Source organism: Lolium rigidum, chromosome 6 (genome assembly GCF_022539505.1).
Source record: "Lolium rigidum isolate FL_2022 chromosome 6, APGP_CSIRO_Lrig_0.1, whole genome shotgun sequence".
NCBI lineage: Eukaryota > Viridiplantae > Streptophyta > Magnoliopsida > Poales > Poaceae > Lolium > Lolium rigidum.
In genome coordinates, this window is record NC_061513.1 from 321,441,844 (window position 1) to 321,513,932 (window position 72,089).

Here is a 72,089-nt window from a genome sequence, read left to right on the forward strand (position 1 = left end):
TGTATCGAGAGGGAATACTTCTCATGCATCCAAAATCCTTGAGCCAACCACTATGCCATTTGTGTCCACCATACCTACCTACTACATGGTATTTTCCGCCATTCCAAAGTAAATTGCTTGAGTGCTACCTTTAAAATTCCATCATTCACCTTTGCAATATATAGCTCATGGGACAAATAGCTTAAAAACTATTGTGGTATTGAATATGTACTTATGCACTTTATCTCTTATTAAGTTGCTTGTTGTGCGATAACCATGTTCCCGGGGACGCCATCAACTATTCTTTGTTGAATATCATGTGAGTTGCTATGCATGTTCGTCTTGTCCGAAGTAAGAGAGATCTACCACCTTATGGTTAAGCATGCATATTGTTAGAGAAGAACATTGGGCCGCTAACTAAAGCCATGATCCATGGTGGAAGTTTCAGTTTTGGACATATATCCTCAATCTCAAATGAGAAAATTATTAATTGTTGTTACATGCTTATGCATAAAAGAGGAGTCCATTATCTGTTGTCTATGTTGTCCCGGTATGGATGTCTAAGTTGAGAATAATCAATAGCGAGAAATCCAATGCGAGCTTTCTCCTTAGACTTTTGTACAGGCGGCATAGAGGTACCCCTTTGTGACACTTGGTTAAAACATGTGCATTGTGATGATCCGGTAGTCCAAGCTAATTAGGACAAGGTGCGGGCACTATTAGTATACTATGCATGAGGCTTGCAACTTGTAAGATATAATTTACATGATACATATGCTTTATTACTACCATTGACAAAATTGTTTCATGTTTTCAAAATCAAAGCTCTAGCACAAATATAGAAATCGATGCTTTTCCTCTATGGAGGACCATTCTTTTACTTTCATTGTTGAGTCAGTTCACCTATTTCTCTCCATCTCAAGAAGCAAACACTTGTGTGAACTGTGCATTGATTCTTACATACTTGCTTATTGCACTTATTATATTACTCTATGTTGACAATATCCATGAGATATACATGTTACAAGTTGAAAGCAACCGCTGAAACTTAATCTTCCATTGTGTTGCTTCAATGCTTTACTATGAATTATTGCTTTATGAGTTAACTCTTATGCAAGACTTATTGATGCTTGTCTTGAAAGAACTATTCATGAAAAGTCTTTGCTTTATGATTCAGTTGTTTACTCATGTCATTACCATTGTCTTGGATTGCTCGCATTCACTACATATGCTTTACAAATAGTATGATCAAGGTTATGATGGCATGTCACTCCAGAAATTATCTTTGTTATCGTTTTACCTCGCTCGGGACGAGCGAAACTAAGCTTGGGGATGCCGATACGTCTCCGACGTATCGATAATTTCTTATGTTCCATGCCACATTATTGATGTTATCTACATGTTTTATGCACACTTTATGTCATATTCGTGCATTTTCCGGAACTAACCTATTAACAAGATGCCGAAGTGCCGGTTCTCGTTTTCTCGCTATTTTTGGTTTCGAAATCCTAGTAACGAAATATTCTCGGAATTGGACGAAATCAACGCCTGTGTTCCTATTTTGCCCGGAAGCATCCGAACACCCGAGAGCCACCGGAGAGGGGGCACGGGCCCACCAAACCCTAGGACGGCGCGGCCGGGGGCCCACGCCACCCTATGGTGTGGGCACCCCTTCGACCCTCTCGCGCCGCCTCTTCGCCTATTTAAAGCCTCCGTCGCGAAAACCCCGATAGGTTCGACGAAACCCACGTAAACCTTCCGGAGCCGCCGCCATCGCGAAGCCAAGATCCGGGGGACAGGAGTCTCTATTCCGGCACGCCGCCGGACGGGGAAGTGCCCCCGAAGGCTCCTCCATCGACACCACCGCCATCTTCATCACCGCTGCTGCTCCCATGAGGAGGGAGTAGTTCTCCATCGAGGCTCGGGGCTGTACCGGTAGCTATGTGGTTCATCTCTCTCCTATGTGCTTCAATACAATAATCTCATGAGCTGCCTTACATGATTGAGATTCATATGATGATGCTTGTAATCTAGATGTCGTTATGCTAGTCAAGTGAATTTTACTTATGTGATCTCCGGAGACTCCTTGTCCCACGTGTGTAAAGGTGACAGTGTGTGCACCGTGTGGGTCTCTTAGGCTATATTTCACGGAATACTTATTCACTGTTATGAATGGCATAGTGAAGTGCTTATTTATATCTCTTTATGATTGCAATGTGTTTTGTATCACAATTTATCTATGTGCTACTCTAGCAATGTTATTAAAGTAGTTTTATTCCTCCCGCACGGTGTAATGGTGACAGGTGTGTGCATCCGTGTTAGTACTTGGTTTATGCTATGATCATGATCTCTTGTAGAATATGAAGTTAACTATTGCTATGATTGTATTGATGTGTACTATTCCTCCTACATAAGCATGAAGGTGACGAGTGTGCATGCTATGTTAGTACTTGGTTTAGTCTTTTGATCTATCTTGCACTCTAAGGTTACTTAAATATGAACATTGAATTGTGGAGCTTGTTAACTCCGGCATTGAGGGTTCGTGTAATCCTACGCAATGTGTTCATCATCCAACAAGAGTGTAGAGTATGCATTTATCTATTCTCGTTATGTGATCAATGTTGAGAGTGTCCACTAGTGAAAGTGTAATCCCTAGGCCTTGTTCCTAAATATCGCTATCGCTGCTTGTTTACTCGTTTTATTGCGTTACTACTCGCTGCAATACTACCACCATCAACTACACGCCTGACAAGCTATTTTCCGGCACCGTTGCTACTACTCATACTTATTCATACCACCTGTATTTCACTATCTCTTCGCCGAACTAGTGCACCTATTAGGTGTGTTGGGGACACAAGAGACTTCTTGCTTTGTGGTTGCAGGGTTGCATGAGAGGGATATCTTTGACCTCTTCCTCCCTGAGTTCGATAAACCTTGGGTGATCCACTTAAGGGAAAACTTGCTGCTGTTCGACAAACCTCTGCTCTTGGAGGCCCAACACTGTCTACAGGAAAAGGAGGGGGAAGTAGACATCAGAAGGCCATCCAATAGAGCTCAGAAAGTAATCTCACGACAGGTGTTTATGGCAGAAAAAATGCCTCCACCAACTGTCGAGTATCTTAATTGGTCAGGGCAAGATATTGGCTTCACCATAGCAGATCATCCGCAGCAAGTTCCTCGACCAGGGCAGTCAGCACTTATTCTACCAGCAGTTATTGCGGGATTTGATGTCTCTCGAGTGTTCATAGACGGCGGCAGCAGCTTAAACCTTATGTATGCAAATACATTGAGGAAGATGAACATATCCCTAGCGAACTTGAAGCCAACAGACACAAGGTTCCACGGTATCACACCGGAGAAACCAAGTTATCCATTGGGGAAGATCAATCTCGATGTTCAGTTTGGAACCCGAGAGAATTATAGAATTGAGAGGCTGGAATTTGAAGTCGTGGATTTTCCGTCGCAGTACCACTCTTTGTTGGGACGACCAGCATATGCTAGATTTATGGCTGTACCACATTATACATACATGTTGTGGAGGCTGCCTGGACCAAAGGGACCAATCACAGTCAAAGGAAGCTTCGCCTTAGCCGATAAGTGCGATAAGGATTTTCATCGGATATCAGAAACTTTCGGGATGCAAGCTGAGTATTTGGCGTCAAAAAGTATGACTGACTACGACGTGTTGCCAGACGTTGGAAGGCCAAATAAAGAATCAACTTTCAATACCGAGAAAAATTCTAAGGAGGTGCAGATTCACCCGACGGACCCGAAAAGACGACGTCCATTGCAACAAATATGGATCTCGCATAGGAAAGCGCGCTCGTCAAGTTCCTCCGTGAGCACCGGAAAATCTTCGCATGGTGTCCAGCTCGACATGTCGAGTACCCGGGGAACTTGCCGAGCACCACCTCAACTTGGATCCTCTCGCGAGACCAATCAAACAAACCTTGCGGCGTTTTTCGAACCAAACCGCAAAGCTATGCTATCGAAATAGATCGACTCAAGGATGCTGGTTTTATCAAAGAGATATCTACGTAAGCCACATGGGTAGCTAACCCAAGTGATGGTGCCGAAGAAGCACACGACAGTCCTTCGCATGTGCGTCGACTTTACGTGTCTCAATAAACATTGTCCTAAGGATCACTTTCCCCTCCCAAGGATGGATCAAATCATCGACTCCACGGCAGGATGTGAACGTCTTTCCTTTTTGGATGCATACTCTGGTTATAACCAGATCAGACTAAAAGAAGATGATGAGGCCAAAACAGTGTTCATAACACCTTACGGCGTGTTTTGCTATAGAACAATGCCTTTTGGTCTAAAAAACGCGGGAGCAACATATCAGAGGATGATGCAGAAGTGTTTGGCGACACAGATCGGGAAAAACGTGCAAGTATACATCGACGACATCGTCATAACGTCAAAAAAGGGGGCAACGCTAATCGAGGATCTCAAGGAAACCTTTGACAACCTCGACAAATTCTGCCTCAAACTGAACCCGACGAAGTGTTCTTTTGGCGTCCCAGCAGGAGAACTTCTGGGGTTTCTAGTTTCAGCAAGAGGAATTGAAGCAAATCCCGACAAAATACAAGCTATCGTAACAATGAGGAAGCCAACAAAGTTGAAGGAAATACGAGCGAGTTAACCGGGCGAGTCGCAGCTTTAGCGTATTCGTCGCCGAGGTTGGGAGAAAAAGCGTTACCATTTTACGCTCTAATAAAGCAAGGAGAGAAATTCCAGTGGAACGAAGAGGCCGACAGAGCTTTCGAGGATTTGAAGCGCACAATCTCGACACCACCAATCTTGGTGGCGCCGAAAGAAAAGGAACCTCTCCTGCTGTATATTGCAGCCACGCCCCAAGTGGTTAGCATGGTATTAGTTGTTGAAAGAGAAGAAGAAGGAAAACTCCATGGAGTGCAGAGGCCAGTATATTTCATCAGTGAAGTTTTATCGCCTTCCAAACAGCGGTACCCGCAGTACCAGAAACTAGCATATGGAGTAATTGCAACGGCAAGGAAGTTGCGCCACTATTTTTCGGCACACCCGATAATAGTAGTCAACGAAGCACCTCTTTCAAATATACCGAACAATCCAGAAGCTACAGGGCGTGTCTCCCTTTGGGGAATAGAACTTTCCCCTCGGGACATCACGTATGAAAAAAGAAAGGCAATAAAGTCGCAAGTTCTGCCAGATTTCATTGCAGAGTGGATGGAGTTACAAAACACGGGACCACCAGATTTGTCGAGAACTTGGACCATGAACTTCGATGGGTCCAAGAGAGCAGAAGGAGCCGGTGCAGGAGTAGTACTTATATCACCTGAAGGCGACAAGTTGAAATACGTCCTTCGGATGACGTTCCCTAATGCATCCAATAATGAAGCAGAATATGAAGCCCTCATACACGGGATGAAGATGGCGAAAGCTTGCGGTGCAACTCGACTAAAAATCTTTGGCGACTCACAATTGGTGGCTCAGCAAGTTATGAACCAATGTGACGCAGTCAATGATAGCATGATGGCATACAAGGAGGTGTACAATGAGCTCGAAAAGCTGTTTGATGGATGCGAGGTAAATCACATCAGTAGATTGAGCAATGATGAAGCCGACGTTCTCGCAAACATCGGGTCGCAATGCCTCCCAATCCCGCCAGGAGTATTTTGGGAAGAAATAGCGGAGAGATCCACGAAGCCAAAAAAGGTGCAGAAAAAAGCAAAAGAAGAGAAAACCTTGACGCCCCTCAAAGAAACCACGGAGGATGAAGAGGACCAAGAGCTTGTGATGATGGTACAAATTCCTTGGATGCAAGCATATATATCATACATCCTCAGGAAAGAAATACCCGACGATCCAATTGAGGCCAGGCGAGTTATTCGACGATCCAAAGCTTTCACAGTGATCAAAGGGGAATTATACAAGCGAAGCATTTCAGGCGTCCTGCAAAGGTGTGTCACACCTGAAGAAGGAAGAATAATTCTGAAGGATGTACACGAAGGAATATGTGGCCACCACGCAAGTAGTCGAGCTATTGCAGCCAAGGTTTTTTGGGCAGGATTCTATTGGTTGACAAGCAATCGAGGATGCCAAGGAAATAGTAAGAACTTGCGACGCGTGTCAAAGGTTTGCCGCAAAACCTCACTCTCCAGCGGCGTAACTAACACCAATACCATTGTCGTGGCCCTTTGCCCAATGGGGACTCGATATGGTGGGCAAGTTGCACAAAGCTTCGCCTGGAGGGTATGAGTACTTGCTGGTCGCTGTCGACAAATTCACCAAATGGGTAGAAGCGAAGCCAATAAACTCACCAGATGCAGCATCGGCAATAAAATTCGTGAAAGGCCTCATTTTTCGGTTTGGGGTGCCTCATAGCATTGTTACAGATAATGGTTCAAACTTCACATCCAAGGAATTCAAGGAATACTGCGCAGAAGTAGGCATTAAATTGCACTTTGCGTCAGTTGGGCACCCGCAAACTAATGGACAAGTCGAGAAAGCCAATGGTATCATCTGCAACGGCCTCAAAAAGCGCCTGCTAGGACCGCTTGAAAAAGCTCGACATACTTGGCCAGAGGAATTGCCAAGTGTTTTGTGGAGCATCCGAACAACACCAAATACGGCGACACAAGAGACTCCGTTTTTTCTTGTCCACGGAGCCGAAGCAGTACTACCAATCGAAATAGAGCATGATTCTCCAAGGGTAACAGAGTATGACGAAGAAACATCACAAAAAGCTCGGGAGGATGATATAGACGCACTCGACGAAGCTCGCGATGAAGTACTTTCACGAGTCACCAAATACCAGCAAGACCTCAAAAACTACCACAGTCGACGGTTAAGACCAAGATCTTTTCAAGTTGGGGATTTGGTCTTGCGGTTAAATCAAAAAAGTACTGAGAAGCTCGAATCACCATGGTTGGGACCTTACGTTGTCACGGAAGTCATCGACGGAGGCGCATACGAGATCAAGGACAAGAAGACAGGGGCTCCCGAGAAAACCCCTGGAACGTAGCACAGCTCAGGCGGTTCTACGCCTAGAGTCAAAATATAGTCCTTCTCTGTAAAAATACAATGTACTGAAACGCCCGCGAGTTTTCAGACGCACTCTTTTCCTTTTCGGGGCACCGAGTTGGGCCGGAAAGGTTTTTAATGAGGCGGGCTCGCGGTGCTGCAATATAATAAAGATAGTGGAGATATATTTCTTATTTTTCGACACGCTCGGGGGCTCAACGCCTTCAAATCTCAAAATACGTACAATATAGACAAATCAGGCTTACCAAAATATTTCGCCTTGGTACACTAAATACCTCGCCAAATTATAAAAATAGTGTACACGTCAAAAAACTTATTGCTTTGGTCCAAGATACCTCGCAACAAAAATATAGAACTTCAACATAAAGATACTCGAAGGTTTACAACCTATTCGGTGAAAAAAGTAAAGATATCTCCTCACGGCAAGAGGAAAAGTCTTCGAGATGGAAAAAACAGTACAACTCCAGCCAGAAGGCTCGGGGGCTCCAACAATATAGAGCAGTTTACAATATACAACAAATTTCTTCGGAAATCAAAAAAGATACAATGTTGTCCAATATAGTACAAATCAGTCAAAACCTAAAATACTATCTATGGACAAACCTCTGGTTGTTTTATGCTCAGCATAGGACCCCTTGACGAAGAATTCTGAGTCCATCCGAAGAAGTTCATCTATCATCGACTCAGCCACAGGAGTTACCATCTCATTGATTGAGTCAATATCATTTTTTCGCCGCGATTTCTTGGCCAGGCAATCAGCAACAATCTTCGTCAGGTCTAATTTTGGATGGCAAATATTTATCATAATCATGGCGAACCTTGCTCCAGCGAATCAACCGAGCTCGCACAAAATTATGAATGCGGGGAGCATCTCTCGAAAACCTCCAGCAATTCGAGAAGAGTCTTGGGAATTTCATTCCGAGGAAACAAAGTTCCGTAAACAAGGGTTAATGTTGTCGTGCAAAAATTGAGAAATTCGCGCACTTGGCAAGCACGATCTTGAAACCCGACAATTTGTCGGGTTCGTCTCGGGGAAGCCCAGAATAAAGAGCCATGGTTAAGGGAAAGATTGACGAGAAGATTTGTTCTCTCATTTACTCTTCGATCTTCGGCGGCAGCATCAAGAACCGAGCCTATTAAGCGACAAGGCAAGAAATTTGAAGGAGGGCACAGCAAAACAAAGAGGAGGCATTGCGAGGTTGGACAAACATACCTAACATATCTGTGCTAGCCTCCAACATTAGCTCGAGCATGCTATTTTCTCGGGTAGTGGCTCCTTTTGCTTCCAATATAGCAGTATCCTTGGCAGCCATAGCCTCTTTGGCTTGTTGGAGAGCAAGTTTTTCTTGTTCGGATGCTCTCCGAGATTGTTCCATCATCGCAAGAGTTTGTTTCTTCATGGATTGAAGTTGCTGTCGAAGTTCTTGCAAATCTTCTGACGAATGTTTGCTTGAAGAACCTTCGAGGGGGTTATCATTGATTAGCATTTTCTTCGAGAAGGACGAAGCAGGAGAAGCATCGACAGAGCAAGGATTGGTCGAATAGTTGTCAAATATTAACTGGAAAAGAAAGCGCCAGGATCAATGATAGTGCCAGAGGGAATTTCATTAATTTCTAGAAATATTTACATAGGCATTACAAAAGAAGTTTCTCCTAAAGGACTACCGGGATAATTGTCGCCACGGCTAAATTGGCGACAAGGGCAAAAGAAACGAGAGACAGAAAAAACAAAGAGGCATGCAACTAGACCTCCGGCCTTGATGAGCTAGGAGTTGAAGCTGGTTTGATCCCGAGATAGGCCAGGATTTTCTTCGTGTTGGGCTTGGCTGCCTTAATCAACGACCTCTATCTTGATTGCTCTATCTGATCGGTGTCGCCAACCTTCATCCAATCAACAGTTTGCTGGCTGTCCGCAACCAAGGCAACAGTGCTCTCGACAGCAATCTTCATGTTCTCCTGGCGCATTTTCAGCCCAAGGTCCTCCGATGAATTGAAGCTCCGGGCAAGGGCAAGGAAAGTCGTAGGTTCCTCTTTCTTCGGGAAGAAGTAGGGGAACAGCTTCGACAGTCCCGCGTCAGCATTCGCCACGCCTTCACGAATTTCGGATCCATGAAATTCCAGATAAGAAAGCGCGTCAAGGAGAGGATCATTGTCGGGATTCTCCAGATCAAACTCTTGGTTTGTTTGGCCTGCCACAGGAAACAAATGTTGGTCAAAAACAAGAAAAAGCAGGTCATATAAAAAATAGAAGAGATTGAAAAGATTACCTTTGAAGCGCCGACTTTGCGAATTAACGCGCTTGAGGATTCCCTTTTCACGAGCAGCCTGTGCGGCTTTGTGCTCATTCAATGCAGTTTCAGCATCCTCAAGTCTTTTCTGCAGTTCATCGACACTAGCAATTTTTGCTTTGGCTTCATCAGCCTCTGCTTTGGCTTCGCTAGCAACAAGTTTGGCTTTCTTGCGGGCCGCTTCACTTTGCTCCAGTTTTTGAGCAAGTGCGTCGACACGTTTGTTGGCCTCTGCAAGTTTCTCTGTCGAAATAAAAAAGAAAGGTCAAAAATTGCGACAAACGACAGGAGCAAGAAGTCAGAAACAACGACAGCAAAAAAGTTATTACCTTCAGTTCTGCTGGCATACTCACGGTACCCAATGAATTGGGATCCGATGCGGATAAGCTCTTTGATCATGGGCTGTCAAAGAAGAACAAAGAAATAAAAACATCGGTATGGAAAAAGAGTGAAGGCGTAAAAAAGCAAAATAGAGGAAATATAGATATTGGCAAGAAAATTAACAAACTTACATCGTCCAAGAGCAGAGTAGAAGAGCCACCCAATTGAGGGGCAGGCTCAATGATCATTTCAATCCTTGTCCTTTTTGGCGAAGGAGCAAGGGGGCTTGATGGCGGAGTAGTGGTGATGACGTTTCGTTGAGGAGGCGAGGATTCTTCTTCTTCAACTAGCGTATCCGAGGCAAGTAAAGTATGTGACGTGCTCGTCCGAGGAGCCACGTCAACAGTTGGTACTTCTTCCTCGTCATCGCTGTGATTAAAAATCGATAGCATAAAAAGCAAGACAACACAAATATTTCGAGTACAGAAATAAGGAGAAATACAAATGACTTACGAGCCGACGAGGGATTCAAGATAAGGATCGTAAGCTGCCTTCTGATGTGAAGGATCAACTTCTTCGGCTTTGGAAGTGCCGGAATCTTCGACATCATCCCTTTTCCTTTTGCCTTTCGGGGAGCCAGCGGGAGGAGGAGATTGTGCCGACGCAGTACCTTCGGAAGAACCCGCAGATTTTCGAGAATCCACGGGTTCATTCACAAAAGATGGAGCTTCTTGATTGTCATCCGTGACAATGGCCCTTTCCTCGACTTCTCCACCCTCAGGAAGAGGAGGAAGCGAGACAAGGTCTGGATGATTCTGTGCAAAATAAAATAGGGAGAGACGTCAGAAAAGAAGTTACAAAAAAAGTTAGCAAAGCAAAAACAAGATAATAGACAAAGATTATCTGGGGGAGTGGATTGGCGGCGCTGAATGGTTTTACACGACAAGAAGCAGGGACAGGATCCTTTTTGCTGAGAGATGAGATTTTTCGGACAAGCTTTTCCAAGTCTTTGACCTCCAAATCCACCGACGGCCGATCTACATCCTCGTTGCCGGCATATCTCCATAAAGGATATTTGCGAGCCTGAAGTGGCTGCACTCTAGTCCTAAGAAAATATGCAGTAATTTGGATACCCGATAACTCTTTGCCGCGAGTATTTTGCAACTCGTGGATACGAGCCATCAAGTTTTCTGTCGATGCCCTTTCTTCTTCGGTGGCCTCCGCGTCCCAGGAGCGGCGGCGAAATTTTTTCTCGGCACCATCAAAAGGAGGGATGTTGTCCTCTGCACATCCATGGTTCTCCTCCTGAATGTACAACCACTTCTTGCGCCATCCTTGAACTGAGTCAGGAAGCTTGACGTCGAAGTAGTCGACAGTGGGTCGAACGGAATCACAACGCCGCCTATATTATAGGCGACATTGGGCGAGCCATTACGGCGGCGGAAGAAAATGCGCTTCCAAAGCGCCCGGTTAGAGCTGGACGCCAAGGAAGGCCTCGCACGGAGTGATGAAAATGGAAATATGGAGGATTGAATTTGGCGTAAGGTGGTGGAGTTGCGGATCGTAGATAAAAAGAAGTCCACGGAGAAAAGGATGAATGGGGGCGGAAAGACCGCGGATGAGGTGGTCGACAAAACTTACCCGGTACCCCATTGGAGGGGTTGGGTAGCTTTCCTCACTGGGGAAGCGCAATGCCTGGGGTTTCTTGCTGATCCCCAACTTCCTCAGCATGTTGACGTCCTGAGCAGAAATCTTTGATCTTTCCCACTCCGCCGTTCCAAGATCCACGGCGGCCATGGAGGACTCCGGCGTGCTATGCCTTGTCAAGCGACGAGGTGGCATCAACAATGGCGCAGGATTCGCAGCAGGGAGGCAAAGAGCTTGGGAAGCTGTGGATCGCAGGAGAAATTTGCAGCTAAGAGAAGAAGGACGGCGCGGGCGGAAGTGCCCAAGGAGGAAGAAGACGAACTTATATAGGGGTGCGGTGAAACGACGAACCGTTGGATAAGGAAAATGTGTGACAGATGATAGCCACGTAGCATCAAGGGTAAAAAAGTAATTCAACGTTGCGGAAGTTACGGTGCGTGCGCCAGAAAAAGCGGAGGACGTGTGTCCCCCACTTGCACGACGTGTCAAGATAGTGGATTAATTGGGCCCGCATGGCAGCGAGAAAAGGCTTGTCGCAAATTTTTGACAGGCAATCGTGGCTATCGTCAGCAACAACGTCATCTTGACAGAAGAAAAACTTCGACTCAACAGTTTCATAAAAGACGACACGGAAAAATAATGATTGAGCCTTTGATCAAATACAAGTTTCTGATCAAATGCTCGGGGGCTACTTTGGAAAAAAGAAAAAAAGATCTAGAAAGACAAAATAGAAATGGCGTGAGCCTATGACCAAATACAAATATTTGTTCATAGCCTCGGGGGCTACTCCCATCGGGAGCGCTGTTCGCGCACCCGAGAAATTATAAAACTTCGGGAGAAAAAAGGAAATATGTCGGCATAAGGCATGGAGCCTACACCCAAGTACAAGTCCTTGGTTGTAGCCTCGGGGGCTACTCCCATCGGGAACGCTGTTCGCGTGCCCGATGAAATTATAAAAGAAAGAAAGAAAGAGAAAAAAGAAAGATAGAAGAGCAAAAGAGTATATTTCGAGTTATAATTAACTCTATATATACTCCCATCGGGAGAGCAATATAAGTCATCTTTGACTCGATAAAATGTGCCATTCAAACAGCCGAAAAAGCACTCGACAATATATTCTCGAACGCCAAAGTTGCGATCAATTTCTGAATGCCGCAAGTTTGCGAAGGTAAGACCCCGGATCCGTTCTGTCGGGCGTGGCATCGCCGAAGACTCGCGCTCTGCTACTTTTATCCGTATCAACGGATACGAAGAAAAATCCTAACGGACGCGTTAGGTACCCGATAAACTTCATCGGGACTCGACGGAATGGTAAGACCTTAAGCGGCACTCGTCGAAGTTTACACCGGTATCCCGAGATCATGTCCATGGACGTGATTTTGAAGTAGGTTTTTGCGGATTGCCACTAGAGCAGTTAACTAGTACCTGATCCGTCAGATGAACTAGCCCCAACTACCATTATCCCTGTACAATATAGATGTCAATGAGGAAAAATATAGAAAAGTTAAAGCTGTCGAATAAAAATAAACAGTGGAGATTTTCCTTGACCCTACGATTCAAGCAAAATCTCGGGGGCTACTGACATAGGCATCCCAAATGGGCCTGCCGAAGATAGTACCCGGGGTTTACTGAAGGCCCACTACCCGAAGAATAAGAAGATTCGGAAGCCCAAGATGTTATTAAGGAAAGCTAGAGTTGTAATAGGAAGTGTTATTTGTAATCTTACGGGATGAATTAGAAACCATCCCGGACTCTGTAACTTGTACAACACGAATCCCTCGGCTCCGCCTCCTATATAAAGGGGGAGTCAAGGGACAAGGAGATCATCGAATCATTGTCTAAAAACCCTAGTTTTCATAATCGTCGAGTACTTTTCGGCTGAAACCTTCGAGATCTACTTACCCTCTACTTCTAACTAAACCCTAGCCTATAATCCATATGCATTGACAAGTTAATACTTTGTCAGAAATCAACACCGGGAGAGTTTCCCCTATCAAACAGTCAAGATCAAACCCAAATTGCTACAGCGGTGGAGACGGCGGTGATGACGATGAAGATGATGATGATGGTGATGGAGATGATGTCCAACTTGATGGCGGTGACAATGGCGTCGATTTCCCCCTCCGGGAGGGAATTTCCCCGGCGGATCTCAGCCCGCCGGAGAGCTCTTTTCTCTCTGGTGTTCTCCGCCTCGCGAGGTGGGCAGTAACTCTTCGCGAGGTACCCTCCGGAGCTTAGGTTTTCGGGACGAAGGCGTACGCGAAGAAAAGGAGGCGAGAGGGGGCCGTGGGCCCCCTCCTCACGAGGCGGCGCGGCCGGGCCTTGGGCCGCGCCGGCCTATGGGGTGGGCCCACCTCGGGTCCCCTCGGCTCCCCCTTCCGCTCCCTTCGTCATCCGGAAAAATAGGATTTTTGATATAATTTCCATCAACCGTTGATCTTCCGAAATATTGCATTCGACGGCGCTTTTTCCAGCAGAATCCCGGCTCCGGTGCTCGATCCTCCAATAATCATGAAACATGCAAAATAGATGAAATAACATAAGTATTATGTCCAAATATGAAATATATCAATGAATAACAACAAATTATGATATAAAATAGTGATGCAAATTGGACGTATCAGTTGTCAATCTCACCGGCTTGCTGTAACAAAGGATTAGATGTATAGTGTGGATGATGATTGTTTGCGTAAAAACGAGTAGAACATGTATTGCAGTAGATTGTATTCGATGTAAAAGAATGGACCGGGGTCCACAGTTCACTAGTGGTGTCTCTCCCATAAGATAAATAGAATGTTGGGTGAACAAATTACAGTTGGGCAATTGACAAATAGAGAGGGCATGACAATGCACATACATGATATGATGAGTATAGTGAGATTTAATTGGGCATTACAACAAAGTACATAGACCGCTATCCAGACATGCATCTATGCCTAAAAAGTCCACCTTCGAGTTATCATCCGAACCCCTTCCAGTATTAAGTTGCAAACAACGGACAATTGCATTAAGTATGGTGCGTAATGTAATCAATAACTACATCCTCGGACATAGCATCAATGTTTTATCCCTAGTGGCAACGAGCACATCCACAACCTTAGAACTTTACGTCCATCGTCCCAAATTTAATGGAGGCATGAACCCACTATCGAGCATAAATACCCCCTCTTGGAGTTAAGAGTAAAAACTTGGCCAGAGCCTCTACTAATAACGGAGAGCATGCAAGATCATAAACAACACATAGGTAATAGATTGATAATCAACATAACATAGTATTCTCTATCCATCGGATCCCAACAAACACAACATATAGCATTACAGATAGATGATCTTGATCATGTTAAGCAGCTCACAAGACCCGACAATGAAGCACATAAGGAGAAGACAACCATCTAGCTACTGCTATGGACCCATAGTCCAGGAGTGAACTACTCACTCATCACTCCGGAGGCGACCATGGCGGTGAAGAGTCCTCCGGGAGATGATTCCCCTCTCCGGCAGGGTGCCGGAGGCGATCTCCTGAATCCCCCGAGATGAGATTGGTGGCGGCGGCGTCTCTGGAAGGTTTTCCGTATCGTGGCTCTCGGTACTGGGGTATTCGCGACGAAGGCTATATGTAGGCGGAAGGGCAGGTCAAGAGGCGTCACGGGGGCCCCACACGCTAGGGCCGCGCGGGCCCCCCTGGGCCGCGCCGCCCTAGTGTGGCGGCGCCCCGTGGCCCCACTTCGTCTTCCCTTCGGTCTTCTGGAAGCTTGGCAAAATAGGCCCCTGGGCGTTGATTTCGTCCAATTCCGAGAATATTTCCTTACTAGGATTTCTGAAACCAAAAACAGCAGAAAAACAGTAACTGGCTCTTCGGCATCTCTTAATAGGTTAGTGCCGGAAAATGCATAAATATGACATAAAGTATGCATAAAACATGTAGATATCATCAATAATGTGGCATGGAACATAAGAAATTATTGATACGTCGGAGACGTATCATGTGCCTCATTTGGATACTAGCACTACTACTCAAAATGCTATATTTCCATGTGCTAGTCCTAGTAGTTCATCCACTCACAATATTGCTAAATCTTGTGATGAATTATCTTCCTTGCCATTTTGCTCTAATAATGAAGGTTCTACTTCCTCTAGTACTTGTGTTGTTACTAACCATGTAGATGAAATCAAAGAGCTCAAGGCCCAAGTCACTTCTTTGAAGAACGATTTGGTAAAGATTCATGAAGGTAAATGCAAACTTGACAAGATGTTGAGTGTGCAACAATCCCCCGTTATTACTTTGCTAAATTGGATATGTCCATCACATCATTCTCCTGATGATATGCCCTCGTTATTAATCAACATCTTATGTCTATGGCTAGAAAATCATAACCATCATTAATATATAAACTAACCAAAGTAGAGGCACATTCACATGTATTATATTTCCTGTTAATTCAGTTACAACATAGAATATAAACTATATCATGAACTAGAAATATGATAATAACAAACTTTACTATTTCTCTAGGTTATATTTCTAATACATATGCCGGTATATTATTTAAGTACTGAAAACAAAACACTGGGGATTTTCCACTGATTTCTAAAGATTTCGATTCATGATCGGTGTAATAAATGAGCAAGTTTTGCACTAATTTCCGAAGATTTTGATTTGTAAATTGAATTAAGAAATGAATCCTTGCAATCTGAATATATCATTTTTCGTCTATTTGTGGCAATGAATCTACAATTAGCATTGATACTATATTATTTTTCATAAGAGAAGTTGGAAGAGTTTGCCTTCTGCTGAGGCAATGAACGAACAAGGATCAAGATGGTCACCGTGGGCCTCTGGGGAGGGTGGCAGATTCCACGTAGGACAAGAGGCCCTAGAGGATCCCCAATACCACCGATTCATAGAATTGAACATAATCTACCGACGAGCGAGGGGTGTTGATTGGAGACATGGCCATGGTTTGGCAGAGCGGCAACCATTGGCGAGGAACAAAGCACATATAGGGTTGGACGAGAAGAGGTTGGTACATCCCAGTGGCATGTGTAAGTGTCATTGTAAGTGTCATGACTTGACATCGCCGACACTCTGCTGTCGCAGTCTAGGTTTGGTCTTCAACCGGAGGAGGCTAATTGCGTGTTGGGGATGTTAAACGTAATCTGCAACGTCTGTAACTAGCTGTCCTTGTATGATACGGCTCCTGTATACCCCTCGCATATACACGAGGTGGCCCCTTGTATGTCCGGTATATATATACACCACGTGTGCCCTGTGTTTGGGTTAACGCTGCCTATTCCGTTTTACATGGTATCAGAGCCATCGCTCTAACGAGATCGCATCTAGGTCATCGCCGCCGCCGGAAATCACCATGGCGTTTGCAGCGTCCTCGTCGTCTTCGACTCCAGGCACGGCGGCACTCAACATTAAACTCAGGTTCTACCTAAGATTCGTGGAGCCCAACTGTTTGGGTTTCTCGATGGGTCTATCGCTGAGCCGGCGAAGACTATCAAGACCAAAGACAAGGATGGGGAAGAGGTGACAATTCCTAACCCCGAATATGTGCACTGGGTTGCACAAGATCAGATCGTCCTAGGGTTTTTGGTTCGGAACATGTCAAGGGAGGTGCTAACTCAGGTGGTCGGCCTTAACACATCAGCGGCCGTGTGGGAGGTAGTGGTGGAGATGTTTGCTGCACAGTTAGAGTCACGGATCGTGCACCTCCGCACCAGGTTGAACCAATGCCGCAAAGAGGACAAGACCGGGCAAGCCTATCTAGATGAGATCAAGGGTCTCGCTGATGAGATGGCTGCTGCCGGCAAGCCCATGGACACCGTTGATGTTATCTCCTACATCATCGCTGGGCTGGATCATGAGTATGATGGCTTTGCTGCTGCCATCAATGCGCTGCTCAAGGCACAGAAGAATGTCAAGCTGAGTGAGGTATATTCTCAGTTTATGTCCTATGAGTCCCGTATGGAAGGACGGAATTCTGGTGATGGGTTGTCTGTGAATTCAGCCACCCGTGGAGGCCGCGGTGGTGGTCGTGGTCGCAGCGGTTATCAGGATCAGTATCGTGAGTCTGAACAGTACCGTGGAGATTAACGCAGCTACGAATAGCGTGGAAACAACAACTATCGCGGCGGATATAGGGGTGGCCGAGGCAATGGCGGTCGCAACCCTCAAGGAAATCGTCCCTATGGAGGGCGTAGTGATGAGATTTGCCAGGTTTGTGGCAAAACTGGGCACATTGCCTTAAACTGCTGGAAACGGTTCAACAAGAATTATCGTGGTCCTGACAAGTCAGCTGGTGCAGCATATGGTAATGGATCCTATGGTGTGGACACTAATTGGTACAGTGATTCTAGTGCAACTGACCATGTCACAAGCGAGCTGGAGAAGCTTCATGTCCGTGATCGTTACCATGGGAATGAGCAAATTCACACAACAAATGGTACAGGTATGGATATTCGTCATGTTGGTCATTCTTTACTTCATACCCCTAACCATGATTTGCATCTCAAAAACATCTTCCATGCCCCTACAGCCACCAAAAGTCTCCTTTCTACTAGTCGCCTAACCACTGATAATCATGCCTTTGTTGAATATTGGCCTGACTCTTTCTTTGTTAAGGATCAGGACACGAGGGAAATCCTGCTCCAAGGTAGATGTGTGGATGGCCTCTACCCCATGCCCAAGTCTTCATCATCACCTCTTGGACGGCAAGCACATGGAGCCGTCAAGTCTTCATCATCCTCGTTATGGCATAGGCGTCTAGGGCACCCATCTTCAGTGGTAGTTCATAAAGTTCTTAGAGACAATAATATTTCTTTCAGTGAGTCAAATAAAGAGTCCATTTGTGATGCTTGTCAAATGGCCAAGAGCCATCAACTTCCTTATCCTAAGTCGTCAAGTGTGTCTACTTCTCCTCTTGAGCTTATTTTTTCTGATGTTTGGGGGCCTGCTCCAGCATCTGTTGGCAGATATAAGTAATATGTCAATTTTATTGATGATTATAGCAAGTACACTTGGATCTACCTTTTGAAAAATAAATCTGATGTCTTTCAGAAGTTTCATGATTTCCAGCATCTTGTTGAACGTCTCTTTGATAAGAAAATTGTATCTATGCAAACTGATTGGGGTGGTGAGTACCAGAAACTCAATTCTTTTTTTCAGAAGGTTGGGATCTCTCACCTTGTCTCTTGTCCTCATGCTCATCAGCAGAATGGTCCAGCTGAACGTAAGCATAGACATATAGTTGAGGTTGGCTTGTCTCTTCTTGCTTATGCATCCATGCCTCTCAAATTTTGGGATGAGGCATTCCTCACTGCAGTCTATCTTATTAATCATCTGCCAAGTAAAGTCATTGACTCCACTACACCTATTGAGCGTCTCTCTGGTCACAAGGGGGACTATTCCTTTCTTAGGATTTTTGGTTGTGCGGTTTGGCCCAACCTTCGACCTTACAACAAACGCAAATTAGATTTTCGATCTAAACAGTGTGCGTTTATTGGGTATAGTCATCAACACAAAGGCTACAAGTGCCTTGATATCTCCACCGGTCGTGTCTATATTTCCCGCGACGTTGTGTTTGATGAGTCTGTTTTCCCGTTTAAATCCCTCCATGCAAATGCGGTTGCTCAACTGAAATCGGAAATTCTTCTTCTTCCTATGTCTCTCCGACCACTTCATATGCATCATCATGAGGGGCATGATTTACAGCTTGACGCTGACGCTAATCCTGCTAATAATGTACCCGCTGAGTCTTATGTGCAGGAATCTGCTCAAAATTCGGGTTCGGATGGTGCTCCTAGTGATTTTTCTAGTGTTGGCACGGATCCCGGCGAAGATTCTGCTTCTGCCAGTCGCCAATCATCGGCGGCGCGTGATCCTGGGCGATCTGCCTCGGGATCTGCCCCTGGATCCTCCTCGGAATCCTCCTGGTCGGAGACACGGGGCGCCTCCTCCAACGTGGCGCCCGCCGATTCCCCCGCTCCGTCCCGCGCTGGACCCCACGGGCCGATTCTCCCGCCCTCGCCGCGTTCAGACGTGAAACACGACACCACGTCGGCTGATTCCCCTGCTGGCCCGTCGATGTCCGCTGCTCCGCCTGGATTGGATGTGGAGCCTTCTCGTGTGGCTCCTGCTGTGTCTACTCGCCCTCATACACGATTACAGAGTGGTATATCTCAGCCTAAGGTGGTTACTGATGGCCGTGTGCGATATGATGGCATTCGGTTTGCTAATTATACCAATTCTGGTGAACCTTCGGATGTTCGTGAAGCTCTTGCGGATCCTGTTTGGAAAAGTGCAATGGATGAAGAGTATCAAGCACTGAAACATAATCATACTTGGCATCTTCTTCCTGCTGGTGCTGGTAAAAATGTCATTGACTGTAAGTGGGTCTATAAAGTGAAGAAATGTGCTGATGGGTCTACTGACAGGTATAAGGCTCGCTTGGTTGCTAAAGGATTTAAACATCGTTATGGCATCGACTATGAGGACACTTTTAGTCCTGTTGTGAAGGCAGCCACTATTCGCTTGGTTCTCTCTATTGATGTCTCTCGTGGTTGGCATCTCAGGCAGTTAGATGTGAAGAATGCCTTTTTGCATGGTGTTCTGGAAGAAGAGGTCTATATGCGGCAACCTCCTAGGTATGAGGAACGACCAGGTTATATTTGTAAGTTGGATAAAGCTCTTTATGGGTTGAAACAGGCGCCTCGTGCCTGGTATTCTCGCCTGAGTCTCAAACTTCAGTCTCTGGGTTTTCTGGCTTCCAAGGCTGATACTTCTCTGTTTTTCTACAACAAAGGGGGACTGTCTATCTTTATGCTCATCTATGTGGATGATATTGTTGTTTTTAGCTCCTCAGAGAAGGCTGTTGATGCTCTCCTTCATGATCTTGGTATGGATTTTGCCTTGAAGGATCTTGGAGCGCTACATTATTTTCTTGGTATTGAGGTTAAAAAGGTACATGATGGTATTATCTTGTCCCAAGAAAAATATGCCAATGACTTGCTTGACCGGGCTAACATGAAGATATGCAAGCCGGTTGTCACTCCGTTGTCGGTTTCAGAGAAGCTGTCCATAGCTGATGGTACAGTCTTGAGTAGTGAATATTCTACTCGTTATCGGAGTATTGTTGGGGCATTACAGTATATGACGCTTACCAGGCCAGACATTGCATTCTCTGTAAATAAAGTTTGCCAATTTCTTCATGCACCGACCACTGTTCATTGGTCAGCTGTCAAGAGAATACTGCGATATCTTCGAGGTACCACAGCTCTTGGACTTCGCTTGAGTAGATCCTCCTCTACTAATGTCAGTGCATTTTCTGATGCGGATTGGGCTGGATGTCCAGATGATAGGAGGTCTACAGGAGGGTTTGCTGTATTCTTGGGGTCAAATCTTATTTCATGGAGTGCGCGTAAACATGCAACTGTGTCTAGGTCCAGTATAGAGGCAGAGTACAAGTCATTAGCCAATGCTACAGCAGAGGTCATATGGGTGCAAAGTTTGCTTAAAGAATTGGGTGTGCCACAGAGTCGAGTGGCGTGTTTGTGGTGTGATAATATTGGAGTTACGTATCTTTCTGCTAATCCAGTGTTTCATGCTAGGACAAAGCATATTGAGGTGGATTATCACTTTGTTCGTGAAAGAGTAGCTCAGAGACTCTTGGACATACGGTTTGTTCCTTCAGGAGATCAAGTGGCAGATGGTTTTACAAAATCATTGTCTGAGATACAGCTAGTCATCTTTCGTCGCAATCTTAACTTAGATAAGTTATGATTGAGGGGGAGTGTTAAACGTAATCTGTAACATCTGTAACTAGCTGTCCTTGTATGATACGGCTCCTGTATACCCCTCGCATATACACGAGGTGGCCCCTTGTATGTCCGGTATATATATACACCACGCGTGCCCTGTGTTTGGGTTAACGCTGCCTATTCCGTTTTACAGGGGAATGACAAGGAGGAGCAACGCAACGACCAAACACAATGAAGTCTTGAGTGCATTTGTAATTGAGCTAGATAAATAGGGGGCAATGCCTAATTAGTCCATCGAGATGATGTGAGGTGGGAAATTGCCAAATAGGGGCAGAAAATCCCTCATTTGTTTATCTCTAGCTGAATATATTTTGTATATTTTTCAAAAACATACATACTTCCGTTTCGAAATACTAGTACACACTACATACTACCACATAAGTATATACCTAATTTTTGTTTTAAAGGATTTGGTATACATTTGAATACTAAGTAGTCGGAAGAAAATGGAGGGAAGGACCCAAGCGAACGCAGAGGAGGAGGATACTCGTGAGACAAGACAAGCAGCCAGCCAGATAAGCAGGCGTGGCACACTGGCACCATTCTGCAGACTGAATCTTTACCAAAACAGAATGGTGCCAGTACTGTGCATGGTGGCTTGGTGAAGTTTGGGGATCAAAACAGAATGGTACACCGTAGATACCTAGTCCGTTACCAAAACAGATGACAAGACAGAAAAAGTATCCCCACCCTGCACCCGTAAAACGAAGCCGGCATCCGGTACCTCCTCCCTCCCTCACCTACCCCGGCCGCCGCCGATGCCCCTCCTCGCCGAGGAGACGGATGGGTGGCGCCGGCAGGTTTCCTCGGACTGGCCAGGATCCCGGCAGCTGCTCTACTTCCATAGCTGGGCAGGCGCGAGCACGAGCACCAGCACCAGCACCAGCGCGAGATCTATGCACATGTTGTATGTGCCAAGATCTGCAAGCATGTATGTATCATGTATATGCGTGTACAACGTACCAAGTAAGGTCGTGCGTAAATAAATCCATGTATGTTCCTAGCTAGGGGCCGGCCGCTTCTTCATTTCATCTCTGCCTATCGATTCGTCGGCTGCTTGATTTTCTTTGATAGTAATATTCTAAGTCAGAGAGCTAGGTGTTAGTTTCGGCACAAACTTGCATCTGTATAGTTAGCCCGGCCGGGTGATCCCGTTTTCTTCCGTCCCACCCCCGATGATACTCGATGCACCGATCTAGGGCAACATCATGTGCCTTGATTTCTAGTAATTGTCTACTACAGTAAAATGGAACAGAAAAGTTGCAATGAATTTCTCATTTCCTTCGTTTTCATTTTTTGCAGTAAAGTTTTCATCAGGTGTCTAGATCCTCCTCACTGAAAGGGGCTTCCGTGGTACCAAGCCTTGGTAATGAGCAAGGTTGAACCAGCATTCCCAATGAACCAAGTACTTTCCCAATGCAAAAGCAGCCACTGAAACTGACGGTTTCCGCTTGGTTTCTGAACTAGTATTGTGCATGGTGGCTTGGTGAAGTTTGGGGATAAAAAAGGTTCCAAGTTATGCTCAAACTCTCGCGGAAAAACAAACGAAATGGTGACAAGGGCACAACTCTGAGGCTATCTGATCACGACCAATGGACTTTCAGTGATGGGATACTTCAGGATTTTTCTTTCTTTCTTTCTTGGTGCTGTTTACATAGCTTGCCATTACTTTGCTCTTGGTAACAGCACAACGTGCACACGCCGGCTCCACAATGGCAGAACGGAAAACTCAAGTCGTTAACAGTTGTGCATCACATGGCTGTTGGCAGTATGGTTAAGTGACCTGACAAGACCTGAAGGGAACAAAAAAGACAACACCAAATTGGTTCTCAATTGGAGCTAGCATACTCTAGTTCGTCCACAAAAGCATTAGATGTTGTGAGTTGCTGCAGAACACCAAACTTCAAAGCAGATTGTTTGAACAGCCGCAGATTAGACCAGAGCTATGCATGCGTGGAGCTAGCTGTGGATTTCGGGACGTGTCGCCCTTGGCTACATACATGTGACCTTCGGATTGGACCGATCGAACAGCAAAAGTTTTACTACGACGCAAGGTATGCCATTCCACTGACCGTTAAAAATGTACTATATGTATACCCGTGTAGTGTTGACTGCTGTGGCATTCCACTGACTCGTAAGAAGTAAATAATATTGGTAACATGTACTCCCTCCGTCCACAAATTCGTGAATATCTAGCTTTTGGCTTAAAAGTTATTCTTTTAAAAATTTGACCAACTTTATAGATACATGTAGCAATATATATATGGCATCAAGTCAAAATATTATGAAACTATATTTCAAAACGAATTTTGTGGTACTTACATCATGCCGGTTTACTAGGGTATTACGTGTTTCAAGAAAACTTTAGCCACTAATTTGGTTAATAAAATATAAGGGCATGTACAATGATGATATCTTAGTAGTACCACGGTAGAATAAACGCTGAGGTGGAGGAAAGAGAAGGATGAAAAAAGACTTTGCCTTCTCTTAGTTAAGAGATGATCTCTTAGTACAATTTCCCTCACCACATACTTAGGATGTCTCGTTACTAAAGATAAGATAAAAAAATATCACATTGTATATCATATTTTTTTATTGTTATATCTAGATTACGTGTCAGGGTTAAGATGGTCTTATCAACCATCACACACGCCCTAAGATATTATACCATTGAAAACTTCTGATAGTATAATTTTTGTTGCATATACTCATATTTGTTGCCCAAATTAATGGTCAAAATGTTCTTGTCGAAGTGCGTAATACATAAATAAACTTGTATGGATACGGAGGTAGTACTAATTTAGTGTTATATATGTGCTACATTTTGCCATCAAATTTTATTAACTTTTTAACATAGGACAAAGACCGTATAGTAGTACACTTATGCTCTCTCCGTGCAGAAATGTACTGCGTAATATATTTCTGTAAGATGTTTAACTATTTTAAAAGTTCACTTATTTTTTTTAGATATCTAGTCTACTTTTAATGTACATGTTCAATCATTTTAGCTTGTATCTCTGCTATTTTAGAAACATCTAGAACATCTTATATATCAACCAACGTGTATAGAGGAGTATTTGTGAAGAGGAGAGGTTAATTGAGAGCTCGGTAGTGGATTGGTGAGCTCGAGCGGAGGCCACCACCGGTCCACACGGCGGCCGCCTCCCACACCGAGGTCCGGTCTACCAATCCCACTGCCCTTGCCCCCTCTGTCAGTTGACACTCGCTGACCCCTCTCCTTTCAGAGTTGGCCGCGCCGTCGCGCTCCGGTTCCTCCAGCAACTCCTCTCGGTTTTGGCAGCCTACAGGCTCCAGGCTCCAGCGCCTCCAACACCAAGGTCCGGTCTTCTCCTTTCAGATCTGGCCGCGCAGTGGCGCTCCGGTGCCTCCAGTAACTCCTGTAGGTTTTGACAGGCTCCAGCACCTGACCGCCGTGAACGTCCAGCAAAGCCCCCTCCCCCGCCTCGTAGCCAACTTGTTAGTACTCGGTGTGTTGCTGATGAATTTGGTGTGCGTTTTGCTTGTTTGATTTCAGTTGCAACTAGGGCGGAAGCATGTCCAGTGAAGAGGTTGCCACTTCTGTCATTGCATTGTCCCCAGTTTTAGACGAATGCCATTTTCCCATGGTCAGATGCGAGTATGAACAGCCCTATGTAAAGTCCCTCTCGACCATGTTGCTTGGTCTGAGTGCCGCAACATTGAAGTGCAAGAGAGGTAGTTAAATGCATTTCCTTTTTCTTCTTTCCTAGTCCAATAATGTTGTGGGTTGCAGCAAAGGTGAGTGCTTCTTGATATAGAAGGCAGTCATGTAAATTCAGTATGCTAAAAATGGAGTTGATACTAAAAATGAAAAAAAAAAACTGATTGCACATTTATCACATACCTTGAGAATAAAAAGATCTTCCAATCTTTGCATACAATTCAGTATGTGATGCTTTTCTTCTCGTTATTTTTTTCCTCGGACTTATTTCCATAGATAAAAATTTCTCCGAAGCTTGGGCAAATGACTTACTTATGCCATATTTAAACATCTGAAAACAAAAACCTGATCTGTATGTTCTTTTTATCTTACAGGCATCAAACTGAGCCCGGGAGAAAGTTTTATTTATGATGAGGAGAATAAGGTTCCAAAGGAGAAGCTCCCCCTCAATCAGATGCCGCAAGAGAAGCTTCCACTCTATCTCTATGAGGTTTATATCCCAACTGTTTCCATTAAATGCCATACCTAGTTCATTAAAAAGTCAAATCATCTTACCGATTGGAACTATATTGTAGGCTGGAGTGAGTCCTAAGCACGCAAAGACACTTAACGATACCCACATATATGTCAAGCGTGCTAGTGAGGGAACTGTGCTGGTCGGTACCTTATCTGCAAGACAGCCATGTATCCCACTCGAGCTCACTTTGGGTGAACATTGTGTGCTTACACATGACTCCGTAAGGAGGGACGTGTTCTTCAATGGGTTTTGCATCACCAATCCGGAGCCTGTCACATTTGAAGCAAAAGAGTTATGGGGTATGTTACTTATTACTCATGTGTCACAGTCATTCTTATTTAAGTCTTCTTTGTTATTTTGCAAGCCATTGTAGTTTTTTTCCTCGAAACAGGCTTTCGCCCCGCTATATTAATATAGCAACCAACCGATACAACAGGCACGCTGGGACTGCAGCACAACCAAGTCCAAAGGAACAGAAAAGAAAGAAAAGAGAAAACAATGCCGACGTTGGCAGCTCGACAAAAACGAAGATGACTCGCAACCGCTGCGCCCTCCGAGTAGTTCCACCACACACCTAGCCTACCGAAGCCCCGCGTATCAAACAACACCTTCAACAAGGAAAGCGACGACGACGCCGCTGCTGCCCGGACTAGTCCTAGGGTTTCCCCCGATACGCGGAAGGGATTGGGGAGGAGGTACACCCGACGCCCTTCAAGAAGGCAGGGCGACACCCGCAGGCGTCTCCGCGTCGGTGTCGGGCATGCCGACAAGGATTTCTCCCGCCCACCAAACCCACAACCCCGAAAGCTTCGATGTGCTCCACCTAACTTCCGCCCACCAGCACACGCCACCGCGGTCTTGAAGCCATCATCGCCATCTCGCTGTGGTCACCGGAGCAGGGCCTGGACGTAGAGAATAGCAGTAGCCGGGCCGGGGGTCGCAGCACCTCAGCCGTGCGGGAGGGAACTACCTCCACCGCCTTGGCGGTAGCCGACCGGACATGGCAGCGAGGTCAAACCAGGCCCAGCTGGCCCGGCCGGGCCCAAAAAGGCCCGTAAAGTCCCCACTGCCGAGCTGCAGCAGGCCGGCCGGAGCGCCGCCGACACCCAGCCACCACCACCGCGACTTCTCCGCCTCCAGGGAGCTCCGCCGGCGAGCCAGACGCGGCAGCCCGCCCAGCCCCTCCGGGCCCCGCCTGGGCCCAGATCTGGGCCTAGCAGGCCCTGCATCCCGGCCGCCGGCCTCGCTCCGCCACCAAGGGCCGCGCCGCCGCTCCTCCTCCCACCCGACGAACGGAAATCACGCCGCCGCGCCGGACCATCGCCCGCCGAAGAACACCGCCGCCAGCTCGAGATCCCCGCACCCCTGCTGCGCCGCGGGTAGAGCCAACCCCGCCACCGCCGGCACCGCACAGGCAAGGCCCGGCGGCTCAGGCCGGCGGCAGCGGCAGGGGAGAACGCGAGAGAGAGCTAGAGGAAGCCGGAGGGAAGGCGCGGCCCGGCCGCCGCGGGGGGCGGCGCGGGTCGCGAGTCGCGAGAGCGTTTTCCTATCACGTTTTCTCCCCATTGTAGTTTTTTTATAGCCATGATCTCTTAGAATGGCCGAAACCGAATAATGAACTTCTGCTAGGGCACAACCACAGCTTCTGCTTTGTTCACATTAGCTGCTCTAGTCGTTGAGCCTGTTGCACGCTCACGCTCCTTGGTAGTTGCAACATAGGCCATGGTGGTTGAAGGGCCTGATAGGGCACACAGCCAGGGAGTGCATATGCAGTCTACTCGTGACCATGCTCATCTTTCGATGCTGTCACCGGTTGCTTTTCTCCTGTTTTTCTAGTCAGACTATTCCCGGTGCATTGTCTCCTAGGGCAGCAATGACTTGGACGTGTTATTGGAGTTTCCTTGTTCGCACGTGGCCCACAAACCATTCGTCCTCCAGTGCAATCCAGACTTGCTGGTATCTTGAGAAAGTATCCTGAAACCTCACAAGTTCACAGTCCACCATGCCATAGACTGGCTGATTTATGTGCGGTATTTAGCAATCTACAATTAGAGGAGCTAGACTTCTCGCTGTTCGTCCGACGCCCTCCTTGGGTGTCTCCTGGTGTTGCCTTATTTCTTCTTTATTTTGTACATTTTGGATGCACAATATGGCTGCCTTGGCATGCTCGTAGTTCCTTCTGGATAATGCTTCAACGGTTACGGCGAATTAGACGCTAAGATCTTCATGCAGAAAAACGCACGATGCAGATTCACACCCAAACTTGTTGGTGTACAGGTGACATTTGTTGGGGCCAACTGTGTTGGAGGATAGACGATATGCGTTCTATCAGTTGTGTGTACGCTGACATTACTTTTCTAATGGTTATACTTCTTTTGATCAAATGCCCCCATCCACTTAGAAAGGGTTGATGCCTCTCAATTTACTGGAGAAAATTCAGAGTATTTACATTTCATGTCCCTAGGCAGATTACATATATGTCAGTTGTCCTTTTTCACATGGCATATGGGTATTTCAGTAAACTCACAAGAATATTCTTGGGCATGACAGTACTTAGTTTATATAACAATGCTGCCCTTCAACACTTTCACTTGGCCCTATGCTTGCTACTCTGGCTATTTTACAACTATCTAGTCTTCATTTGCTCCTTGGTCCCAAGAATGTACCTTGGCTTGGAATGCGGTCAAGACGTGAGGGCTAGTAGATGATTTTGGGCTCAGTCTCAGGCCTGCCCTTGGGACTTAGTAGTAGGGTGATGCCCTTCTGCTTATGTGAGATTCACTTGGAGCGAGCTTCACCCTGGTTGAGCGGGGTCTTGACCTGGAGCATGAGGGTGTTTCACTTGGGCCAAGCAGGTTCATTACCTGAAGTGTGAGGGCGCTTCACCTAGGTCAAGCAGGGTCTTCACATGGAATGTGAGGGTGCTTCACCAAGGCTAAACACACTCTTAGTTTTGTGTGAGGACTTGGGACATACGCTAGACATGCAAAAGTAATTGTATAGGTCTTAACTTCGTAGGATGAGGTACGTACCAAGCTAATATTTACACGTGCCACATCTTGTGCGTACTTTTCACTGGACGCCCTTGACACGGTTCCATCGGTCGGTGTGGCACCATAGCATTGGGTAGATTAGGCAATAGAGTTTGGTCGAGGGGTACCTTTATTTCTTGACTTATTTGATTAAAGTTGGAAAGATATAAATAGGGCCTTAGTAAGGATTTCTTTCAGATGTTTCAGTAAAAGGAAACTAATCATTTTGGAGCGGCATATCTTACAATATTTTATGCTTGTAGTTGATGAGGTGCACCCATCTAAAGAGATTAACATCAATCCTCTTGACGAGGGAAAGGAGTATCACCTTTTGGAGGTGTGATATATATCTCATTTTGTTAACTTTTTCTTGAATCGATATTATTAATGCTTTTAATACTGTTGGTGTGGTCTGCAGGTTTACTCGAAGAAAAACACAAATGAGAGTATAGATTTTCATTTTCGCTGTAAGGAGAGAACGTTACTGGGTAAGCTTGCAGGTTGCAGTCGTACCCAATTAAACTCCGTGTTTGATGATGTGGTTAGCTTATCACACAATTCACATATGACGAGTGTTTTCTTCTCCGGCTACACGGTGCCCAGCCAACCGTTTGACTTTAAACTAAAAGGTATGAAAGTTTTTTCTCTCACTTCTCATGCATAGTATTTTTCCTTGTTGGTGATATATATTCTGTTCTTATTTTGCAGAGTTGAATGAGTATAAAGAGCCCGAGGAGCTTAATCTAAAGGCAACTCCAAAACTATCATGTATATTCTTTTGACTAGCTATTTAAGCTTAAAGTTAACATTATAACGATTTTATGTAATTCACATTTTTCTTGCTTTGTTACTGAAGTTTCCAGATTTAGACAGTTTGACATTTCTTCGTCATACTATATTTTGCTTTTGCAGCATGTGTTACCTTGGGTCAGTAGTAGTTTTTGACTCATTTAGGTGCCACATAAAGGCACAAATTCTTGCGTACATGTAAAACTAGTAGTGAAAAGTTTAAGTATTTTCGGACTTATATTTTGCCGTTAATGCAGTGGACCCTGAATACCAGTCCTACAAGGAAAGGCTTGCAAAAGTGCGCAGTGGCACTCCCAAGCAGAAGCCCGGTGCCAATTCCAAGCAGCCAGAGGTGAATCTGATCACTATTTCACCACTGACTGCTCCACTTATCTTCAATGATCGGGCTAGTTGCCAGTTTTTCTATGGCAAGTCCCGTGGGCTCTTCTGGGCCCCAAAGCAAAAGGTAACTGTATTTTCGTTCTATTTAGTCTTTGGCTGTTGCAATTTTCAGGTTTGTTCATATTTCTCTTCTATGTTTAATGTGCATTACACAGCTTGAGGATTGCAATAACATGGTGGCCAAAACTCCTTTGAAGACATCTGCTTCCAAAAAGAAGGCAAAGATCTTCTGGGGTGGGTATCCTGTTTCTGAATCCGTAATTTGATCGTGCATTTGACCTTGTCTGTACGGGGGGGAAGGGGAAATTTCGTAACCTACATTGTAATGTGTTATAAACTTTGATACAGTATATGTTTTGTTGCGTTTTGTATTTCGTTCGGACATAAGTATGCTGTAGTAATTGCCTGTTTGTAGCGCCAATGGATTGTTTGTGTGATGAAATGTCCCCGTTCTATTTGCCATAATAACATGTGTTGTATATATTTCTCTGGGCACTTTGGAAAGCAACAGATACTTGTGTTTCCCAATTTCCTGTATTTGTCAACCTGCACTCCTGTGGTTTCTGTTTGCGCCTAGGAACCATAATTAGTATTCCATTATTTAGTTGGCTTGCAGTTGCATACTGTGGCTTGATCCAGAGAGAGTAATCTGGGTACGCTGTCCTGATATGAAGAGAATAATATGGGTACCGTATTTTGATCTGACTCTGCCTGATAGATATGGAGAGAGTAATGCGGGTACCGTGTCTTGATCTGGAGCGAGTATCGTGGTTTCTGCTTCTGTTGTGCTTTTCCTGTCTGGTTTGTGTGAACAACAATCTCATGAATAGCGGATTGGATTGGGAAGCAGATTTGGTGCACATGAGCACCAATGCTCCTAGTTTCGAGAATATTTTAAAACTGTACATCTACATTTCAAAAAATCGTCACATTTATTTCATGAATACATACACATGTACTGAATATTCGTGTGAAGTTTCGGTAGAAATTGCATTGTATTTTGAGCTACAAAAAAAAACAAATTTGTGTATATAGGTAAATATTTGTCAGAAATTTGTCCTTTTTGTATAGCTCAAACTACAACATATTTTTCTCCAAAATTTCTACCGTACCTTCAGAATGTTTATATGTATGTGAATATTATTTAATTTCAACTTTGTTAGAATCCAAAAAATATGATATTTAAAAATCAGGAGCACTGGTGCTCATGTGCCAAAGACACTTTTTGATTGGATTGTATTATTATGGTCTGACCTTTCACCAGTAGTAACCTACATTTTATATTTTATGCTGTGACCTCTATATCTTTTGAAGATAAGCAGGCTCTGGTAATTCTGTGTTTGCACCGCCAGTTTATGGGTTTTATTCTGCGGAGAAATATCCATTGTATTTGCCATAATAATGTGTGGTGTATATATTTTTGAGTTCTTTCGAAAGCAACAGACTGTTTTCCCCATATTTACCATATTTGTCAAATAACTAATGGCTACTATGCATGAATGTTCACATTTTTAGGAGTTGTCGTCAAGCCTGGAGAGATAGAAGAGTGTGACCCAGGAAAGTCATATCGTCATTTATCGCTGGTGCGCTTTACATGCTTTATTTATATTTGACCTTTTGGCTCACTTGAGGGTGGATCAAGTTTGTCAACTCTTTAGGCGTTTGCTTTTTTCGTTTACTACAGATAGCATTGGAGACTAGGACTGAAGAGAATGTGGAAGTTTTCGTGGAGACCGATGATAAATGTATTATGCTTGGAACACTTTCAGCTGATAATGATCCTCATTTTGAAACCAATCTGGTGCTCAAAAAGAAGTTTAAACTTTGGCATTCGTCAAGGGCCACAAACATCTGCTTTACTGGCTACAAATTCAATATTATGGACAGATATCCTTACATTTATATTTCTAGATTTTTTCAATCTTTGTAAGTAGCTTGAATATGCGCTTGTGTTCTTTAACCGTTTCCTGTCTGTATTATAACACATCTACCAAAGGAGGTAAATGTTGTTTTCATTTTGGTATCGGCTATCTATAATATTTTCATCGTACAATTGGCAGCATGTCATATAACTTGCTTATATTTGATGTTTCAGGTGATGAATCTAACGAGGATATTCCGTTACTAATTCCACTCGACTCCAATACGGATGGTATATTCTTTTGCTAGGCATAACAATTACATTAGGCGGGTTTCCTTTGTAGCAAAGATGTTCTCTCTCCTCTTTGCATTTGCTCTACTACTAGAACATGCCACATTGACCCTTAACTAGTTTGCTTCTATTTACTTTCAAATGAAGCTGCACATGGTGCTGACAAGCTTACTTCACCAAGGCCTGCTGATGCTCCACCCTTTGAACCGAAGGATACAGTTGAGGAACCAACTAGTCCTGGGAAGCCAAAGGGAGATGATAAGGTTTGTAAACTTGTTAAGAATAAGCAGCCGTGAGTTATGATGGGACTATTGCTTCCTTAATTATTTGTTTTCTTGCTCTAATTCTGGATTGCTCATTGAGAATGTTGATAAACAAGTTCAGTGAATAATCGAACATGTCAGTTTTGTGTTACTAAAGTTAGTTAGCGTGACTGTGCATGCTTTTTGACAGCTTTTTTTAATGTACAAAATCTGTGGTTTCCATGTGTACGCAGCTACTAACTTTTATGCAACCTACCACATTCTGTAGCAATTGCTACTTGGATGACAGATCCACCCGTGGTAGTGTTGGCTGTAGCAGCTGAAATAGTGGCCTAGGAAATTGATATTATTTTTATGCCAAAACCTAACATGGATTTGGTATGCTGATTGCTGAGTACATTTGCAGGGCAAGACTGTTACAGAGAATCAAAGTGATGGCAATGATAGTGAGAGTTATGAAGATGTGGATTCTCCTAGAAAGGTGTGAGATTGTTCAGAGAGATCTGTTTTTTTGATGCTTCTTCATTTTATAAAATCCTGAAACTCTTCTTTTTTGTGTTGTTAATATACATGAAACGAAGGTGGAGAAAAGGCCAATGGGAACACTGCCGAAGGCACCTCAGGGGAAGAAGACAAAGATAGAAACACGAAGTACGAGCAACAAAACTGGTGCGGAACGCTTCTTTTGATTTCTAACCTGCTGAACTCGCACTCTCCTTTAACTGGCATAGAAATCTCACTAGATTGTCGCGATCCGTTATTCAGGAGAACAGGCTTGTAACACAGGTGACTATGTCCATGCTGCGACCCTTCGCTCAGCAAGATGTGCAAGCAATGCACCTGGAAGCAAAAAGGCGTCAAAGCAGCCCACGTCTCATACCTGCAGTTCATGCAGCAGGCAAAGTCTCATTCCTTTTCTTTCAAGTTGTTAGTAGCATGTATATGCTGTTATACATCCTCACACATGCACTTCTCTTCAGGCATTTCAGCTCCCCAATGGCTCTCAGAGATCATTCCAAGGCGAAGCATGGGTCCGCTGATTCATCTTAGGCATATCGTGGGCAGAGTGAGATGTTAGCTAGTAGGGTAGGGGTGGGGGTCCTGGTTAACTGAATTTTGGTATCGGTGACGCAGAGATGGTGTGGATAGAGGTCGCCTTTTCTGGCATTGCTTGGCACGCACAATCGGCAGTTTTCTCTCTTTTGTCACCGTTCTGGACTTGTTGTTGGTGGTATCCTAGAATTAGAAATGCTGTTATCTGTGCCGGATTCTGAGATCAGTGGTAATTATTTCGGTTGGTCTCTACTATGTTGATGGACGTTTCTTTCTTTTTGCTGTTCCTTGTGTGTTTCCGTGATTCATCATGCTTGCAAGTGGCCCGTGCAAAGGTGACGGATGTTTTTTTAATTTTTACCGAGTGAAAAGTCCCGAGTAAAGGACCTGCGAGTGATGAGTTCAGAATAGTTTGCGCATGTTCCAGTTTCTAGTTGCTTCAGGTAGTCAAGTCACGTAGTGTGTATCTAGCATTCATTTGTCAGTTACATATGTGGCATTATTTTTCAACTGGGAAAGGAAGATCCATTTGTCTGTTATGTTCAAGGAAAAAAATAGCTGGCTATAGCTTCGCTATAGCACCGTTATAGCTTCTCGGACATCCTTCCGCGACGCTAAGCCTGTTTCTTCCGCTATAGGCGCTACGTCCGTAAAAGCGCCGCTAATTACTGCTAAATAGTGTAGCCGCTAGAGGAGCTAGAGCGCCGCTAACATAATTATCCCATGGCACTAGAATTTGAAGCCCAATACATGTTTTCGCCGGGCTGCTGCACCCAGGGCACGACACCATGGCTTGGGAGTCACGGGCTGAATCGAGACGACCGACCACGTCCGAAACTCAGGCTGGATTGTTTCTACTGCTTTTTCATTTACTCTTTATTCAACGGTGAATTGTTTCAGCTGTCAGACACTATAATCACGAAAAATAATTTGTATATAGAAGCTTGATTGTCTGTTCAAACACTAGAACTGCTACATCTTTCCTTCCTATTACATACTTCCCTGCCTATTCAATTCCATTTCATTCCATCCCATGTAATTTTTTAGAAATAAGGATTGTAGATAGAATTGGCATATCTAGTTTAGATCCGCAGCATATTATAAGCAATGCAATAATTCTGAAGACAAAGACAAATATTATTTGCCATGATATGTATGCTGCAATTTTTTTTGTTTCTATGACATATATTGCTTTTGTAGAGAAAACCGCTAAATGGTTTAGCTTCCGCTATAGCTTCAATAGCTTCTGGACGAGGTGTCCGCTAAATCAAATAGCCCGCTATTTTTTTCCTTGGTTATGTTGGTACATTTTGAATGATCTGGTCGTTTCTTGAACTTGTGTAATCCATATTTTTTTTAATGAAATTCTAGAGGATCGAGATACCATCACAAATGAATGTGGGTCAGCTATTTAAAAGCTGACCTACACTTGCAAGAGGAAAGAAACATTAGAGACTACATAAACTTGGATGTTGTTGTTATCTAAAAAAAAACAGGACAAAAGGTAATTGAAAATTATCTTCTTTTTTGTGGAAAGCTTGTTTTGTTATACCAAGTCCTATATGGAAAGGAAAATGCCCACTAGAGACATCGTTGGAAATTGCATCAACAAGTAAGCAAAGTTTTTATTTTTGAAAGCAAAGTTGATAAGTAGTAGAAGTGGCTTGGGTTGTTGGGTTGCTGCAGCTATCGTGACAATCGCACGGTAAATAGAAACAACAAGGAGCTACCGCACGATCTCAATCTAGCGGTCCCGCCGCGTTGTCGTTGTGGAAATGCGGAACCAAACACAGATCCTCCCCGTCTTTCCCGAAACCAGATAAAGATCCCAACCCGCCGCCGCCCGAGCTCTCGCACCGCCGTGCCGCGAGCCCCCCCGGCTGCCCTGCTACTCCCGCCGCCGGCCCCACGAGCTCATTCTCTCGTATGCCACCTCGAGGGCTACCGCCATCAGCGCGGTTCGCGCTGCCGCAGACTCGCTGGCGCGAGACGGCAGGGCCCAGCCTAGCAGAGAGGCGTTTCGCCGGCCCAAGGCTTGGCACCACGGTTCACGGCTGCCCCGGACTCCGAGCGTCCATCTGCTGGGTCTCCAGCCTCCGACGAGCCTCCTACCCCTCACTCTCCGCGTGTATCCCCTGCTTCTCCCATTCGACAGGGTTCTTTTGAAGGATCACCTCTTCTTCAGGTAAGCGCCCGCCTCCCTGCACACCCTTCACCGCACGGCGGCGATGTTCTCTACTAAATCTTGTCCCCATGTACTAACTTTTGGCAGATGTAGTCTCACTCTCTATGACGGATCCCCATACATGAACGATTCTTCCTTAAACTGTAGTAGGCTAGATGTAAATCACGCCACAATCTAATGCGGCTCTATGCTTGTTAGGTGTAGTAATCACTGAATACAATCTAGTATTAAGGAAGTACAGTACATGCAAACAATGTGACTAAAGGGAGCGGATTGCTTCGCTTGACAGCCCACACCAGCAACTTTGGCCTCCCCAGATGAGAGTGCATTGCGGTTTCTTTCCTTTACCTGCAAAATGGCCCATGAGGAAACCAATTGTCCAATCATATTTTAGTCACTGCAAAGGGGATCATCAGTTCTAATTCACCTAATAAAACAAGCATTACTACGTGTTCTCCAAATTGACCAAAGCATATTGCTGCAGCGCCCACACATATAGCTGGTCTGTCCTTTCTAGGAAACCCTCTAATCCAACCACAGAACAAGTGTGCTGGACAGATCTTGGTTTACATCTAAAACCAAAGGCGCATAACCATATGCACTGTTACACTAGCCGTGCCATATGTCATAGAGTGGTTTGGATCTGAATCCACAAAAGAAGCATTGCCCAGCCAATCATCTTCCCAGAAACGGCTTCTTTTTTTCATATTGATTTTTCTTGTCAATAGCAACCTCATGATTCATCAAATCCTCAATGGTAACTTCTCTAGTGGTATCTTGGTTGGCATCCCTTCCAATTTCTCATTGTTTCTGGCACCATCTACAGTTTGACCCATACCAAATGTAGTTTCCCCTTGACTGTAACATCATGAGTCCAAGGTGTCGCTTCTATTTTACATCCTGTGCCCAGCAGAGAAACTCCCTGAACTTTGGCAGCTCTGTAGTCTTCTGTTTATTTGGGAGTCCTCACTCATGACATAAAGATTATCTGCCTGTCTTTTAGCTTTTCAGATACAGTTCCATTCAAACATATCAGTAAATCCCTTGATTACTGTGTTCTCATTCATCTGGCCAGACTTAACATAAATAACAACAAGATGATTACGTATTCCTTGTTAATCTGCACTTAAGCAGGCATCCCAACCCTTTGGCTGCTTAACCAACAAACTTTGCAATCGGTTTCGGCTGTTCTGGCCAAGTGCAATATGCAGTCATATGTGCTTCATTACCGCAAACAAGACAAACAACTTTGACAGTACATTTCTTAGTTTCATGACCATGATCCCTGTATACCTGCAGCTGAAGATTTGCTTTGTTGACCATGAGAAGCCCCATGATTAGATTGACCAGTTCTGTTTCTACTGTTATTCACTGCCACTGTACCAGATGATTGAATCCCTGAAGCTGTGGTCTGATTGGAAGTAGGGTTCAGATTTCGGAACAGTAGCTTGATTGGAAGTAGGGTTCAGAACAGTAGCTTGAACAATAGCTTGGGTAGTAGCTTGAGCTATCGCACCATATTATCTAAACCTCATGCAATTACACTCCATGCATTGGGTAGCTCATGTTACGACAGATGTAACAAAGATAGATGCACCACATGTTCTATTCCCGCTTCATATGTTTCCTAGTACAATTTCTTCAGTGAGGGAGCTACTGATAAAACAGATGTAACAAGATGTATATCATGTGATTTTCTTTCTTTCTTGTGTTCCCTGATACAATGGATGCAAGGGTGAGGCATCAAGATGCAATGGAAGTAGATGCTCTAAATTTGTCCTTCCATCATTTACATTTTACAGAACAGTTAAAATTCTATGCTTTTTCTATGCATGTAGGGAAACTACTGATACCATAGGTGTAACAATAAAGTTGCACGGCATGTGATTTTTGGCCTTCCGCCCTGGCGCCACCTCCCCTTCGCTGAGCGCGGCGTCTGCGGCAGTGGAAGGAGGATGATGAAGGGAACGGGGCTTGCCATAGAGCCGACGCAGCAAAGGTCATTGCCTCTCACTTGGTGTTCTCCACCAAATTCGTCGGCAAGGGCGCTCAGATCTGCAGGTTGAATCCTTCTTCCTTCATGTCTATGTGGTTGGCATTCATGGTGCCTTTTTTTTCCATTGCTTTTTTTGCTGTCGAGGATCCAGGTCCAGGTCCAGGAGTATTGTAGACTTCAGAAAATAGAATTTTGTTGCGTTGCTAGGTTTGTTAGGTACCTTCTGGTTTTGTAGGTTTGTTGTGTTGCTAGGTTTGCTAGGTACCCTCCTGTTTGTTTATGGGTCTCATTGGTGAGATTGTCCTGCCCTTTGTCTTATCTCGCAAAGTTCATGGAAAGATGGATCTGCTTCTAAGCTTCTAAGATACAGACCTTTTTTTTTGGATGTTTCCTAATGTGCTTATCTGGTCAACATAGAACACTTTTTTTGTATGCCTCCCAAATTCTTACAGCAGAAGGATTCCTTGTCCAAGCACTAACCTAGCTTTCCAATATTATGGATAACAACAAATATCCATCATGTAATTGCCCCTGTTAATCTTAATCCATGTGTAATTAGAACTTATATGAAGATTGTGTTATCAAGTCAGAAGTTAGGCCTGTACTCGTGTTTTTTAGTAAAGGGGAAAACTTTATCCTCAAATTTGTATCACAGACCTGAAACATTCAATGAAATCTCTGAATTACATTTTTTTTTTCTCGAACACATGCCTAAGCATGCACAATTGTATGTTAGAAGAAGCCGTCGAGAAGATGGGAGCATTACATGGAGGTAGCAGAGCTACAAAAGAAGTTCAAAGAATAGGAAAAAACTATACAAGGCTAACTTTGTTAGGCCTGCAGATCCTGGAGTGTTGTGTCAGCGGGAGGTCTAGCATGTAAGGGAAGCCGGCGTAGTGCCCTGGCACCAGCCAACATCCACAATTTGGCTTCCTCAAGGATTGACAGAACCAAGTTATGCCTGCTTGGTGTTATGTTTTTGAAGATTGCATAGTGATCGTTGGTGAAATTTCTAATTTTGCTGCTTATGCATTTGCTCCTGCTATTCTTGTAACTCACCTTGAAACACTCAGTATAATCATCAGGTACAGTCATAACAATTCTGTAGAAAACTATTAATAATGTGTTTTAGCTTGCTTCTGATTAAACTGCAATCACAGTCCATTCTAAATGTCTGAAGTACTGCACTACCCATTTCATTCTACAGGAGAAACTGCACACCTTTGGTATACCTGGGTGTTTTCTTTGTGTACTTGGATTGATCACAATTGACTCCATGCTCCACTGGAGCGTGATATTGATTCCGCAAGGGAAGTTTGGGATCTTGCAACTGAGCCAGGTATTTACTACTGAAACATATTGATCACAATGCCATCATTAACTTTATTTCTATTTCATGAACTATATGGATTTACAATAGTTTTTCTTGTTCTCTCAGCTTTTGTTTCATATGTGGCTATAGTAGTGGCAGCAGCATTGGTGCTTATATATTTTGTTGTCTCTCAACATGGGCAAACAAACATCATGGTGTACGTCAGAGTCTGTTCTCTTCTAGGACCACTCACCATATGCTTTTCCCCAAATATGGCTTGGCTCTAGCATAAATCATCTTGATAATTCTGTATGGGGTTTTCATTTAACCCCATTGTCCATGTGACAGTGAGGATCTAACAGGATATGAGTGTAAATGCTCTCAACAATATGCTTATCTCTTTTTGTTTGTTTGAATATGTGGCTTGAAAAGGAGTACATGAAATTTGTAGCTTGAAAAGGAGTACATTGTCCAAGAGACAGCCCTGGTTAAGCTTACGTCTCAGAAGAAGATAGATGATGCTCAATCTCTTGAGGCTAATTTGGAGAACTCCTTGGAAGTCGAGGGAAGCTCTGTCACAGCAACATTAATAAAAATAGGAAAATCTATCATAGATAGGTTAGAAAAGTTAATTATGTTATTTTTTACTGAACAAAAAAAATGCTGATTCAACCATGATTTTTAGTGCCAATGCTAACATGAACTACGTGAATTGCCAAAAAAAGGAGATTCAATCTAGAAGGATAAAATAGATGCATATGCTTATTTTCTTTGTGTGTTTACGGACATCTAATTTCATATTATTGACCATTACTAATACTGCTCACATTTCTATTTGTTCTGCATTAGTAGCATTTTGATGGCTTCTTTTCGTGTAACAGATATACCAGAAAAAGCAAGCCGGTTAGAATATTTGTCCATCAAACGATTCAAGGTATCTTACACTATTTTCTTCCTAGAATTGGGTGCTGCTGAAGTGCTCACTTCATGCATGTTTCAGTGATTCATTTGTCCAGTTTGAAGTTTACCAATAAGAATTGATAGCAAAATCATTCTTGGAGCAAAGCAATTTCTTGGGTTACAGTATTTCTTAGTATTAGTTTGAGGGCACATGCAGATACAGGCTATGCAGTCCTGCAGCAATGTTTTACAGTTGCAGGCTCGCGTGGGCTGTGCCCGAGCAGATCCCGTAAACTGAAACCTTAAAACAGAACGGATGGGCAGATCCCGTAAACTGAAACCGTAAAACAGAATGGCCGCAGCCCGCACGATCCTGTAAATTGCGTTTTCGCGGTCTGTAAACGAGTTTTTAAGGGCTCTAAGATCTTGCGGAATGACGTTTCTTTTGTTCCTGTCTCGAGCTCTATAGATTTGGTTGAAATCATTGAGGGCTAGCCGCTTCTCTCCGGTTGCAGGCTTTTGGGTGAGGAAGCTCGGCATAAAAAAATCATATTTTCTGAGTAGGCAGTTGGTCCGTAGACCGAAGTGATCTTGAAAGTCTCCTGTGTGCGCCGGATTAGAATTGTGGCGGAGAGACAAAACTCGGAGGTGATAATATCGGAAACTTGCATGGCCTCGCCATCCCACAACATAAGGACACCTCTCTAGTGCCCATTGCCGTCCGCTAAGCGAAGTTCTTTAGCCAGAGGCCTCCAAATTAGCACGCAGTGTATTTATCCATGTTGTCTGACTTGGTTTATTGAACACATACAACATGGCAAGAAGCTGCAATTGTCTCGGTGACAGTTGTTTGCCTGTCCGGTTATTTAAGTCACGCACATTCCAGCTGAGAAAATTGATGTTGTCACTCATTTGGAACCAAATTAATGTCACATCAGATTAGATAGCTTGAAGTAGCTACAGCTCAGGCATCGGTCAAACAAAGTTCAACAACGAAACTTGGAAACTGGGCAGCGACACAGGGCTCCCTGGATAACTAACAGAACAACAGACCGATTTAACATGGATACATTGGGGCTCTCCTGACTGGGCAAAGACGAAGCAGGGTCGTCAATCATTGCTCACAGAGGTTTCCAGATGCAAACTATTCCAGGGCAGCAGCTCTTCCACAGTTGAGCATGGCCGTCTCCACCTCCAGGTCTTGGGCACTGTCTAGTTTGAACAGGACACGCAGTGCCCTCACATTATCAGCAGATGCCTGATCAGTGAATCTTTGCGAACTCGTTGAGTGCTTGTTCTGTGACGACCTGGCCATCGTGGATGATTCCTGGCTTTCTGCAGACGAAAGCCTCCGCTTCTTTCGCCACCGGCTTCTCTCTGCGCTTGGCCTTGATCCTGTTGCTTGAGTGGCGGGAAACACCAGTGGTGTGTATGCCAGCGTCTTCCTTCAGGTCTTTAGGCGGTGAGATGCAGCCGCAGCAGGTCGCGCCAGCAGAGGCTCCTGTGCTGTTGCGAACAGCGGCTCCATAGCAGCACTTTAACTATAATGTAATATATAGAAGGCATTAATGTCTCTCTTCCCATGTACCTTGAAATCTTCACAAGTTTAGGCAATAGATGCTTGTATTCTTATTTTGTTCATTATATTCCCGTCTAACTAGATTACAAATGTGGTGGCATGCACCATAAATAATTTGAGCTCATGTTGAATTTTACCTTGTACAAATTATTAAGTAGCACAATACGAAGAAGAGTACGAAGCCTTGCTTGTAGTGTTGACAAATATTCTTCGTGTTCATTTGTAATAAGGAAGACTTGTGTGGTCAGATTGATGATATGTCTATTTTCTGCAGAGGAGGGAGAGGAGGTGATAAAGGAATCAATTGAGGAGAGAGGCAACCTATTCCTCCGGCTGCACATAACCGAACCGAAACTGAAAACCGAACCGAAAAAAATCTAACCGTAACTAAAATTCAGTTTTTTCCAGTTAGTGGTTAGGTTAAGGTTAGCAAAAGTGCTAACCATATATCTTTCAGTTAATTCGGTTAAAAACCGAAGGTTTTTACCGAAAATAACCGAAGATGCCCAACCCATGCGCGAATGCACCTCGCGCGGTTTTTAACCGAAAATAACCGAAGATGCCCAACCCATGCGCGAATGCACCTCGCGCCCAGCATGGCAGAGTCCTGCTCTAGTTTCCCAAAGACCTAGTCGTCTAACAGGCGCAGCCGCTAAGCAGCAGAGGTCCCTTCTCGCCTCGCTAGCATAGGCCTGTAGGCTGTAGCTAGGTTCTGCTGGACTGTTGGGTGCTGGTGCTGGCGGCGAGCGATCCGCCTCTCACATCTCCGGTCGTCCGACGACACCCACCCCCAGGCTCCATCGCTCCATGCCTCCATCCTTTGTTTCCGCTCTCCACGGCGAGCACGCGGCGCGTCGTCCGCCTGCGAGTCCATCGATGGACGATGGTCGCCTCCTGCACCCACTCATCCAGGCTCGAGCAGCTTCACGTGCGCGTCATAGTCTTATCGCAATTGGTGGTTCAGACCTGAAGTGCCTAGTTACCAGAAGAGGAAAACCTGAACATCAGTCTCGTCAATGCAAGATATATTGTTCTCCTGGTAGTGGCCTGATTTTAGCATAAAAAAAACATGTCAGGCTATACCACTACGAATTTATTTATTTGGTACGTACTATACATCTCTTCTTTTATTATCTTGTGAGTCCGTGACTATACATCTCTTCTGTAATATTTTCTATTACATGACACAAAAAATGTCATGCCAAAACTTGGCTGATATTCAAAAAATCGCGTCAACTTTGGTTAGTTTGGTTATTACCGAAACCAAACCAAACTTTATTGGTTATTACTGAAACCGAACCATATTTTCGTACAAAACCGTATTTACCGAAGTATTAAAACCGTCTTTACCGAAAGACCGTATTTACCGAACTGAATTAACCGAATGGGCAGCCGGCTATTCATGTGGACTGACGCTGATATAATTAGTACGCCACGTTAGCGAAAATCATTTTAGCAAGTTTGAGTACAAATTGGCCTTTTAAGGTTGATGACTTGCATCTCGTCACTTTGACTAGTCTTACCACATTTCACTGTTGAAATCAGGCATTTATTATAGTTTGATTTTCTTAGCAGTACACTGTATTTGTTTCTTGTGATCAATATCTTTGTTGTCATTGAAGTATAAGGAGAGGCATTTTTATTTATTTGTGTCAAACATTTAATATGATATCATCTCTCAAGGTAGGTGAAGACCGTTTCACTTTTAAACCAGACATTCATATACATAATCATCTCTCGTGCCATGTGAGGACCATTTCTAATTTTCAAAATCGCAAAGCAATGACAATGTGAGTGGATGGATTTATTGAGCGATGAAAGTGCAATGGCAAGGTTACATGAATAGAACACTGAAACTGTAGATGGGAAAAGAAGCGGGCTAGAGAATTCATATTTTTTCGCTATATGAATGGAAAGCCACGCGCCTTAGAGCATCTCCAGCCGCGCCCCCAAACCGCGCTGGATTGAGCGTTTGGGGGACATGTTTTGTTCGTGCCGTGTTTGGGGGACGTCGCTCCCCAGCCGCGTCCCCCAAACGCCTTCCCAAACATTTAAAATACTTTTTTTTGACATTTTTATTTCAATTTTCATAAACTAATACATAATTGGGAACGTGGTTTACATAAAGACACAGTTTGGAACATGGTTTTCCACAAACTAATACATAGTTTGAACCATGGTGGACACAAATATAAAATTTTGCAAAGAAACTAAACCTAACTAGGACGTGCATCGAAGGTTTCCTGTGTTCGCTGCTAAGAAAGAACACTCGAGGGCACACCCAGTCACCCAAACTGGAAAATAGGATGGTGCCCTTGTTGGTTCTACCGATGAGGCGAACATCGAGAAACTTTCATGCACGTGTTCGCTGCGAAGAAACAACACTCTGCATCATCAGTCGTCCTCCTCGTCGGTGCTGTCGCCGTGGTAGTCCCGGCGGTAGCGCGTCTCGTCGAAGACGTTGATGCTCATGTCCCTGTCCCCGAAGTAGGAGAACAGGAGGATGAAGCCGGCTTCGAGGTTGTGGTGCCGCGCGAACTTCTCCCAGCCGATGTTGAGGTACATCTTGCCGCGCGCGTCGTAGATCACGTCGACGATCCACCGGTAGTAGCCGCACGCAGCCTCCCGCAGATGCATCGTGCGCGGGCGGTCGTCGCCGGCGACGTAGTCGGCGAAGGAGTCCGGCAGCCTCTGGATGCCGCGCGGGTCGCCCTTGAGGACGAGGACGAACTCGAACAGCACGTCCATCTCCGACGATGAAGCCGACGGCGTGGGAGGCGACGACGAGCGTTCAGCTCTGCCACGACCACGACCACGGCCGCGAGGTCGGCCTCCGCCTCTACCAGACATAGCGTCGAGTCTTGTTGAGATGGTGGCGGCTAGGGTTTGGGAGAGAGGCGCTAGGGTTTGTGTGTGAGAGGGACGATGAGAGGCGGCCCTTTTATAGGCCGGAGGGAGGCGGAGGAGCGGTGGCGCTGATTAACGCCGGCACGCAGAGCTAGGCGCGACGGGACGCGCCTCTGCGCCTCTGCGGGAACTGCACCGTCGCTGCAAAGCCAATAACTTCCGTCGCGAGGTAGGCGACGGTTAAGTTAAAATTTATTGTGCCACTGATGAGTCGGCCCCGCCACTCCCCGCCTCGCTTTTCGGTGTGTCCGGCGTCCCCGGTGCGTCCCCTGTGGGATGGGGACGGGCTCGGGGCGCCGGACACCGTATCGGGGCGCGCTGGACAAAATTCGGGTTTGGGGGACGCGGGCGGCTGGAACGGTTTTTTGGTCCGGCGCGCCCCAAATTGCTGTTGGGGACACTTTGGGGGACGCGCCTGGAGATGCTGCCACTCTTTTTTTTTCTTTTTTCGCCACTCATTTTTGAACTGAAGTAATTTTTCTGATCAGTTTGTTTATCTTATTGTTCCGTGGTAACGCAGGGGATTCAACTAGTCGTAGTGTATATATTATGTAAGTCCATTTCCGGGTTAGGCGTTTTTGCACCCGGGCTCAGCTGCTCTCGTTTTCTGGATATTTTATTTGGTTTGGGGATCTGTGTCATTCCGGTATCGCGACAATGATGCGTGTCTGCGTGGAGAACTGGGGTGGGCCAGGACCAGACGGGCGTGGGCGTAGGATGGGCGGGTGGTACATATGCCGATTAGTTCTGTGCCCATGGAACAGAGCTTAAATTTCTGGCCAGAAAATTAGGTAGGTGGTGCGAGTAAACGCGGCATCTCGGCAAGGAGATCGAGGACGTTTTCGAAGCGAAAAGCGGTGAGACAGCTAATCTTAAGCTCGCCGTAAAGGGGAGTAAAATCTGATGAATTTCTTGCTCCAACCAGTTGCTTGATAAGTGGAGCTGTTCTCTTTTTGATATTATGCAGTTGTGGAGGGGTGTTCTGCGTTCTGCGGCAGGCGCCTGAGATAGAGTTGCCCCCATGGATCTATGTCTTGACGGCTACGTTAGTGCGCGCGTACTACCGGGAGTGACTCCTCGAGCTGACGGGATGGAAGACACACACAGGAAATGGAGACGTGAGTGTGTGTGTGTTGGCTGGAGGTTCACGATGCGGCCCTGTCCTGGAGATGCTTGCGGCGGTTTCCCTTTCCGACGCCCATGTCCGCAGGCTGCCTGCTGCTGCTACTTTCTTCTTCTTTTGGAGCTTGGATGGATTGATGCACTGGTGAAGCTTGCTTGGAGCCTGGATACCCGGCCGATGGATTGATGCAGAGGTGAAGCTAGCTAGTCGTTTTCTTTTTGTTTTTTGAGATTTTGTTAGCTAGTTCATGCTGTACTAGTCAAATTTGCTAGCTGGTTCATTACTCGCATGCGTTTTGCAGCAAATTAAATCTTCATGTCAAATGTGCACGCTTTTAGGGGATAAAAACATGAGCAAGCTGGTTTGATTTTAGAAGAGGAATGCGAAATTAGATGGAGGCTATTCGATGGTGTTTGGATCATTAAAAGCTCGTTGGCAGTGCTTGGATGCTAGCGGCACTGGATGGTACAGCCACTGCATGCGGTGTGTTCCGTCTCAGAATTGTGTTCTGCTATCATCAAACGGGGACATGGAAATTTAATGCTTACGCAGAGGTGGGCAGTATGCAGAGCAGGATCCATTACTACAAGCATACACGTGAGCAAATACCTGACCGTACCACTAATCTTGGAGAAAATAGATGGCATAGATAAAGGGTGTATCTGTGCCCGAGTTCAGAATGGCATTTTCGCATTTCCGGCCACTTTGAGCCCATTCTTAGTGTGTGCTGCTATAGCCTGCCACTCACTACTTCAGAGCATTCATCAGCTGAATGCTGTACAACAGCCCAGTGAGCAGCATCCAAGCCAAGTTTTTTTTTGGGACAGTCCTTTTTACGGGAGGGCATCAAAATTAGCGGTTACCGCGTCGGCATTTTACCATCCGAGTTAATTGAAGCAAAATTTTAGTTCAAAATTTTCAAACATCAAATCAAATAAAATTATAACCAAAATCCCCTCTGGGTGCTGTTTCCTTTTTTTTTCTCCTTCAAAATAGCCTATAAAATGAGGAAAAGAACCCGCGATCAATGAGGACGCCGGGATCGGCTTACTGTATGTGTTACATAGAGCATGCGTTTCCTATTTAATGTAATTTCCGAAGTTCAAATTCATTCGATTTTTTTTTGCCTGGTAGCAGAGTTTCTCGGAGGGAAACGAGAATTTCGGTGTTTGGCGAGATTTTGGAAACCTCGGCCAAGAAAAAAAAAACCCTGATCCAAGCCAGTCTGAACCTCGTTTTCCTCATTATCACATTTAGTTTTTTTCATGGAAAATTTTCCACGGAATAACCAGTAAAGTGGGAATAAGCTCTTGATGAGTTGCATGCATGCTGTTGGGTTAATAATCAAACATTATCATCTTCGGGTAAAAATGTTTGTATCATGCTGAGATGAGAGGCACACGAATACACGATCTGAACCTGTAGGAGCAGCATAGCCGAGTACACGTCATGGTTTGACAGACTTGTATGAATCATTCTTCTTCTAAATCCCGTCGACTTCTAACTGAATCCATCTTTTCTCTTCGTAGTAGCAACTTTACCTTACCAGCAGACCTCACGCGTGGAATTTTCTCTGCATATTTCTTCTCCCTAAGATGTCAAAGTGCCTAGTTGCAGTCTTGCAGATAAGAGGAGATATTAGCACCCCAGTTACATCAACTTGTCAAGCCGGAGCAAATTCATACAACAACTTGTAAAGTGAACTCTGGAGTACACAAACTTGTACTGAGGGAGCAAATAGGTACAAACGCAGAAAGCGACATGTGGCATTGTATTTTTTTGCAAAAAAAACCTATGTGTTTTTCTTTTGAACTTGTAACCATAGAGCTGCCTTACAGGCTGGTCCCACTTGTCTGTGGCTTACATAAAAAATTAAAACTAACTGTAGAGAGTGGGGATTCGAACTCACGATCTAACAATGCGGTCTACTCACAATTACCATTATACCTATGTGTTTTTCTTGTATGAATCATTCTTCTTCTGAATCCCGTCGACTTCTAACTGAATCCATCTTTTCTCTTCGTAGTAGCAACTTTACCTTACCAGCAGACCTCACGCGTGGAATTTTCTCTGCATATTTCTTCTCCCTAAGATGTCAAAGTGCCTAGTTGCAGTCTTGCAGATAAGAGAAGATATTAGCACCCCAGGTACATCAACTTGTCAAGCTGGAGCAAATTCATACAACAACTTGTAAAGTGAACTCTGGAGTACACAAACTTGTACTGAGGGAGCAAATAGGTACAAACGCAGAAAGCGACATGTGGCATTGTATTTTTTTTGCAAAAAAAACCTATGTGTCAAGCTGGAGTCAAAGTGCCTAGTTGCAGTCTTGCAGATAAGAGAAGATATTAGCACCCCAGGTACATCAACTTGTCAAGCTGGAGCAAATTCATACAACAACTTGTAAAGTGAACTCTGGAGTACACAAACTTGTACCGAGGGAGCAAATAGGTACAAACGCAGAAGCGACATGTGGCATTGTATTTTTTTGCAAAAAAACCTATGTGTTTTTCTTTTGAACTTGTAACCATAGAGCTGCCTTACAGGCTGGTCCCACTTGTCTGTGGCTTACATAAAAAATTAAAACTAACTGTAGAGAGTGGGGATTCGAACTCACGATCTAACAAAGCAGTCTACTCACAATTACCATTATACCTAGCCATACTTCATTGATTTTTGTTGGACATCATCTTATTATACGATTGACGCGAAGGAGTAACATGTAGCTATACTGCTGTACCATTACATTTTTTTTTTACGAAAAACTATACATTATTCATCAATAGCTACCAGTAAGATAATGCGGAAGCATACACACAAAGTTACCACAGATTCAAAACGTCGAAACAATGCATATTGGAAAAAAGGAAAATGTAGCAACTTATATAGCGGCACAAGGAATATGAAAATGTGAAGCACTTGATATAAATCCTACCCATTGTTCATCAGTAGTTCCCGGTAAGATACCACGGAAGCATAAACCTAAAGATTTGCTAATACGAATTCTATAAATAAAAGATAAAACAACAATATGCAGTTTTCTTTTGCGTGAAATATCCAATGTTCAGATCATCCAATAATTAAGATACGAGACTATGATTTAATTCTGTCTACGGGATACAATACCAAATCAAGAAGCACTCTGTATAATCCCATGAACTCCAAATGCCACTTAGAGCCAGGGCGTCACTTGTATTCCGCCAATCAGTCCAATTCTCTATGGATACAAATAGTACAGTGCAGCTTGTGACACTAACTACAAAATCAAGAGCCGATACCATGATGGCGTGCAATGCATGTGTGTACCTCAATAGAGAGGACGGTGTTGTAGGGCCTCAAGAGCTTGAGCAGTTCATCGACGTTGCACTTGCGAGATAGGTTGCACACGAACATCTCGCATGGCCGTGACCACCGCTGCGACCACCCGCTAATATCATCATCCTCTCTTGCCAGCTCGTCGCTGCCATACTCATCCTTCCCGTGCACGGCCGAGTGAGGGCCACCCGCCCACTCCTGGTCATATGACTGAGCCCCACCCTTTTCTGTTTCAAATGCGAGTGTGATCGTTGTCGAAGGCCGGGACATTGCACAGGCCCAGCTACGTCATCCACGCCCTGTTGTGGTCGCAAAAGTATTCACAGACTAAAGATAAAAGATAATGCCCAACTTATTTAGCAAATTGATGTGTGCTGTAGTGGCAATCACGTGTGGGCTGTATTGGTTGATCATGAGTTCGAATCCCCATTCCTTCTATGTAGTTTTAATTATTTGTGTATGCGACTGACAGGTGGGACCAATATGTGAGGCAACTCCATCGTTACAAAGTTTAAAATAAACATACAAGGGTCTTTTTGCAGAATATAAAATGCCACATGTCACCTTCTGATTGCTCTTGTACCTATTTGCTCTCTCAGTGCAAGTTTGTGTAGTGCAGAGTTTATTTTACAAGTTGTTGTATGAATTTGCTCCAGCTTAACGAGTTGATGTACTTGGGGTGCTAATACCTCAGATAAGAGTCATGTCAATATCGTTCAAGATAAACTCTGTTTTTCAATCTTCTGAGGCAGTTTGCTTGCTTCAGCTTTGGTGCTGCCATCTAACAATGCCCTTGATGTTCATGAGGCCTCTCGAAGTCTCAGAAAGATGCTTCGAGAGGCCATGAAAATCTGGGACAGATGCCTTAACAGACAGGTTCTTTTTCTAAAACATAAGGCCTGGAAAATAGTTTTTCATTTCATTTAGAGCAAGAAAATAGATATGCAAAGCATGAAGAAAATTCTTCCTTTTTCTTCCAATAGACATTTTCTAAAGAATCACCGGTAAAATGGAGAGTAAGATTAACTTCTCCATGCTCCGAGCAAGGATATTCATTCATTTTGTATCACTGACCAAAATTTCTATTCCAACATAATTCTTGACTGAAGATTCATTCAACCAAACAGTGCTGTCCAACATCGCATCTCTAACTTAATCACTCATTACCCAACATACCGAACTTCTCAGCAACCGGTCTAAACCAACACCTCTCAAACCCTACCGCTAACCCTGACTGTTCTCTGCTCTGTCTTCTGTCTTCTGTCTTGAAAGAACGAAAAAACATATGTAATGTACAGATGAAAAAACATATCTAATGAACGAAAAAACTGTTAACGTTCGCCAAACAGACATTTTTTTTCTTTGCCGTAGGCAATCGGCCAAACAGACATTTTATTTTCTTTGCCGCGGGCAAACCGTCTACTTTACTGGCCAGCCTTCGCCAAGTGAACAATCGGTAAAGGCAGGTGAATACTAGGTAGCAAGAGGTGTCCAGCACATTGGAGCGCGCCTTGTGAGAACCGAGGTGGACGTCCCCACCCGATTGTGGGCAGCGGCGCTACGGTGGAGATTGTGCGGTGGCTAGGGTTTGTGTGGAGGAGATGATGAGGCAGCCCGACGTGCGCTCCTCTTTATACGCTGAAGGCAGCCGAGCGGTGCGCCACACTTGGCAACGACATTTATTTCTCATTGGCAGTGGTGGGCGGCGGCTGATTGATAGACGAGGCATCACCATTAATGTGGCGTAGACTACTGAAGCGATGCCTCGTCGCTAGTACTAGGTTGTTTTCAGGCGGTTCCATGGGAGAAGCGAGCGGTCACGCGGCGCGACCACCCAACGTCCTCCCAGATGCATATTTGGGACGCGTTTGCATCTCCGCTGACAACCCGATCACTATGCATTGGGCCGCTAGGCTGGGTGCAGGCGCATTTTCAAACCGCGTGGCGTTTGTTTACGTCGGGTCGTTGGAGATGCCCTTATGGTTTTAGGTCTAGGTGTCATTGTATTGACACAGACGATGTGCCATAAGTTGTAGTGTGTGTTTGTATGGTTTTTAGGTCTTCTTTTTCTTATTAACTAGACCAATTTCCCTCTTTCTATAATACAATGCGGGATCTCTCCACCCTCTAACAAGGTTCCGTATAATAAAACATCTCGGCCCTCAACCCTCCGCCATCACAGTCATAGCAGGGGCCAAGGAGGCACGGAGGGGTTTCTGTGGTGGAGGTGCATCCAAAGATTATCAGGCAACCATCAGCTCTAGCCCCTTTGATATTGTAGAGATAAACATGATGTGTGCGTCACATAGATAGTGAGTTCTTTTTTGAAAATGAGGTTAAGATCCCGGCCTCTATCGAAAAGATTCATACGTAGTGAGTAAAGCCTGTTGGGCACATCGTACTCCAGATACTGTAACACATGTAGCGTTTGCTGATTGTAACCCCTCTGATTATGGAACAAAATCTCGACTGTTCCCCGCAAATTAGAAAGGGAGCATGTCAAGTAAGATGACACATTGATGAGATATGTTTCACTTGTATGTCCACGTGCTCTAGGTGAAATAACAAGTAATTTGAAGGATTACAACTCTTCGAAAAAGATAATAAAATAACCTCCACGATTTTTCAGTATATTTCCATGTTGAGTAGCTGAATATCTATATCTCCCTCTCGAACTAGTTTGGTCAACTCGATGAAGTCGTTGCAGTAATCTTCGAGTTCCGAGCGATGGAGATCACATGCCAACTCCGACGTGCTTAATGCATTTTCTTCGGAGATGAGTGTGCCAACAAGTTCTGGCACATGGCTTTCATCCTGTCTAGGCTGAACCAGCTCGCCGCAACCAACAAGTCCTGGGCAATTGTCACTTCATCTTCATCGACACCAGGGTCTAGGTCTTCCATAGGAGGTAGCTCATCAGTGTAGATGAAGTGGAGCATGGCCTTTAAGACCGCAACCGTCGTGTCATTTACTAGTATGATGTGGTTATCCTTGGTGGCCACCGCCACTTCTTCGTACAGGATTTTCGACCGCATGGCGATAAATAGACCATGCGCTTGTTGTTGGCTCTCCTTGACAAGGAACCTCATGTCTGACCCCTGCTCGCCCACCAGCAGCTGCTCAAGGTGTGAGATGATGTCGTTGGAGGGTGTCATCCTGGCTCTAGCACCATCGGTGGTGGAGCTAGTACTAGTGCACACCTTTTTCGTGACAGAAAGATCACAATGTATGGTAAGGGAACCATCATGTTCTAGGTGCCGTGACTAGGCCGATTCCATGGTGATGAACTTTGCATGCCCCCAATCTGACTTGGTGTAAAATGTTGTCTCCAACAATTTTTCATAAGGTGCCCATCCACCAGGGCAATCCATCTGGAAGCACACTGTGGCTTTCACACCGGAAGTTCTAGGATCAGTCAATAACTCGACGTATAGAGAGATGTGACCTTGTGCTTTTTCGTATGATGAGGATGGGTACAACTTTACCTTCCAATCATAACCGCCGACCTGGAAAGTGCCGGAACTTATTTCTTTGCCAACTCCATACATCCCTTGTACATCGTTAAAGTGGGGGATTTTAAACTCATGTGTGCCTTCGACCACCTCCGATGCGTAATGTGTGGCCGTGTTCATCGGCGGCTGTTGGCTGCTGGAGGAGGAAGGAGCATCCGTCCTGGAGTATTGCCCATGTTGATCTTTGCTACTTTGTCGGTGACCTCGAGTATAAAATAGCAACAACTTTCCTTGAGCTCCTGGTAGTCCTTTTAGAGAAACAGGGGCACACCCCCCGGTTCCAAATATATTGAAACCAAACCAAACTACATCATCCAAAGAGTTTTAGCATTACAACACAACAGTCCTCACTACATGCAACATAGGCACACAGGCCCAAAGTACTAACTGACATACCAAACGAACCACACTAGAGGATAAAACCACATAAACAACATCAGAAAAAGAAGAGCTTAGCAAAAGAGCCCTCAGACCACCCCTCTCTCGATCCTACTGACGATCCAAGACCTGGAATCCTGCACCATCACCCACCAGGATCAGATCGTTGGCCTCCAGGGTCCTCGCCAGGTCTTCTGCAGTGATTAGCATTGGGCCAAAGCCCCTCGAGCAGTTCATGTCGCTGACCTCCAGAGTCGCCCTTGCTCTTTTCTGTGGAGTCACCTAGGCTCCGGCCACAACAGCAGTGGTGGCATCCGAGCCAGATCCTCCAGCTTGCTCATCATGGACATAAGTTCTCCTTTTTCTTCTTCTTTCAGCAGGATTTTCCATTGAGCACAGCTGCAAGCCAAGCGTCTCCACATTTCCTGCATACCAGTCCATTGAACCCGATTTAAAACATGATCATTTCTGGTAATCCAGATGGTTCTTAGGATAGCAGCAAAGGTCATACTATGCTTCTTATATTTCTTCCTATCATTCCACATAGAAGTTACATCATGCATATTTGAAATTTCAAAGTCCAAGCCCAAAACAGCAACAACCTCGTTCCAAAGTTTAGCAAAGAACCACACAGTCAAAAAACAAGTGTTGACAAGATTCCAATTCATTGCAGAAGACACAAGTTAAGTCATCCACATTTTTCCTCTTGACCAGATTATCTCTAGTGAGAAGTCTGTTGTGGGAGAGTAACCAAAGAAAAAATTGAATTTTTGGGGGTACTTTAATCTTCCAAACACATTGAATATCAACAATTTTAATCCCACCAAAATTAAGAACAGCATATAAGGATTTCACACTATATACCCCATTTGCTTCCCACTTCCAAACCAAACAATCTTGAGTGCTATCCAATTGGATAGTTTGAGCAATTTGCTGAATTTCCAACCATTGCAACATCAAGTTGTGGTCAAAACACCTCCTAAATGTCATCTTCAAGGAAATACCATCCCAAACATCAGCAATAGTTTTGTTTTGTTCATTAACTAGGAAGTAAAATTCCCAATATTGAATAGCCAAGGAGCAAGAACCAAACCAATGATCCTCCCAGAACTTAATGTTCCTACCATTCCCAACTTTCCACTGATACCCCATTTTAGCAGCTTTAGCAGCCCATAGTACCCCTTTCCAAAAGGGAGAAGCATCATTAGTAGAGCAAGAAAAAATGTTAGGATTACTCACATTATATTTCTTATTTACTCTTTGCTTCCAAATTTTGTTTTCATTTAAATGATATCTCTTGATCCAGGAAGCTAAGAGGCACATGTTCATCTCTGATAAGCCAGGGATGCCCAATCCTCCATACTCTTTTTTTCTAGTGACCAAACCTCAATTAGCTAAATGATATTTATGATGCCCTTCATAGTTATCCCAGAGGCAGTGAGCCATTTGAGAATTAATGAGAGTAATAGCCCATTTAGGGAATTTGATTACACTAAGAAGATAAATGGGAATACTGGCCAAGACACTCCTAACCAGCTCTAATTTGGCAGCATGGTTAAGGAGCTTCCCTCTCCAGCCAGCAGCCCTCAAAAGGATTTTATCTACCACAGGTTGAATATCCTCTCTTCTAAGTTTACTGTAGTGAAGAGGAACTCCAAGATATTGGAGAGGAAACTCCCCTATCTTGCAGGTCATGGATTGTGCAAACAATTGTACATCATCATCACCCACATTAATAGGGACTAGATCAAATTTATGAAAATTAATCCTCATACCAGATATATGCTCAAAGCAAGCCAAAATCCATTTTAGGTTTATGGCAGAAGTTAATCTATTTTCAAGGAAAAGTAAAGTATCATCAGCATACTGCATGCTAATGATCCCTCCTCCCCCTAAATCTTGCATAAGCCCAGCTATTTGCCCTCCACAAGCAGCTTTATAAAGAATCTTAGTGAAAACATCAGCCATAAAGTTGAAAAGAATGGGGGATATAGGATCCCCCTGTCTTACACCTCTACTGGTAAGGAAAAAATGACTATTACAATCATTGATCCTAACACAACAACGCCATTATGCAAGAGGCCCTCAATGATAGACATCCACTTGGGGCTAAAACCCCTCAATTTCACCACTCTCAAGAGGAAATCCCTATCCACTCTATCATAGGCTTTTTCATAGTCAAGTTTAAAAATAAACCCACTGTGTCCTTTATGAACAACATCATGAATTACTTCATGAGCAGACACTACACTCTCAAGAATATACCTCCCTTTAATAAAGGCAGTTTGATTAGGAGAAACAAGTTTCTCACTAACCAAACCCAACCCGTTTGTGGCACATTTAGAAAAAATCTTAAAACTACAGTTGGTCAAGGCAATAGGTCTGAACTTCTGTATAGTTACAACATCAGTTTCTTTTGGAATCAAAGTCAAAAGAGAAAAATTCAACCTAGAGAGGTCAAGTTTCCCCTCATTCCAATCTTTCACCATAGCCATGAAATCAGCTCTAATGAGCTCCCAAAAGTGTTGATAAAAAAGAAAAGAAAAACCATCAAGACCAGGAGCCCCTTCAAAGATAAGAGCCAAAAATAGCATCCTTCACCTCTTTTTCAGAAAAAGGAGCATTAGGCATCTCATTATGATCCTGGGACACCATATCCTCTGGGTCCCAGAAGTTATCAACCAAATCAATATCAAGACAGGGTTCTTTGCAAAACAGGGTCTTATAATAATTGACAGCAATGTCCAACATACCTTTGTTGTCATCCACCATACCCTCATCACCTTGCAACTGGCAAATTTGCTTCTTCCTCCTCCTCTGATTAGCTACAGAATGGAAGTAAGCAGTATTATGATCTCCTTCTAAAATATATCTTTCTCTAGACCTTTGCCTATCCTTGATTTCTTCATTACTCCAAATTTTAGTAAGTTCAACTGAAATATCTTTCATTCTTGTCTTAGAAACAGGAGATAAGCATTGAGTTTCAGCAAGAATATCAAGCAGATCATATTCAGCAACCAAACCTTGCTTATTTTTCCTTTGAGCAGATTCAATATTAGCAGACCAACCTTTCAAGCCTTTCCTAGTGTTTCTAATCTTGAATTGCCATCTATCAATAGAATTATGGAGATGATAGGGAGCTTGCCAAAATTTGGCAACCACCTGTTCAAAACCCTCAATTTTAAGCCACCATTTCTCAAATCTAAATTGTTTAGAACAAGGAATTTTCAAAGCCCCAGTATCAACAACAAGGGGGGGGGGGTATGATCACTCCCAACCCTAGATTTAGAGGCTAGACTACTAGCAGGGAAAAGAGAATCCCAACAAGTAGTCACAAACACTCTGTCTAATAAAGCCATAACCACATTATCCTAATTATTAGCCCAAGAGAATTGCCTGCTAGGGTTTTTAATTTCCATCAAATTAAACTTGTTGATCCAATCATTAAAAAGGTTAGCCCAATGTTGGTTAATGTTCCCAGTGTTTTTCTCACTTCTCTCTCTAATGAGATTGAAGTTACCCCCAATAAGGCTAGGACCATTCCAACAGGCCATGATATTATGCAATTCATTGATAAACTCTAGCTTATGTTCCTCATATGCAGATCCATAAACAACAATAACTCTCCACAGGACATTATCTTTTTTACTTAATGTGCACAGATACACAGTAAGAGAGGATATCCCACTTAATAACATCAAACATATCAAGACTAACACCAACAAGAATCCCACCAGCAGTTTTCACAGCTGGCAACCAATTCCAAGAAAATTTCCCTCCTGGGTCTAGTTGCATAAGCTGCAAATTAGAGAAATCCTCCTTTCTAGATTCAGAAAAACAAATAATATCAGAACTTGTCTCTCTAATGAGGTCATGCACTCTTGTGAGCTTATCAGGTCTATTGAGACCTCTAGTGTTCCAAATTAGAGCAACTACCATTTTTAAAGATCAGTTTTCTCCTTCCCTTTTTCCTACTATGGACTAAAGTCCAGGGTTCATCATCATCAGGAATATCACTAATGTGATCCTCCTGGTCAGACAGAACCTCATCAGCGTCTTCCAAACCAAGCCTCAGTTCTTCCCTAGATAGACTAATGTCACTAGGAAGGAAACTAACAGGGTTGGAGGTATGAAAATTAACAAGTCTTTTAGTCCCAACTTCTTTAATTTTATCAATAACAGAGTCAACATTTTAATTTCTATGACCCAGGCTAATGCCTACATTCTTGGCATTATCAGCTAAAATTGGATTATCAAGAGCAGCAAAAGAGTTTGAGAAACCATGAATCTTATTACCTTTAGGAATTTCAAGATTTTTAGCCTTCTTGAGATCTTGGGCCTTCTCAATAACAGATTTTCCATCCCTTGGAATCCTGGAACTCATCCTTGTAGCTTCCACAGGGCCCCACTGTTTCTTCTCCTTCCATGCCACAGGAGGCATGACTGTTGGAGATATGCCCAAGAGGCAATAATAAAGTGGTTATTATAATATCTTTGTGTTTATGATAAATGTTTGCATACCATGCTATAATTGTATTAACCGAAACATTGATACATGTGTGTTATGTAAACAACAAGAAGTCCCTAGTAAGCCTCTTGTATAACTAGCTTATTGATTAATGGATGATCATAGTTTCGTGATCATGAACATTGGATGTTATTAATAACAAGGTTATGTCATTAACTGAATGATATAATGGACACACACCCAAATAAGCGTAGCATAAGATCAATTCATTAAGTTCAATTTGCTATAAGATTTCGATACATAGTTGCCTAAGTTCTTCGACCATGAGATCATGTAAATCACTTACATCGGAAGGGTACTTTGATTACATCAAACGCCATTGCGTAAATGGGTGGTTATAAAGATGGGATTAAGTATTCGGAAAGTGTGAGTTGAGGCATATGGATCAATAGTGGGATTTGTCCATCCTGATGACAGATAGATATACTCTGGGCCCTCTCGGTGGAATGTCGTCTGATTAGCTTGCAAGCATGTGATTGGATCATAAGAGATAACATACCACGGTACGAGTAAAGAGTACTTGTCGGTAACGAGGTTGAACAAGGTATGGAGATACCGATGATCGAACCTCGGACAAGTACAATATTGCGTGACAAAGGGAACCGGCATCGTATGTAAATGGTTCAATCGATCACTAATTTATCGTTGAATATGTGGGAGCCATTATGGATCTCCAGATCCCGCTATTGGTTATTGCTCGGAGAGGAGTCTTGATGACCCACAAGTATAGGGGATCGCAACAGTCTTCGAGGGAAGTAAAACCCAATTTATTGATTCGACACAAGGGGAGCCAAAGAATATTTGTAAGCCTTAACAGCGGAGTTGTAAATTCAGCTGCACCTGGAAACAGACTTGCTCGCAAGAGTTTATCAGTAGCAACAGTGCAGTAGCAGTAGTGAAATATCAGCAACAGTGTAACAAAGACAGCAGTAGTGATTTTAGTAAACAGCAGGATTAAAATACTGTAGGCACAGGGATGGATGAACGGGCGCTGCATGGATGAGAGAACTCATGTAACAATCAAGGTAGGGCATTTGCAGATAATAATAAAACAGTATCCAAGTACTAAACAACCATAGGCATGTGTTCCGTATATAGTCGTACGTGCTCGCAATGAGAAACTTGTACACCATCTTTTGTCCTACCAGCCGGTGGCAGCCGGGCCTCTAGGGAATCTACTGGTAATTAAGGTACTCCTTTTAATAGAGCACCGGAGCAAAGCATTAACACTCCGTGAACACATGTGATCCTCATATCACAGCCTTCCCCTCCGGTTGTCCCAATTTCTGTCACTTTGGGGCCTCGGGTTTCGGACAGCAATATGTGTATACAACTTGCAGGTAAGATCATAAAGCAATGAATATCATCATGAATTGATAACATGTTCAGATCTGAGATCATGGCACTCGGGCCCTAGTGACAAGCATTAAGCATAACAAGTTGCAATAATATCATAAGAGTACCAATTACGGATACTAGGCACTTTTCCCTAACAATCTTATGCTATTACATGACCAATCTCATCCAATCCCTACCATGAGTGATACTACACTTGACCATGCACACATGATTCTATGGGTTTGGCTAGAGCCAGCCTGGCAAGTTGCCATACCATGATTCGATGAGAGGTAACTAATGGGCGCCCACGATGCGGACGTGGGTGATCCACTTACGTGGTTGATCCACTTGATGTTATTCGATAAACCTTGGGTGATCCACGAACAAACGAAACAAAGATGGCTCCGTACACGCGAATCCGCGACACGTACGGCCGAAGGACTCTCATCCTGTCAAGACGACTGCGACGTAGATCAAGGAATCGGACAAAGAGGAGTAATTCATGGATGCACCAATTAACTAGTACCCCTAGGTAACTATCATATCCCACTGTTCGGTGCAACCTGATGTATGGATACGTACTTTAAAGATGGAAGAAGCAAAGATCACATCATTTGTACAGTTCCACTTATCTCCGGCCAATGCCGCAAGCGAGAGGAAAGGTCGGCTCCACTCATGCCACCTTCGAGAAGAGCACCCTGCAGCGATTGGAGGATCACGTTCTACTTATGTAGGTGTCTACAAGAATACAACAACAAAGTTTACTTCCTAATATGGGTGGTTGCATAATCACTGGATTGAAGTCAATGTAGTCTAGTGGGCTATCTTTGCTACTTTTACTTTCGCAATTTTTTGGTGTGTTTCTGTTTGGAACTTGAACGGCCGTATGCATCTTAGTTATGCAGACTGGATGTAATGTTTAAAACCTTTTAAATAATAAAACGATCTTTGTAAAAAAAATATAGAAAAGTTGAGACACCGGCTAGTCCATGGCCAATGAAGCCATCCTTCCTCCGCTGGGATTGAAATGGAATTACTCAAGAGGAGAGGAAAGGATCGAGCAGAAGTTGGACGGGACCATCGAATTGATGAAGAGTTCTTTTTTACCCCACTATCGATAGGAACATCGGCTATTTGGAATTTAATTTTGGTGATCACATCTTTTTTTAAGAATGGCGGAGCTTGAAAGAAAATCATGGGCGGGCCACGTGAAAAAAAAGAAAACATAAAGCAAACCATACTAGGCTAAATTGATGAGAACTGCTTAAGTGGTTTAACGTTGCAATTTTCATTGGTATCTACATTGGTATCTGAACTGGTGATCTATATTGGTATCTGCACCTTTATTCACTGAGTTTATATCTGGAGCTTAAGCCATCTACTCAACTCTCAATCCGCCTTGATCGATGAGAACTGCATAATTAGATCTGTACAAAGTTTTGCTATCTAACTTACTATTTGCTTTTGTGTTGATAAATTACTTATCTACATTAATTCTCTGCTCCAACTTTTGCAGAATATGTATGATATATTTAAAGAGGGTGTGGAGGAGGCCATGAACGACGCAGCTCTTTCTCAAACTTGGACAGAAGCAGCCCGTCAGGATCATGATGCTTACGTTGAGGTAAAGTGCTCGAAGTCTCGAACACAGGCGAATCTTTCGGCAGGTGCACTCCCAATCGATAGGTCTCAGTAATCCGTAGCATGTCAGATCATAGCCGATGAACCAGGCGGCAGCAACAGTGATTCCGACGGCTTTGACGGCGAGGACGCCATGCCGTCGCTGGTGTATGTGTCTCGCGAGAAGCGGCCGGCGTGGCCTCACCACTTCAAAGCCGGCGCACTCAACGCCCTCGTGAGTTGTTCTTCAACTGTTCATCTCGACCAGAACATCAATTCGTGTGTGTTCTACTGGCATATATAGTTGATTTCGTCTTCCGGGTGCAGCTCCGGGTGTCGAGCCTGACGAGTAACGCGCCGTACGTGCTGGTGCTGGACTGCGACATGTACTGCAACACCCGGAGCTCCGTCCTGGAGGCCATGTGCTTCCACCTCGACGGCCGTGGCCGCCATGCCGACGACCTCGCGTTCGTGCAGTTCCCTCAGATGTTCCACAACCTCAGCGGCAGCGACATCTACGCCAATGAGCTTAGATCAATCTTCTCGGTAAGGAAATGCATCGACCACTCATTGCATCTTGGCAGATTTTTGAAGTACTCATCTTGGTGGACTCTGACATGGTCGACTGCAGACGCGGTGGAAAGGCCTGGACGGCCTCCGGGGCCCGATCCTCTCCGGCACTGGCTTCTGCCTCAGGAGAGACGCCGTCTATGGTGCCCGGCCAGTCAGTTCGCAAGATCAGTTCTCGTCTATGGAGGTCGGCGAGCTGAAGGCAAGGTTTGGCCACTCGAATGGTCACCTAGCGTCCCTAAGCCGAACCGGACGTTCGACTGCACGTGATGTTGTCCCAGAAGATGCAACGTTTGTGGCATCCTGTGCCTACGAGACGGCCACCAAATGGGGCGAGGAGGCAAGTTCAGAAACTACAATTCATACTTGATGGATCATGGCATTGCCATCGATCCATGGTCATGTGACATGAAACATAATACTTACTCTGTGCAGGTTGGTTTCTTGTACCAGTCGGTGGTGGAGGACTACTTCACTGGCTACCGCCAGCTCTACTGCCGAGGGTGGACGTCCGTCTACTGCTACCCGGCGCCCTCGAGGCCGGCGCCGTTCCTCGGCAGCGTGCCCACGAACCTCAATGACGTGCTGGTGCAGAACAAGCGGTGGATGTCCGGCATGCTCGCTGTTGGCCTCTCCAAGTACTGCCCCCTGGCCTCCGCCATCAGCGTTTCCGTGCCCAAGAGCATGGGCTTTGCCTACTACGCCTTCATGGCCCTATACGCCTTCCCCGTGCTCTGCTATGCCACGATGCCGCAGCTCTGTTTCTTCCGCGGTGCCACCTCGTTGCCGGAGGCCTCGAGCCTCTGGTTTGCCGCCGTGTTCGTGTCGTCGCTGCTGCAGCACCTGGTGGAGGTGTCGGTCGCCAAGCGTCGGCTGGCGGTAAGGACATGGTGGAACGAGCAGAGGTTCTGGGCGCTCAACGCCGTGACGGGCCAGCTCTTCGCCTGCCTCAGCGTCGCCCTGGACCTGGTCGGCACCGGCGGGCGGGCGGTGGACTTCGACCTCACAAGCAAGGCGTCCGACGACGGCGGGCTGTACCGCGACGGCGTGTTCGATTTCTCCGGATGCACGACGGTGCTCCTGCCGGCCACCACGCTCTGCTTGCTCAACGACGCGGCTCTCGTCGGAGGGGTCTGGAAGATGGTGACCAGCGGCGGCTGGGGCGACGTGTCTGGCGAGCTGTTCCTCCTATGCTACATCGCGGCACTGAGCTACCCGCTGCTGCAAGGGATGTTTCTCCGGCGGGATCCTGCACGAGTTCCCGCGTGGATCACGGCGATGTCCGTCGGCATTGCTGCAACTCTGCTTTCCTTGTTTGGTTAAGCCAGCCTCTTTCAAAGATAGTGGTGTTCTGTGCCAGGTCATTTTTGAATCATTATTATATATGTTCTCCAAGCTCACGTACTTAGCACTCATTTTGCATTTCCAGTATTCTCATTTCTGGAGACCTTAAATTGTCATACTGTACTGAATCTAAAAAAAACAGAACATAAATAATTTCCTGCTAAAAATGTTGGATACACCGCACAAATAGTTGGATTTTTGGTTCTATATAAGATGCGAGTGGATGTATAATTTTCTATTGTATATATAGTGCCAAGAAAATTTTAAGACAAGTCATATGGTACATGCAAAACAACGAAGGAACAAAATCAATTACAAAGGGAATGCAATTATCCTAAAATCCAGCCCCTAAAATAAGGTACCTGATTTGTGCATCTGGTACACTTAGGACATCTCTAACCGATCCCAAAAACCGGTTAGAGGAGTAAAGATCAGTAAGAGATGAACCTAACCAAAGTACAAAACTGTTCGTCTTTTTGAGGGAAACCACGCCAACTTTAAAACGAAGATATGTTTGTGCGTCGAGGCGGTGGCCTGGGGAACCATGGTTGGCATCGACCTCATGAGGCGGAGATGTTGCTTTGCTTGGCATGGGTGTCGCTAGGGTGACAAAGTTGTCGACTCGGTTAACGCGTCTCAGCGGAGCCAATTTCACTTTACGGCGGGGCGATGACCCCGGATGTTGGTGTGGCGACCGTGGTCTACGGGTGGTCTACTTGAGTTGTTGGCAGCTAGGTTGTTTGGTGTTGCGTCTCCATCGCGAGCGAGATGGCGATCCCGGAAGATTGGTGTTGGTGGTCTGCGTTGGGCGTGGCGGAGCAGCTGGATGTCAGGGTGGCGGGCCCCGAAAGCTTGACAGTGTTAAGGAAATCGACCTTGTGTTGTGTGGGCGACAAGGTTAATCTGGCAGAGTTCTCCTACTCTTTCATCTATCTTGGTCTACCTATCTCTGATAGGAAGTTAACTATGGAACAATGGCTCTTCCTAGTCAGAAAATTTGCGGGTAAGATTGACCCTTGTTGGGAAGATTCTTATCCTGGGGTGGTCGACTCATTCTCACCAATGCTTGTCTTGATAACCTTCCAATGTTTACTATGGGTTTATTCCTCTTGCATGATGGGATTCATGCAAGATTCGATTCCATAGATCGAAGTTCTACTCGGAAGGCTTGGGTCTGAAACACAAGTATCACCTCGTAAACTGGCCAACGATCTGCAGGCCTAAGGCCATGGGGGGCTGGACTTGCTTAACACCAAGAAAATGAACATCACTCTCCTCCTCAAGTGGGTGTGGAGGTTGTACCAAGAGGAGAACACTATCTGGGTCAAGATTATTAGAGCCAAATATGCTGATGCCGAGGATTAGTTTTCGGGCAGTGAGCTTGGGGGCTCTCAATTCTGGAGAAGCCACCATAAGGTTAAGCACATATTCAAAGTTGGAGCAAAACACGAGATCAGGGATGACACGCGCACTAACTTTTGGCATGATTGGTGGCTGGGGATGCCCCTCTCAAGGATACCTTTCGTGGTTTATTCGTTATATGTGATTCCCCAAATAAATTATGTAAATCTCACCTGTCGGGATTTAGGTTTGGCTATCCATTTCCGATGCTTGATACGTCTCCGACGTATCGATAATTTCTTATGTTCCATGCCACATTATTGACGATATCTACATGTTTTATACACATTATATGTCATATTTATGCGTTTTCCGGAACTAACCTATTGACGAGATGCCGAAGGGTCAGTTGTTGTTTTCTGTTGTTTTTGGTTTCAGAAATCCTAGTAAGGAAATATTCTCGGAATTGGACGAAATCAACGCCCAGGGTCCTATTTTTCCACGAAGCTTCCAGAAGTCCGAAGGGGAAACGAAGTGGGGCCACCAGGTGGGGACACAGTAGGGCGGCGCGGCCCAAGCCCTCGGCCGCGCCGGCCTAGTGTGTGGCTCCACCAGGACTCCACCGACATTGCCCTTCCGCCTACTTAAAGTCTCCGTCGCGAAAACCCTACCACGTTCGACGAAAAAGCCACGGTACGAGAAACCTTCCAGAGCCGCCGCCATCGCGAAGCCAAGATCTGGGGGACAGGAGTCTCTGTTCCGGCACGCCGCCGGGACGGGGAAGTGCCCCCGGAAGGCTTCTCCATCAACACCACAGCCATCTTCATCAACGCTGCTGTCTCCCATGAGGAGGGAGTAGTTCTCCATCGAGGCTCAGGGCTGTACCGGTAGCTATGTGGTTAATCTCTCTCCTATGTGCTTCAATACAATAATCTCATGAGCTGCCTTACATGATTGAGATTCATATGATGATGCTTGTAATCTAGATGTCATTATGCTAGTCAAGTGGATTTTACTTATGTGATCTCCGGAGACTCCTTGTCCCACGTGTGTAAAGGTGACGAGTGTGTGCACCGTGTGGGTCTCTTAGGCTATATTTCACAAAATACTTATTCACTGAGTTATGATTTGAGTTGGATGTCTCTATAAAATTGTGGTGTGTTAGTACCTCCTATGAATGCTCAAAGTGACAGCGTGGGATGTTCATTAGTACTTGGGAATGCATCTTTAAGGTTTGCCTACATGATGAATTAGTGTTCGTTATCTTGCCAGAGAGTAATTCGAAGTAGCATAGTGAAGTGCTTATTTATATCCCTTTATGATTGCAATGTGTTTTGTATCACAATTTATCCGTGTGCTACTCTAGTGATGTTATTAAAGTAGTTTATTCCTCCCGCACGGTGTAATGGTGACGGTGTGTGCATCGTGTAGTACTTGGCGTAGGCTATGATTGTGATCTCTTGTAGATTATGAAGTTAACTATTGCTATGATAGTATTGATGTGATCTATTCCTCCTTTCGTAGTGTGAAGGTGACAAGTAGTGCATGCTATGTTAGTACTTGATTTGGTTATGTTGATCCGTTATGCACTCTAAGGTTATTTAAATATGAACATTGAATATTGTGGAGCTTGTTAACTCCGGCATTGAGGGTTCGTGTAATCCTACACAGTTAGTGGTGTTCATCATCCAACAAGAGGTTGTAGAGTCTAGCATCTATCTATTTATTCTGTTATGTGATCAATGTTGAGAGTGTCCACTAGTGAAAGTATGATCCCTAGGCCTTGTTCCTAAATATCGCTATCGCTGCTTGTTTACTTGTTTTTATCGCTTGTTTACTTCCCGCAATATTACTACCATCAACTGCACGCCAGCAAGCACTTTTCTGGTGCCATTGCTACTGCTCATACTTATTCATACCACCTGTATTTCACTATCTCTTCGCCGAACTAGTGCACCTATTAGGTGTGTTGGGGACACAAGAGACTTCTTGCTTTGTGGTTGCAGGGTTGCATGAGAGGGATATCTTTGACCTCTTCCTCCCTAAGTTCGATAAACCTTGGGTGATCCACTTAAGGGAAACTTGCTGCTGTTCTACAAACCTCTCGCTCTTGGAGGCCCAACACTGTCTACAAGAATAGAAGCACCCGTAGACATCAAGCTATTTTCCATGCGTCGTTGTCGGGGAGGAAAGGTAAAAGGCTCTCATACTCCGGTCCCGTGTAAAGTACTTTTCCGGCACCGTTGTGTGTGTGCTCGAAGCTATTTCCTTTAGATCCTGCAATTGCATCTTTTTATTTCTTGTTTACACTAGTTAGGCATAATGGACAACAATGAGCTTCTTATTCTATTTCCTGATTTAAGACATGGATGGTTTGATGCAAAAAATTAAAAAACCTATGGAACATATTAGTATGAACGCTTTGAACACCATTGTTGCTAATGATATGGGAAATTCTAAGCTTGGGGAAGCTGGCTTTGATGAGCATGATATTTTTAGTCCCCCAAGCATTGAGGAGAAAATTTACTTTGATGATACTTTGCCTCATATTTATGATGATTATAATGATATTGGTCTTTTAGTACCGCCTGTTATGGAGGATAAATTTGATTATGATTACAATATGCCTCCTATATTTGATGATGAGAATAATAATGATAGCTACTTTGTTGAATTTGCTCCCACTACAACTAATAAAATTGATTATGCTTATGTGGAGAGTAATGATACTTTTATGCATGTGAATAAGAATGTTTTATGTGATACTTATATTGTTGAGTTTGTTCATGATGCCTCTGAAAGTTATTATGATAGAGGAAAATATGGTTGTAGAAATTTTTATGTTACTAAAACACCTCTCTATATGCTGAAATTTTTGAAGTTACACTCGGTTTTATCTTCCTATGCTTGTTACTTTGTTCTTCATGAACTTGTTTATTTACAAGATTCCTATGCATAGGAAGCATGTTAGGCTCAAATTTGTTTTGAATTTGCTTCTTGATGCTCTCTTTTGCTTCATACTCTATTTTTCATGTGAGCATCATTAAAACTGCTGAGCCCATCTTAATGGCTATAAAGAAAGCACTTCTTGGGAGATAACCCATGTGTTTATTTTGCTACAGTACTTTTGTTTTATATTTGTGTCTTGGAAGTTGTTACTACTGTAGCAACCTTTCCTTATCTTATTTTATTGCATTGTTGTGCCAAGTAAAGTCTTTAATAGCAAGGTTCATACTAGATTTGGATTACTGCGCAGAAACAGATTTCTATCTGTCACGAATCTAGGCAGAATTATCTGTAGATAAATCAGAAAAATCTGCCAATTTACGTGCGTGATCCACAGATATTTACGCAACTTTCATTCAATTTGGGCATTTTCATCTGAGCAAGTCTGGTGCCACTTTAAAATTCGTCTTTACGGACTGTTCTGTTTTGACAGATTCTGCATTTTATTTCGCATTGCTTCTTTCGCTGTGTTGGGTGGATTTCTTTGTTCCATTACCTTCCAGTAGCTTTGGGCAATGTCCAGAAGTGTTAAGAATGATTGTGTCACCTCTGAACTTGTGAATTTTTATTATGCACTAACCCTCTAATGAGTTTGTTTCGAGTTTGGTATGGAGGAAGTTTTCAAGGGTCAAGAGAGGAGGATGATATACTATTATCAAGAAGAGTGAAAAGTCTAAGCTTGGGGATGCCCCCGTGGTTCATCCCTGCATATTTCAAGAAGACCCAAGCATCTAAGCTTGGGGATGCCCAAGGCATCCCCTTCTTCATCGACAACTTATCAGGTCACCTCTAGTGAAACTATAATTTTATTCCATCACATCTTATGTACTTTACTTGGAGCGTCTGTTTGTTTTTATTTTTGTTTTGTTTGAATAAATGCTTGTGTGGGAGAGAGACACGCTCCGCTGGTTCGTATGAACACATGTGTTCTTAGCTTTTAATGTTCATGGCGAAGGTTGAAACTGCTTCGTTCATTGTTATATGGTTGGAAATAGAAAATGCTACATGTAGTAATTGGTAAAATGTCTTGGATAATGTGATACTTGGCAATTGTTGTGCTCATGTTTAAGCTCTTGCATCATATACTTTGCACCTATTAATGAAGAAATACATAGAGCTTGCTAAAATTTGGTTTGCATAATTGGTCTCTCTAAAGTCTAGATAATTTCTAGTATTGAGTTTTGAACAACAAGGAAGACGGTGTAGAGTCTTATAATGTTTACAATATGTCTTTTATGTGAGTTTTGCTGCACCGGTTCATCCTTGTGTTTGTTTCAAATAACCTTGCTAGCCTAAACCTTGTATCGAGAGGGAATACTTCTCATGCATCCAAAATTCTTGAGCCAACCACTATGCCATTTGTGTCCACCATACCTACCTACTACATGGTGACAAGGTATTAACTTGTCAATGCCTATGGATTGTAGGCTAGGGTTTTAGTTGGAAGTAGAGGGCAAGTAGATCTCGAAGGTTTCAGCCGAAAAGTACTCGACGATTATGAAAACTAGGGCTTGCAAACAATGATTCGATCATCTCTGCGTCCCTCGACTCCCCCTTATATAGGAGGCGGAGCCGAGGGATTCGTGCTGTACAAGTTACAAAGTCCGGGAAGGTTTCAAACTCATCCCGTAAGATTACAAATAAGACTTTCTATTACAACTCTAACTTTCCTTAATAACATCTTGAGCTTCCGAATCTTCTTATTCTTCGAGTAGTGGGCCTTCAGTAAACCCCGGTTACTATCTTCGGCAGGCCCATTAAGGATGCCCATGTCAGTAGCCCCCGAGATTTTGCTTGAATCGTAGAATTAGGGAAAATCTCCACTGTTTATTTTTACTCGACAACTTAAGCCTTTCTATATTTCTTCATATAAATTTCTATATTGTACATGGATAATGGTAGTTGGGGCTAGTTCATCTGACGGGTCGTGTACTAGTTAACTCGCTCTAGTGGCAATCCGCAAAAACCTACTTCAAAATCACGTCCCCGGACATGATTTCGGGATACCGGTGTAAACTTCGACGGTGCCGCTTAAGGTCTTACCATTCCGTCGAGTCCCGCTCATATTTATCGGGTACCTAACGCGTCCGTTAGGATTTTTCTTCGTATCCGTTGATACGGATAAAAGTAGCAAACCGACGTCAGAGACGGCGCCACGCCTCACAGAATAGATCTAGGGTCTTACCTTCGCAAAGTTTTGCGGCATTCAAAAATTGATCGCAACTTCGGCGTTCTGAGAATATATTGTCAAGTGCTTATTCGGCTGATGGAATGGCACATTTTATCGAGTCAAAGATGACTTATATTGCTCTCCCGATGGGAGTATATGCGAGAGTTATTTATAACTCGAAATATACTCTTTTGCTTTGCTATGTTTCTTCTTGTCATCCCGACTTTCTCTCTCTTTTTTTTCTTTTTTATAGTTTCATCGGGCACGCGAACAGCGTTCCCGATGGGAGTAGCCCCCGAGGCTACAGCCAAGGACTTGTGCTTGGTTGTAGACTCCACGCTATATGCCGCTATATTTTCTTTCTCTCCCGAAGTTTTATAATTTCTCGGGTGCGCGAACAGCGCTCCCGATGGGAGTAGCCCCCGAGGCTATGAACAAATATTTGTATTTGATCATAGGCTCACACCATCTTTATTTTGTCTTTATTGATCTCTTCATTTTTCCAAAGTAGCCCCCGAGCATTTGTTCAAAAACTTGTATTTGATCAAAAGCTCTCCAACACTTTTTCATGTCGCCTTATGATGCAAGCTCGTTGGGTCGAAGTTTTCTTCGCCAAGGTGACGTTATTGCCGACGATAGCCACGATTGCTAGTCAAAAATTTGCGGCAAGTTTTTCTCGCCGCCATGCGGGCCCAATTGATCCACTATCTTGACACGTCGTGCAAGTGGGGGACACACGTCCTCCGCTTTTACGGCGCACGCACCGTAACTTCCCCGATGTTAAGTTACTTTTTTACCCTTGTTGCCACGTGGCTATCATCTCGTCACGCATTTTCCTTATCCAACGGTTCGTCGTTTCACCGCACCCCTTTATAAGATCGTCTTCTTCCTCCTTGAGCACTTCCGCTCACGCCGTCCTCCTTCTCTCATCTCGCAAATTCCCTCCTCGCGATCCACAAGCTCTTAAGCTCCTCGCCTCCAAATCGCAAATCCTGCGTCATTGTTGATGCCGCCACGCCGTTTAACGAGGCACAAGACACCGGAATCCTCCATGGCCGCCGCGGATCTTGGGGCGGCGGAGTGGGAAAGATCGAAAATTTCCTCGCAAGACATCAACATGTTGAAGAAGTCGGGGATCAGCAAGAAATCCAAGGCGCCGTGCTTCCCGATGAGGAGAGCTACCCAACCCCTCCAATGGGGTACCGGGTATGTTTAGTCGATCACCTCATCCGCGGTCTGTCCGCCCCCATTCATCCTTTTCTTCGTGGATTGCTTTTTGTCTACGGTCTGCAACTCCACCACCTCACACCAAACTCCATTCTTCACATCTCCATTTTCATCACTCTTTGCGAGGCCTTCCTTGGCGTCCAGCCTAACTGGGCGCTATGGAAGCGCATTTTCTTCGCCGCCGTAATGGCTCGCCCAATGTCGCCTATAATATAGGTGGCGTTGTCATTTCTGTTCGGCCCACTGTTGACTACTTCGACGTCAAGCTTCCTGACTCAGTTCAAGGATGGCGCAAGAAGTGGTTATACATTCAGGAGGACAACCATGGATGTACTACTTGTGAGTAGGCAGACCTCTAATGGCATGTGTTCTTGTGGCAAACTGAGAAGATCATGCTTGGGTCACCGGCTGAGGTTCCCGGCGAGGGACCGGCGAAGAAGCATCCTGGAAGGCTGGCTAACGTTGGCCACTTCCACGAGAACGTAGGGCCGGACCACTTCTCTGCATCATCTTCAAGCCCACCTTGGGCCGGCTCATGATCCCTCAAGCTTTCGTCAAGTGGTTCGGAGAAATCCCTTCCAACATCATCGTCACCACCAACACTGGATGCAACTGGAGGATGACTACGAGGAGAGAAGGCAATGATGTATTCATCGACCAGGGGTGGGCGGCCTTCGCTATCGCCCATCAGCTCAAGGTAGGCCAGTTTCTCACCTTCAAGAAGGTGTTCTCCTTCGAGTACAGTGTGGTCATCTTCGACCACGCACTAAGGTGGTGAGCGAGTATCCGTACCATGGAGATGACACGAGGTGTGTCGTCTCAAAGCATCATGTCCGAAAGCTAGCCTACTACCATGTCACTGTCTAGTTGTTGTTCGTGTCAAGTGTGTTGAACTATGATCGTGCCTGATGTGTCCACAACTATGATCGTGTCTGAACAATTGTGTGTCGTGAACTTTTGTCATCTATGATCAGTGCTAAGTTGTGTGTCGTCTATGATTGTGTTCTTGCTTGTGTTGTTGATCGCTGGTAAGCTCACCACTGAAGGGAGGAGGTAACCAAAAGCGAATTTTGGGTTGCAACCAAACAATAGTGACGCCTGCTCTAGGCTGCTATTAGGACTGAAAACCGGCCTACCAAACGGGCAGAGCCCAAATCTTCACGGGACAAAAAAAAGTTTGTGCAGGCCACAAAACAGCGTGGCTTTTCTCCCATGGTCAATCTTAGACGTGCAGGGTTCTTTCCACTACGCCAGTGATGCACGAAATAGATGCATGCTACCAAAAGCGGCCGTAAACTCGAATATCACATGTTGTTCGTATCAGGCACCAGAGGGACAGCTAGGCATCTTTCGTTTCATGCTGACTACCCGATGCCAAGTTATCATGCACACACTCAGATGCAAACAACAAAGTCTCAAGTAGACGTCTAGTAAATAAATTAACATACCCATTCCAAACCTAGTCTAAACAACTAAAGCCATGTTGTAAAATATGATTATTAACATTGGTGCTAGTGTATGACTAGTTCTAATAAACAACAAACGACAAAACTAATCAACTTCTTCACCGCGTTTCCAGGTTTCATTTAGATCTTTTTGAACCCCACTAAGATGTACGAATTTCGGCAATTTTGTTTAAAATTTCAGACAAATTGATACAGATTTGGGAGGGTTGTGAAACAGAATTTTGGCTGAATGACCAAAATTTCGGATAAAATTTGAAACCATGCTAGTGTGCCTGCTGGATGTCCAATGCACTCCATCTACAACGGGCAAGACGTTTCTAATATTCGTGCCAACCAATGCGGTTACTGCACTAGCTTAGCCGCAACATATGTACTCAAGTATGTATCTATTTTTTATCTTTATATAGTAAAAAGTAAGAAAAGAGGTTCAAAATTGAGAGCATGATATTAATCCACATCATTCTAATTATATTGGTGGTTTGATCTAAATTTTAGGACCAAACTTTAACTAGAGATTATTAGTCAGGGCAACCCGATTATCCAGCTTTGACACGGTATGTTAGACAAGACTATGTACCCAATACTGTAAAGGGATCACTATCAATCTTGTTTCAATGTGATATGCACGCTAGATAGAGCCAAAAACAAAAAGACGAAAGATCGTGTAGAATAAGGAGTTTGTGCATATTATGATAGGTACTAAATTCTAGGTAATACAAAAAGTGTCGCAATCCCGTAGCCTTCAGCTAGCCGGTCAGTAAGAAAAAACGAAAATTTACCAAGAAAAATTACCATTAATTATAAACAATCTGCAAGTGAAAAAATAAACTTCTAGCCGGAACACGTGGTGTGTGGACAGTACCAGCCATACTGTTGAGAACATACAGGATCGGCAAGTCTAATCCATAAATAGAGACAATATGCTTGAGATATGTGTGGGCTCCAGCAACAGAGACACTATGTTAATCCAATCATTCTAATTTTATTGATTGCTGGATCTTAACTTTAGGGTCAAGATTTAACTAGAGATTATTAGTCATGTAACATGGTCATCTAGTTTAACACGTGTCTATTGGACAAAATCATGTACTCAATACAAGAGATCGCCGATCAATCTTATTTCAATGGGGGTATGTATGTGAGAGATAGACTCGCCAATAACAAAAAGAGAAAAGATCGGAAAAGAGTAAGAAGGTTATGTATATCATGATAGGTACTGAATTCTAAGTACTAGGAAAGGGTCGTAATCTGCAGACTTTGAGCTAGCTGTAGAGGCCG

General features: G+C 44.4%; 1 protein-coding gene, 1 long non-coding RNA gene and 2 pseudogenes across 15 annotated transcripts; 3 read left to right on the forward strand and 1 right to left on the reverse strand.

Annotated features, from left to right (window-relative positions):
- Positions 1–21,753: 21,753 nt before the first annotated feature.
- LOC124660761 lies at positions 21,754–33,269 on the forward strand. 9 transcript variants are annotated; one of them, XM_047198582.1, is made up of 21 exons: positions 21,754–22,052; positions 22,389–23,140; positions 24,116–24,261; positions 24,332–24,424; positions 24,622–24,800; positions 25,161–25,276; positions 25,362–25,602; positions 28,599–28,672; positions 28,754–28,964; positions 29,044–29,103; positions 29,382–29,590; positions 29,682–29,760; positions 31,042–31,109; positions 31,211–31,413; positions 31,512–31,525; positions 31,622–31,678; positions 31,826–31,941; positions 32,348–32,422; positions 32,523–32,610; positions 32,707–32,839; positions 32,922–33,269. In XM_047198582.1, the coding sequence occupies exons 5-21, from the start codon at positions 24,641–24,643 to the stop codon at positions 32,989–32,991; spliced, it is 1,974 nt and encodes a 657-aa protein (XP_047054538.1). In that variant the 5' UTR covers positions 21,754–22,052; positions 22,389–23,140; positions 24,116–24,261; positions 24,332–24,424; positions 24,622–24,640; the 3' UTR covers positions 32,992–33,269. The 9 variants fall into 9 exon arrangements, with proteins under 9 accessions (XP_047054538.1, XP_047054535.1, XP_047054534.1 ...); XM_047198579.1 differs by having other exon boundaries at positions 21,754–22,017; positions 24,501–24,800; XM_047198578.1 differs by having other exon boundaries at positions 21,754–22,017.
- A 1,761-nt stretch (positions 33,270–35,030) lies between these two features.
- LOC124666640 lies at positions 35,031–42,099 on the forward strand. Of its 6 annotated transcripts, none has more exons than XR_006990969.1 (4): positions 35,031–35,179; positions 37,018–38,514; positions 39,369–39,421; positions 41,241–42,099. It is a non-coding gene; the product is annotated as an uncharacterized LOC124666640 (long non-coding RNA). The 6 variants fall into 6 exon arrangements; XR_006990972.1 differs by lacking the exon at positions 41,241–42,099 and adding an exon at positions 40,729–41,215 and having other exon boundaries at positions 38,614–39,421; XR_006990971.1 differs by lacking the exon at positions 41,241–42,099 and adding an exon at positions 40,729–41,215.
- Positions 42,100–50,936: 8,837 nt separating this feature from the next.
- LOC124664697 lies at positions 50,937–52,438 on the reverse strand (annotated as a pseudogene).
- A 6,270-nt stretch (positions 52,439–58,708) lies between these two features.
- Positions 58,709–61,719, forward strand: LOC124664698 (annotated as a pseudogene).
- The last annotated feature ends 10,370 nt before the right edge of the window (positions 61,720–72,089 follow it).

What these genes read in the sequence shown, in the direction of transcription:
- LOC124660761 (XM_047198582.1), top strand. Translation starts at nt 24,641, where the DNA reads ATGTCCAGTGAAGAGGTTGCCACTTCTGTCATTGCATTGTCCCCAGTT. An exon ending in AACATTGAAGTGCAAGAGAG is followed by an intron (nt 24,801 to 25,160) that starts GTAGTTAAATGC and finishes TTTATCTTACAG; the next exon opens with GCATCAAACTGAGCCCGGGA. An exon ending in AGCCAAAGGGAGATGATAAG is followed by an intron (nt 31,942 to 32,347) that starts GTTTGTAAACTT and finishes GTACATTTGCAG; the next exon opens with GGCAAGACTGTTACAGAGAA.